The sequence below is a fragment of the Prinia subflava genome, chromosome 1, assembly GCF_021018805.1.
Source record: "Prinia subflava isolate CZ2003 ecotype Zambia chromosome 1, Cam_Psub_1.2, whole genome shotgun sequence".
NCBI classification, from domain to species: Eukaryota; Metazoa; Chordata; class Aves; order Passeriformes; family Cisticolidae; genus Prinia; species Prinia subflava.
In genome coordinates, this window is record NC_086247.1 from 30,929,718 (window position 1) to 31,001,806 (window position 72,089).

The following is a 72,089-nucleotide window of genomic DNA, read 5'->3' on the forward strand; positions in this document are numbered from 1 at the left end:
AATATGCTCATAAAATATTTTTTATCATGGGTATAGATTTTCTATGTGAATTGGAAAGCACAACAAATACTTAAGAGATTGGTGACTTCTTTTAAAATTTAAGATATAGACAAAATGAATGCTTAAGAAAGAAGCTGAGAACCTGTAAGAACTTCAATTAGGAGTCACTGCTTGCTTTTTGGTGACCAAGACAACACAGGAACAGTTCAAGAAACTACAGTGACTGGCATCCTGCACAGCCAGTACAGAACTTTACACAAAACCTAAGTAAAAAGTCATATCCATCTATACACAGTAGTTCTGCTGATTCTGTAGAAGTTCTTTAGTGAAAGGCTGCATAAAACAGAATTTAAGGCAGGGGAAGAAAAGAAAAAGATAAATGTAGTCTCAAAGGAAAAACTAATACATTTCAACCCTTTATGAGAGATCAGTGGTGTTAAATTATTAATATGATGAAAGGTTAAGGAGCATCTGTTTCTGCCTATGGTCTGTGGTCCAATAGACCCTGATTCAATAGTGATCTTTCAGTTTACTTCACTTGTCTCAGACTTGCTTTGTCCACTACAACTACATCATTCACAATAGTCTCCAATGAAAAAATAAAGTAGTTTCTCACAATGCACTTTAGATTAAGGCTCAAGTCTATTTCCACTACAGTGAACAAGTGTTAGATGCACAGTTTCTATTAACAACAGAGAGAAATCTGTGCCTAATTCCCACATGCATCCTTAAGTGCTTGCCTGTTTGCTGTGGTTTTTAAACTCAGCTATTTCTTGAAATAGGTTCACAAAAAAAAAAGAAAGAAACCAAACACAAAAATCCCCTCCTAAATGCTATTTTTTTCCCTATCACGAAGCATAAAAATTATATCAATCAAAATTGCCCAGACTTTATACAAACTGACATTGGTTTTAGGAGTGTTTTCTCCAATTTCATATTTAAAAAATGCAAAAATAAGTATTCTATTGAAGGTAAAATTATTTGCCAATTGTACATTTTTTTCTCACAATTTCCTGAGCGGTATTGAAGTGATAGAATAATTTATGATTGCTGAACTACTTACCACAAGTTTTAAATTAACTGCAGAAGCCACCACTCTCAATGTTCATCTCTTGAAAAATATTCTAGATGGACATGAATTCTGTCATGATAGTTTTGAAAAGTATAAAGTGAAATAGTCAAATACCCTGATCTAGTGAACCTTCCATTAGTTCAACAACCAACCAACCTACACAGAATTTAACAAAATGCTCATGTCCACTTAACAAACCACTTAACACACTGGTCTAGTGTTAAATCGATGGCTATATCACTCCTATCTGAAAGGATGATCTTCAGAAAATCAAGTACTGTCAAAAGAACAGAAACATTTCCTTCTACTTATGTCTTTCCTGTTTTTCTCCTGGACATTCCCATATGCTCAGAGACTCAGGACTTCCCAGCTGCACAAGTTACTGACCACTGTCCTTGCTACTTAGTGGAGGTTGGTAGAGGGATAAGCATTTTTTGGAGGACATCTGAACATGCCTGTGCTGGTGAATTGAACAGTTAGGCCGTGGATGCAAGCAGTGGCAAATGAGTGTCTTTGTTGTTTAACAGTGGGATGCTCCCTGGAATGATTTTATTCTGCATTAAGTAGCTCTCTCATAGGTATTGTTAACCATTTGTGTAGTTGTGATATTACCAATTGTTTCCAACAGGCAGTACTGATAAATCCAACAGGCAGTATTGATAAATCCAACAGGCTTATGGAAGGGAAGAAAGTTCAAATATTTGTGTGCTGACTATGCCATTTTCTATTTTATTGACAAGTGTAGGTGACATTTTCAAAACAAGTGAGCAGCAGAAAATAGTACAGCAGCAAGATCTTAAAAATCATGAGAGCCCCTTGCTTAGACAGAATCATGCTAATAAACATGGTCATATGGGAACCAATAACAGAGCAGTCATATTAAACATAATAAATGCTATAAAAACCAAACCAAATGTCTACCTAATAGTTTCTCTGAAAGGGGAGAATTTCTGTGTGAACATGGGTTTTTCTTGTAATTTTGTTTGAAATAATAAGTCTTACAGTATTTGCACAAGTGTAAGAACCTTCTACAACTACTTTCTTTTCAGCTGCTATCCTCTGCTTTCAACTGCTATGCTTTGTTAAGGGTGGGGTGACTTCTTTCAACAGATATTTTCTAAGCTTGGACTCTCTTTCCTCCACCCTCTTTCACGTCATCTTCTGCTTCCAAGCACTTCTGGGGCTGCATGAACTTGACTTAAGCTGTTTGCCTGTCCTGCTGGTGCCATTTGCCATTTCCTTTTCAAAGGGCTATTGCTATTACAGCTCTATTCTACGCAGGGAGTGTGAAACCTTTGAAACTGATGCAGCTTCATTGCAGAGACTATCAGAAGGAAGTAACATTAAAAGAAAATCACTTCATACCCGTTAAACTGCTATAGGATTTAACAAATTTTAAACAAATGAGAAGTAGATAGATGTTTCTAAATGCTTACTCCTTGGCTGCAGAACCATGTTGATTTCAAAGGCATTTTCTCCCCGCACAGAATAGAGGGGCAGCAAAACCTGTTCTTTGAAGAGAAAATGCCACCATCAGGAAAGGAAGACAGCTCAGGCAGCTCAAAGAGTCCCAAAAGTGTTAGGGAGCCACGGAGGACATCTAAAGGGGAAAGTCCAGGCTGTGAGCAGCCTGAGGAATTAGTTTAAAAGAACCCCTTTTCCCCACAGAAATCCTTCAGATGAAGCGGCAACGGTTGGCTTCTTTCACAGATAACATAGAGGGATCAAGCTCAAACAGTTCTGTAAGTCCTACAAAACAGCAGAGGATAACTAAAAGGTCTAAGTAAAGAGCAGGTCGTACATTAAGGCATTTTCCTCTCCTGGCATGTAAAGTGAAGATGGGGGAGGGAGGGCAGAAAAATTAGTAATAAGTCATGAGTACAACTTGAATTTGAACAACCACATTCTTTCTAAATACATGTAGCTTGTACCTTTAATTAGATAATAATGTTTTTCTTTTGCTATTAAAAAGCTGCTAGCTTTTACTTCAGAGGTGACTACATTTCAGTGGGGGTGAAGGATAAGCTGTTTGTACTTTGTTGTGTAATGCCTCCCAGCAGCATATAAAGAAAATGACTATTGTACATGCTTTGTAGCTTGTAAAATCCTTTGAAATAAAATGTGGACTATAAACATTTTATAAAAAAGATGACTGATGAAGAACTATATATTCTTGAAAAGTATGTGTTTATTGGCAGGTAATTAAAAGGAGTCATCAGATCAGGGAACAGCTTTTATCCCAAGAATTTTATAACCGTATTTAGGTGATTAGTTTGTGAGGTATTTGGACGATTAAAGATTGAGAGGTACTAATGAAAATAAAGTCTTTTACTTGATTTCTGCATTAACAGTATGCAAAAAGTGTATAAGCAAAGATAATAGCAAGGAAGCAGTTTCTTTGTCAATATAATCTTTTTCATCTAAAAAAATACTTAATTGAAGAATGTGTCTCAGCAGAAAAACAAGGGTTATTTAGCTGTAACTAGTCTTTGAAATGTATGTTTAACAACTATATTCACACTGTATGTATAGAGGAGATACTTTGTGGGCAGGTACTTGGTGTTGTGAGGAGGTCTGTTAGAAGGACTTGCATGTACATCCAGCTGCAAAGCTTCTTTATTAAAATAGTGTGAATAAACATATGAGAACGCTTTGATTGTCCTATGTGAAATTTCATAAGCACCTGTTCATAGCTCTAAATAGAGCATCAGCCAATTGTCTTTTGAACACAGGGTCTTACAGTGAAAATCTTTCCTTCTTGTCAGCTGCTAGAAAGGTTTGGAAATTAGAAGGAATAATGGTTTGTGAGTGGAGTTTTAGGCAAACAAGTTAGAAGTAAACCTTTTTGACCCCTAAAGCAGTTGCCTGTTTACTCCTTCCAACTCTACATGACCCCAAGCAATGCTCCTTACAGAACACCATCAGAGGAAAGTCACTGACTGAAGAACCAAGCCTGAGGGACAATCCTCCTTTCCCCATTTGAATAAGCATCCCATTTGTTAGCTCTATACCCCTGGCATTTTAAACTATGAGACTGCAGCAACAGCAAGTATTAACTGAGTTCTATATAACAGCCTGAAAGGCTCAAGCATGAAGATGTTTGTTGGTTAGATCCCTGTTTTCTTACATAAAGTGGCCTCAAATCAAAGCAGTAATTTTTCCAAGGTAACATAATAGAGCTGGCTATTCAATGAGAAGTACTCTAAGTTTAGATCACTAGGCATACACCTAACTTCAGATGCAGGGTGATGAACAATAAATGGCCTCTTTTAATCCATTCATAAAAATGATGCATGCTAAAAATTAAAAATAGAGAAAATGGTTTCATATGTGAGGACACGAGACTGAGCTATTTCAGGGCACATTGGTCTCTGGATTCAAGATAAACTCTGATACTGCTTTAGGTGAATTACATGCTTCCCAAAGTTGGAATGCAAACAGAACCAGCTATATAAACTAAATTCTCCCTTCTATTCTTCTAGCTGCCAATATCACCATTTTAATGAACCTGGATGACAGAGAAATCAATGCATATTTTTTTCAAAAGGCCTGCTTACCAGGTGTTTAGTCCATTTACGATTAAAATTTCTGATGTACATAATGGTCAAAATATTTCATCAACTGCATGAAAGAAAATCAGCAGTGCTTACTCTGAGGAAAAACACCAGATAAATTTAAACAAACCCCACAGAATGATAGTCATACTCATAGAATGACTGAGTTGGAAGAGGTCTTAAAAATCATGTCATTTCAGCCTTCCTGTCATGGGCAGGGACACCTTCCACTAGACCGGGTTTCTCAGTGCTCCATCCACCCTGGCCTTGAACGCCTCCAGGCACGATGCAGCCACAGCTTCTCTGGGCAACCTGTTACAGTGCCTCACCACCTCACAGTAAGAAAGTTCTTCCTAATATTTAATGTAAAGCTGCTCTTTCAGTTTAAAGCCATTAAAGCCCTTGTTCTGTCACTACATGCTTTTGTAAATAGTCTTTCTCCATCTTTCTTGTAGGTTCCCTTCAGATACTGGAAGGTCACCCTGAATCTTCTCTTTTCCAGACTGAATAATCCCAATTTTCTTAGCTTTTTGTCATAGGAGAGCTATGGCTGTAGGAAGTGAAGGAACTTGAAAAAACAATTGATTTTCTCACTTGCTGGAAAATATAATCCATTTGACTGAATCTTTTGTGATGTTAGACTGTCAGAAATTATATGAACCAAATTTGAGATCCCTCTGTCATCCACAGGAAGAAGTGGAAAAAATTGACAGGTGATGTATGTGACCCAAGAAAGTCTAGAAATAGCAATCTATTACTGTGTCTTAGACTGCAAAACTCTCAAGATTTTAACCATAACTCTCATTCGTTCTGGAGACAGGACCTAGAGTTGCCACATGCCTGCTCTCCATTACCTGGATAACTTCAGACCCAGAAGAAACTTAAAACTGGAATTTATCAATTGGTCTGACAAAAAAGGTGGGAAGACACATGTTTCTTTTTAACTTCTGTGGAAAAAATGGCATACTCCCATTCCTTAAATGCATATTTTAAGATGTTTTTTCATGTTTTACTTTCTTAAAATGTCTGAATATATTTGGGCTATGGGCAGGAAAACTGTGGGAAGTTGTTTCAATGAAGTCTGTCAATACACTAACCATGTCCTTGCAATGTGGATGACTTTCCATTCCATCTTACACTTCCATTCAGAATATGTTCATGTTATCTTTTACTTTTGTCTGCGTATGATGATGCCAAGGCAAACGTAAAATGCTGACTCATGAATTTGTGGCTGAGGGAGGGGAATTGTTGTCTGTTCAACGAGATTCAACATCATGTCTCAGAATATTGTTGCATGTGTGTTTTAATAGAATGTTATACTCTGGATCAGGTATTTAACCAGTGGGATTCAGTCAAGGTAAATCATGCTTGATCAAATGCATTGCCTTCTATGATAAAGCAACTACCTGGCTGGAAGAGAGGAGAGCAGTGGATATCATCTGCCTTGACTTCAGCAAGGTTTTCAACATTGTCTCGTACAACATCCTCACAGACCAACTCAGAAAATACAGACTTGAGACAACAGTGAGGGAGGTTGAGACCTGGCTGAACACCAGATCCCAGAGAGTTGTAATCAGTGCCACAGGGTCCAGATAGAGGCCTGTCACAAGTTGTGTCCTCTAAAGTTTAATAATGAGCCCAATATTTTTTAACATATTCATCAGTGACTTGGATGAAAGGGCAGGTGTCCCCTCAGGAGGTTTATTGATGATGCAAAGTTGGGAGCAGTGAGCAATACCCCAGAGAGCAGTGCAGCCCTTCAGAAGAAGAACCTGGACAGGTTGGACAGATGGGCAGAAAAAAACCATCTGAAATTCGTCAAAGGCATGTGCAGGGTCCGGCAGCTGAGGAGGAAAAAGCCCAGGCACGAGTACAATACAGGAGACTGACATGAGGGAAAGAAACTGAGTGGAGCAGGAGCAAGAGTCCTGGTGGACAGGAAGCTGTTCATGAGCCAGCCGCGTGTCCTTGTGGCCAGGAAGGCCAATGATATCCTGGGGTGTATTAGGAAAAGCATTGCCAGGAGATCAAGGGAGATGATTCTGCCCCTCTACTCAGTCCTGGCAAGGTCATATTGTGAGTGCTGTGTCCAGTTCTGGGCTCTAGGAGAGACATGGAGCTTCTTGTGTGAGTCCAGTAGACAGTGACAAAGGTGATTATGATTATTGCATCTATTTACCACTTGTCAAAGTGCTATTCCATGTGGAAGCATGACAATTTGTTCATTAAGAGATACAGAACAGGAAAAATGCTGGTAAGGAATGAAAGGCAATACCACTCTGTGCCTTTTCAATGGACCTTTCATGAAGATCTTTCTCAGTGCTGACGAAAAGGGTGACAATGACCCTGAACCAGAAGGGTTTCTTGATACAGAATGTTTTTCCTTTAATTACTATGAAAAGGAAAGAAAGCTAAAGGAAATTAGTCCACACAGGGCACTGATCATACTTTTGCCTTCTTTTGTTGGTCCAGTGAAAGATTTACATTGATTGCAAAGTTGCGCTTTAATGACTGCAGCACTTCATCACTGAATAGATTTTTTTACCCTCAGATAGAACATTTTCAGTTGTGGATTGGACCTCCTTTAGGAAACTAAAGCACTGAAACCATGATTACCTCTATAACACAACAACAGTGAATAAAATACTAGCATCCATTCTACAGCATCAAATTGGGTTCAGAACACAATTCGTGTATTCTGAAGCATTTTTTCAGCTATTAATACCTCAAAATAATTGCAAAACTCTCAAGATAAATTAGAAGATGAGAAGAATTGGTCAAGTATATCTTGACAAATGAACAAGATATGTGAAATTGGAAAGGATATAATTTCTTTTTGAAGGAATTATTGTGCCTGTAGTTTCTAAGGACTAGCAGAGGGCTTCTTGCGTATTCCTTGCTGTCCGTTTCCATAGCTAGAGCTGTCACAAGTTATGATGGATCTGAGTATCCAGATATAAATTAATATTTCTTTCATGACCTGCAATTTACTCAAACATGCCTGAATGATGATCCAGAGGAAGAGAACTTGGGAAAAAAAACATGGCTGTCAAGGTCTTCTGAAGTTAATGACTATAAGAAAAGGATGATGAGAACTCACAAGCCAGTAGAGCAGGAAGAAAGTCCTGAATGCACATGCTCTAGTCAGCCTATTCTATGAATAAGGCCTGAACAGTCTAATGCCAAAATCTGTTATCTTGGCTGCACCTTCCAAAGATTCAAAGAGGTTATTTCCAAGGAATTTCCAGAAATACCATGGTGTGCAGATAATTAGCATTGTCAGAGAGCTCTCTCTTTCTTAAAGTAGGGATTTACAGAGTTTCCAGGTTGAAAGCTGGAAGCAGGTCCTCTGCTGTGCCTCTCAAAATGCTGTGAGAGACCAAGAGGTCTTGGAATAAAAGGAGTGGAAAGGTATGGAAGTTTACTTTTAGTATTGTATAACACCACTAGTAAACCTTTAAAATGTCACATAAATAGCTCACATGAGTAAATACTGACAACTTTCTTGATTTTTTAATGTAACAGTCAGGAAAGCTAATGAGCATTTATTCCTTTTCATTCAAATGATTGATAACGACAGAGATATAGGTCTGCTTGTAAGCCCAGCCACTTCCACATGACGCACAGAACCTTTGTTTTGCCTTCGTTTTGTTTGCTTGTTTGTTTTGTTTTGATTGTTTTGTTTTGTTTATTTGAATTTTTCACTTTGGAAAAACCACATAAGGCAGAAGAACCCATAGCTTTCTTCCAACCACAGGATGTCAGTCTGCAAGGAAAAAGAAACCAAAACACAAAAATGTGTGAGAAACTATTCACTGGAGAAAAGGCAGAATTTCCCAGAAAACATGTATGAAGGAATTTCATTTGAAAAAATGCCTTATCCAAAGTAAAATGAGCCAGTCAAAAACATATCCTGTACTCTGTAAACTGGAATGCGAACAATTACTCTCAGAAAGACAATTGAAATATGCAGGAAAGACTTTAAAAGAGCTCAAAATGCTGCTCATAGAATTAGGTCTGAAAAAGGCTGTTGAGGCAAAGTTACCCTCAGGCAATCAGCCCCAACCTGACATAGAGACAGGCAAATTAGTTGCACAAGTACTGTTAACTGAGCTCATTCTGCAGCAGAGACAGATGTATTCCAAGATGGAAAAACACAAGTTGGAAACAGCATAGCAGAGGAAGGACACAGATTGGGTGGCAGGGAGAGCTGCTGATGGTGCTCAGAAAGCTTCAGCAGAAAAGTCTTGGGACAGTTTGTAAAGGTGGCGCAGCCACAGGCAGACAAAAGTCTGAGACTGTGCACAAACAAGGCTAGAGCTCAAGTCTTTTATTTCTCAATCCCCTCTCCATGGAGACCCGTCTCAGTAAAACATGTCTGTGCTGTGAAGAAGAAGGCTCTTATAGCAACAAATTTGGGTTAATATGCCAGATTGTGACAGAGTGCATATGGTCATGTACACGAGCTACTAAAGGGGTGAGTAGGTTATAAAGCTTTTGTGTAAAGCCTGAGGTGAAATTTTTCTTCTTTAGCTTTCATGTTGAGTATCAGGTTTGCAAACTATATTTTGAAAGCCTTTGCATTATTTCCTATGCCAATACTTTTCTAGGGAAAAATTAAGTTGGCGTTCCTGATATAATAGAAAAAATTGAAAAGAGGAAAATATTTTAATAATTTTATTTTTGAAAACAAAAGTCTTTAATTCTTTGATTTAATCCTTACAATTGCCACACAAATAAGGATGAGGAGAACAAAGTAAAAGTACGAAGATGCATTGCAAACAATAAGGTAATACACAGTACAACTCTTTTGAAACAAGAAAAAGGAAAGCACTTAACATTTATGTTAAAAAATATGCTTCAAAAATATGTTTGCGGCTTTTACTTTGCATCTCATGCTATAAAATAGACCTATCTGTAATTAGCTTGCATTTTTGTGAGGGTATATTTTAGCATGCAAAAATAATTTTCAAATAAAACCACTGTCTGAAGTGACATACTGTAAAATTCTCCTTAAACTTTCTTAACTTTTGGACTCTGCATACGTGTGGTTTGTCAGCTCCTTTATGTATGGCTAGGGGGCTTTCAGTGCTATGAACATACAGTAAGTTCTTGCATTTTACTGCATTTAATGTAGTACAGCTCTTGTACCAAAGCTATTAAGCCTCTTGATCTTACAATCTCCTGCTGCTGCAACAACTTAGCAGTACGTTTCAATACTAAGGAGGCATATCACTCATCTCCTTCGGGGTCTCTAGAACTCCTGCTACAGTGATGAGTAGAGAGATTTAATGCTGTCATAAGTATCCAGTATGGACAAATGCCACCATTTAATTAGCTGTGCAGTCCAGAATGTACTGCAGTCAAATATCTAGGTTTTTAAGGGTTCTATGTTACCTTTGCGGCTTCATAGAAACCCTCTCAATACAAAATGAGATAGTAAAATAGTAATATGGCACCTATGTCAGGTGCCATATTACTATTTGTCTTCTTGTGTAACTGGTAATATATTTTCACATAAAGTTCAGTTTAAGAGATTTGTTTTGATCCATTTTGTTTTCTCTGATGTTATTTGCACATATCTATTTGGAACACTGCCATTGTTCCAAACTTACCTTGTAGATATATCATAACTAACAAAAGTCAGAGTCCACTTACAGGCTCATGTACTTTCTTGTATGGTTTCTTCATGGTTGATATATGCTCCCAGACAATTCATGCTGCTGAGAAACACTAAAAGAGGAAAATATTCCTTGGAGCATTTAGATATTCAATCTGTAGCATGCCTGAGTGAGATTCACTGGACCACCTACAGCTAACCTATAGATGTGCACAGCTCATTTAGCTGGCTTACTTATGTAACTTCTAGAGAGGACATACACTTCTGCATTGTGATTGCCCAAATCATTCCCTAAAAGTCCATTTTCTTCTCCATTGGTGACACAGGGAGGCTGGGGAGATTAGCTCAGATGCAGACACTGAAGCCCTGGCTGTCTACAGTCACGATGTTCCAGCAGCTACAGAGATGACTCCAGCCCGCATGAGGTACAACCACACTATGAAAAGGCAAGGACAATCTGAGGCTGGGCTGTCCCATACCACATCAGCCCTTGCTATTTGAGATGTCAGGCTGAGGAAAGGAGCCCCAAGGTCTCTTGTAGCTAACGACACCCAGTGTTTGCAAGCCAAACGCACTACTGCTGGGCAGGAGGAGAGTATGCATCATTTAGGCTGATTGCCAGATAACCAACCTGTGCATGCTAGATCCAGCAAAAAGAGTAAAATAGTTTTAAAAAACCCTCTGAATTTTGCTTCAATATTTTCCTCAACCCCCTGCTGAGGACTCATGTAAGAAAAGACCAGATATGAGATGGGTTTGGACATGAAGCACCAGGGGAAAAAAGTCAAACTATACTATTCAAAGATACAGCAAAATACTATCAATTGAGATTGGGTATTTGAAAACAATAAGCGGTAGATTCTCCCTCACTTTTAACCCTCTGTTCACCCAAAATCATGATCTGTTATATGTAGAGGGAGACAATCATATTTAGTGCTGCTTAGGAAACGTTTTTGTATAAGAATATATTCACAGGCTATGCAATGCTCTAAGTGTAATAGTGTCCTCTAATGAGTATAATGTCAGGTATTCTTATGCATATCTCTTTCTAGTGAGTATCCAGCATGGATAAAAACTTTTTATGTTACAATACAGATCTTGGAGATTCTCCAATTAAATGACAGAGTAGTTAGGGTTTGGAACAAAAGTCTCGCTGTACCCTTCCTACTGAGGTTTTGCGAATTCCATATGGTCACATTATGCATAACTGTGCAGTGGCAGGAAGTGGAACAGTTCACCACCAAGTCCTTTGCAGGCACAGAATGGTTCCTTTCTTGAAGCAATTAATGTAATTTTCCCTGCTAAGGAGAGCATAATCCATAGTAAAATGTGGAATACCAGTTTTATGATATTATTAATTCATTTAATTTTGCCTTAATTGGAATTTTTCAGTACACAGAAGGAAGTCATCCACCAGCCATCTGTTCTTATATATAGCAGTCATTGCTAAATTATCCTGTATTTAACTTCCATTAATAAGGTTAACATGGGAGCTTTAGCATAACACCATTGCTTCTCTCTGTACTATGTCCAGTTAAGAATGTAGTTCATTTCTACCCAAGATGACTTCATAGGCAGAATCAATTTCTCTTAAAGGGTAAAAACCTGACACTTTTCCTTACTAAAACTTTTTCTCAGTGCTTAGTTAGAATACCTTGGCAAAGAAGCAAAAACTCTGATAGTTGACAATTTGGAGAGCACATTAACTAACAAGTTTATAAAGCTGACATTCTATATCAGTCAATTTTGAATACTGTTAATCTCTACTTTTATACCCCTAGGGTATTTTGACAATTAATGAATATATGAGTAAGTTTCTCACATGGACTACAGAGGTTTTAAACTATTGTGGTATCATAAAATCACAACCAGAGCTTGGGACCTGGTAAAGGAGAATTTTTCCTGTCATAGGTTTTTTGCAGAGGAACTCCTATCAACTTGAAGGAACAAATATTTCCCAGAGTCTCAACATTGTCTTGAAGAAATCTAGAGTAAATAATTCTTCTGAAGTAGCAAACTAAATTATTGTTCACAGAAAATCCCCAACAATAACAATCAAACTCCCTCCACCCAAAAAAACCTACAATCCCCTAAAAAAACACATAGCCCTGCCCCCCAAACTCCAAAACTTAAACTCATACATTTGCTGTGGTGCAGGAAGCTGCTAAAATTACACAATGGCTCAACTTCACACATGACCCTGCACTCAGATTGGAAACTGAAATAAATGAGAGGTGGCTGAAGTCTACCTGAACTCTTCCATTACAGAGAGTTGAAAAGTATGGCATGTCCTAAGTTACATTTGCTGTATCTATAAAATGCATTTCTAGCTTTGTAGCTACCTTAGTTATAAAAGTTGTTTCCAGGATGGATGAATGACACGTGTTAGGGAACGAGTTTCTTCATAATGAAACTGATGAGATGTCTAGGACATTGAAAGTTACCCTACAGCTTGACTGAGGAGAGCTAACTTTAGCCTCTTTAAGTTCTTCTTGGAAGAATCTCATGAAAAGGAAACATGTAAGGAAGAGGGGTCCAAGAAAGCCAGTCAATATTGAAGGATCACTTCCTCCAAGGTCAAGACCAATGCATCCTGATGAGCAAGAAATCAGGCAAAAAGGGGAGGAGACCCATATGAATGAATAAAGAAATCCTGTTATTACTCAAACATAGCCAGGAAATACAGAAAAGATGGCAGCAGGGCCAGGCCACCTGAAAAGAATATAGAGAGGTTTTAAGAGTAAGTAAAAATGAGACAAGGAATGCCAAAACGCATCAGGAATTAGATTTGGCCAAGTACGACAGGTACAAAATGACAGATTTGTTCAAACACAACAATAACAAAAGGAACAACTAAGGATAGTGCGAGCCTGTTACTAAATGGAGGGGGGCCCTGGTAGCAGGACACAGAGAAGGCAGTTACTGAACACCTTTGCACTGGGCTTCACTGACAAGACCAGCCCTCAGGGATCTCTGTTCTAAGAGAGTAGGACAAATGAATCTCAGAAGGAACAGACTCCTTTGGTCAAAAAGCTTTGAGCGAGAGAGCACCTGGTCAAACTTGACATTCACAAGTCTATGGGCCAAGGGGTTACATCCTCTAGTGCTGAGCAAACAGGTGAACACCGAAGCAAGGCTTCTCACCTTTATCTTTAAAAGGTTGCAGTAATCAAGGGAAGTGTCAAAGAACTGTAAAAGCAAATGTCACCCAAGTCTTAAAAAAGGGCAAGAAGGATGACCTAGGGTAGTACCGGACAGTCAGTCTCACCTGTGTCCCTGGAAAGGTGGTGGTGTGTCTGATTCTGAGGGCATCGCTATCCACATGACAAGAAAGTAGTGTTGTCATCAACTCATCAAGAGTAGTCATCAAGGATTCAGTCAAGGTAAATCATGCTTGATCAAATGCATTGCCTTCTGTGATAAACCAACTACCTGGCTGGAAGAGGGGAGAGCAGTGGATATCATCTGCCTTGACTTCAGCAAGGTTTTCAACATTGTCTCGTACAACATCCTCACAGACCAACTCAGAAAATGCAGACTTGAGTCAACAGTGAGGGAGGTTGAGACCTGGCTTAACACCAGATCCTAGAGGGCTCTAATCAGTGCCACAGGGTCCAAAAAGTGGCCTGTCACAAGTTGTATCCTCCAAAGTTTAATAATGGCCCAATATTTTTTAACATATTCATCAGTGACTTGGATAAAAGGGCAGATGTCTCCTCAGGAGGTTCATTGTTGACAGAAAGCTGGGACCAGGGGTAATACCCCAGAGAGCAGTTCAGCACTTCAGAAGGACCTGGATGGTTGGACAGATGGGCAGAAAAAAACATTCTGAAATTCATCAAAGGCATGTGCAGGGTCCGGCAGCTGAGGAGGAAAAGCCCAGGCACGAGTACAATACAGGAGACTGACATGAGGGAAAGAAACTGAGTGGAGCAGGAGCAAGAGTCCTGGTGGACAGGAAGCTGTTCATGAGCCAGCCGCGTGTCCTTGTGGCCAGGAAGGCCAATGATATCCTGGGGTGTATTAGGAAAAGCATTGCCAGGAGATCAAAGGAGATGATTCTGCCCCTCTACTCAGTCCTGGCAAGGTCATATTGTGAGTGCTGTGTCCAGTTCTGGGCTCTAGGAGAGACATGGAGCTTCTTGTGTGAGTCCAGTAGACAGTGATAAAGGTGATTAAAGAACTGGAGCATGTCTCTTAGTGAGGACAGGCTGAGGGAGCTGGTTCTGTTCAGCCTGGAGAAGAGATGACTGAGAGGGAACCTCCTCAATATCTGTGAATATCTGAAAGGAGGGTGTCAAGAGGCTGGAGCCAGGCTCTCCTCATGGTGCCAAGCCATAGCACAAGAGGCAATAGGCAGAAAGTGATGTCCAGGAAGTTGCACCTGAATATGAGGAAGAGTTTTTTTACTGTGCAGATAAGCAAGCACTGGAACAGGTTGCCCAGAGAAATTATGGAGTCTCCCACACTGAAGATATTCAAGAACCATCTGGACACAATCCTGTGCAATGTGCCCTACGATGACCCTGCTTGAGCAGGGACCAGATAGCTCACTGTGGTTCTTTCCAACCTTACCCATTCTTTGATTTTGTGATCATGATTTATCCAGATTATTGGTTAAGCCCTCAAAGCTTCTTACATCTTGAGACATTGTAGGATTTTGATTACCCTTTTTTTCTTTAAAATATCATGAAACAATCGATGCAGAATGTTGTCTCTTAAGATGAACAGAGATGTGCATCCAAATGCTTTTTCAGCATGGTTTTATAGAAAGCACAGCCAAAGAAACAGCAGAAAAATTTGGAGATTGTAAGTAAAATGTTAGTTACTGTAGCTTTATGATAATTGCATCTGTTCACCTCTTATCAAAGTGCTATTCCATGTGGAAGCATGACAATTTGTTCATTAAAGATATAGAGCAAGAAAAGTGCTTGAGGAGTCTCAAGATCCATCTGGACTCAATCCTTGGACAGACATGCTTGAGCACGGAGGTTGTACCAGATGACCCACATGGTCCCTTCCAACCTGAGCCATTCAGAGATTCTGTGATTTTGTGATTTTTTGATTTTGTTATTTTGTGATTTGTTTACATAGTTACAGTATCAAATTATTTTTTTCAAATGTTTCAGAAGATATGCCAGTCTGCAAACAGAAGCGTTCAAGTGAGGAAGGATTTGGCATGTCTTAACTGACAACTTGAATTTGGCCTGAGCTTATTTGGGTGGGGAAGAGGTGAGATAGAGGTCTCAAAGAAACACATGTTGTTTCTATTGCTATAATATACCCTAAATTTCCTTCTACTCTAAATTTTATTGGCATTGAAGCCAAACCACTCTACATGAAAAAGTCATTAAAAAAAATCAAACCCTTCTGATTTCATTTCCAATTTAAAAAGCTTTTAAACTACAAAATTGTTCCTCAGAACCTCCATTATTGCTAAGACAGTTTCATTAAATAAATATGTATCACTGTAAGAAATAAATGAGAAGCAATAACTGCCTTGAAAGGCTAGATTCAGTGTAGACCAAAACACACATTATAGGTGTTCTGGGTCTTCTATTTTTACTTGCAACCAAAAAAAAATTCACTAAATAATATGAACATGTACATCAAAGGGATCTTTCAGGAAATAAATAACTAAAGAAATAGATAAATAGAAGGGGTAGAAGGGGAATGTTCCCTCGGCCCCAAAACACACCACCATCCCCAACAATAAACAGACAAAAAATCCCTCAACAAACAAAACAAAACACAAAACCACCCAAACCAGAAAAAATACCAGTCTTCTCATAGCAAATTTGCTTGTAATAAGAGTTGGCTTGTTCAAGTATCCTTATAAGAGGGGCTGGTAGAAGTGGGGCTTAAGTATCGTATTTATTAACTCCTTTTCAATTTCAATGTCATGTTTGTTCAGGTTACTTAGCTGAAGATACTGCTCTGTTACTATCATCTCTGCAAAGTCAATCCAACAGATTAAATTAAACCTTCTTTCTTTCTGCCTCACACATCATAAAACAACAACAAGAAAAAACTATTTCAGAAGGTACATGCTGTTTCTGCTATCAGCTGGTAGTGATGGATGAAACAGAAAGAATGGAGTTTGATTTAATCAGATAGCTTAACCTTGCAGGGAGAAGAAAGTCACCTATATAAAGTATTCCTGTGTATATTTTATTTTCAGACATATGTGTCCATGCATAAATATATATTCTAGACATACAAGTCTATCATGTCTCACTTTTTATATTGCAGTGAATGAATATAGAGAAAAGGTAAGGTTTACTGTATTTCATGCATAAGCCTATCAATGTTTTATTCAGATGACATTTTGTTAATCTTATATTACATAAAGTAACTTCTCTGCCCAAAGAAATCTGCAGAGAAAAATCTGGTCAACACATTATAGACGGGGAGGGAGAGGGAGAGCTAAACATTCTGCTTTTCAAACAAGGCACAGGTCACAATCATTTAACAAAAGGGATTTTTCATCTCTTCACTATATTTTCTGTAACCCTTTAGTAAGATAATGGTTTCATTTTAACAAGACTTTTCACAATTCCCCCTTCACTGTCTCATTCCATTAAATATGATGGACCATATCCTGCAAAAATACACATAGAAAAATTAATCTTATAATTAGGTATTAAAATCAAACACATACAGAATTATTTTTAGTAATGAATTCTCAGTCAAACACTATCAAAGCAACCACAGTGTTTGTTGTCTATTTTTCTTTTGTGAAAAGTTGCTTGACTGTCTGCCTCAACAGAAATATTGTGTAGAGCTAAGCCCTGAGATTCACAGAAAAAATGCATACTGTGTGCTTCCTTCATTTGTTTGAAAATGGAAAGGGGATTGCATCATGAGCAGGCTGTTTCAATTATATTTTGATATTTTTGCCATTTGAAAGATAGCATGTTACAAATCATGTCAGAATATTTTTCCTACTGGACTTTTATATCTATCCAACAGTCAAAATATTATTTGTGAAGCATGAACATTTTAATAACTATTCTTCTGGTTTTGTGAGCTAGTTGACACTGTATAACAGCAGAAAAATGAAACCATGTTGAAGATTTATCAGAACAAAACACTGGAAATGATGAATCACAAGTAATGAAGCAGCAGTTAAAGAAGAAAAAATGTGTAGGTTTTTGCTTGATTGAAGGAATGCTAATACATATTGGTATGTAAGTTGTGATACCCTGATACAGATGTACAGATACAACAATATTGTATAATTGAAATAATGTGGCAGGGAACAATCCCTAGAAACAAAATTTGAAGACCTCATTATCTGTGTGGTGTTAACCAGATCAACACAGGCACAGAGTGAGTGCCTGAGGACACAGCAATGTCAGTTTAGGAATAAGAATGGCACACTGGGTCTGGATACTGCAATACATGGCTTGGAAGTGTGGCTATTGGAAAAAAGGAGGAGAAGGCAGCACATAATTTACTGAGAAAGTTCAGGATTTGGTGGGAATTCATAAAATGGCAGTTGCAGTTGCTATAAGCTGATTGCCTAACTCTAAAGCACTGTGCAGCAATGAAATGGGCAGGTTTCTGCTCCCCTGCTACCAAATATCCTTTGAAATTGAAGATTGGGGTCAGAGCTGCAGAGGACAGACTAGAGGCATAAGTGGCTAACCCTGGGTAGGAGAATTTATTAGGGTCAGATATCCAGAGGGAATTAAATCCATCCATCCTCTTATGCACTCAGAAGAGAAATAGTCTGACTCTCCACCATTTTATATAATATTTACCATGTGCTTAGAAGGTGTGAAAGATCTAAGGGGAAAGAACTTCATTTATTTGCATTTTAAACCCACTTTTATGTGGTGTAGCAAATGTTACTATCTTCTCAGCACAAACACATACTCTGAACCAAAAATTTATGAGAATGTCCTAATGGCTTCTATGTCCATCTTCTTTTTTGAGACCTAATTTTGAACTGGACATACAGGAAATGGGACTAACAGCTTAAAACAGAAAACAAAATACACAAAGAGGATGGTAATTAGTCTCATTTCTGACATATAGGACCGCAAAAAAAGATCAGAGAACAGATGGAACACCTCTCCTATGAAGAAAACCTGAGACTTTTGGGACTATTCAGCCTAGGGATTAGTTTGGGGAGACAACATTGTGGCACTTCAGTGCTCAAAGGGGGTTTATAAGAAAGAGGAGGACACAGCTTTTGGCAGGGCCTGTTGCAATTGGACAAGGGGTAGTGTTTTAAAATAAAAAAGAGTAGGTTTAGACTAGATCTAAGGTGTAAGAATTTTATAATGAGTGTGGTGGAACACTGGAACAGGTTGTCCAGAGAGGTGGTGCATGCTCCCTCCATGAAATTCTTCAAGGTCAGGTTAGACAGGGGTCTGAGCAACTTGATATAATTGAAAACATTCTAGTTGAAATGCATTGCAGGGACATTGTACTAGATGACTTTTAAACTTCACTTCAAGCCCAAACCATTCAATGATTCTATGATACTATGAAATATGGAGACTCCATCTACTGTACATTTCCTTTCCAATAATACACTTTCTATCACCCGAACCTCGTCCTTAGGACTACTGCATGTGCCAAGTGCATTATGGTCTATTTGTTAGTGTCAGGGACATTTTTTTCATCTTCTAAATAGTATTGGTATACCTTTCCCCAAATAGAAAAGTTTTGTAACTTCTCTTCCATACTAAAGCAAAGACAAATACAATTTAGAAGGATGGCTGAAGTGAACCCAGCAAAGCAATGTAGCTTCAAGAGACGCAAGAGTTCAGAAGTGGTTTGTATCTGCTGAATCCAAAACTTCGTTGTTGGTTGCGGGTAGTAACTGAAACAATCAACTGAATGAAATTATAAGGGTAGTTTCCCCCCAAAAATTGAAATTCACGAGAATATTGTGATGTGACAACTTACATCAAACTCTGATTACTAGGGGAGAGATTTAGAAGGGGAAAAGTATTATGTTAATTAAAAGTCATGAAAAATGTTCTGAATTCAAATTGTTTACCTGTAACTGAAAACCGTGTCCCTCATCTTTCTTGTGAGACACGAATCATATAGACACCATATGCTCCAATACAATGTAGGCAAGACAAAACTAACCCGAGGTCCAAGCACAGTTTTTTCCCTATGTTTTGGTTTGAAAGACAGGTGTCTGCTAAGGAAGGTAGGAGCCTCCCTTGGAATAGAAAATATAAGCCCCTTCCCTCTGAATTATAATTTTAAAACTAAGGGGCTGTCAGGCAAAAGATATGAGAATAGGAATAACAGTTCTTTACCAGTATGTGTAACAAGGCAAACAAACAAACAGTAAGAACTCTGACATTAACAACAAACAGAACCACAAACCCAGTGACCTCTTCTGGGCCACAGGCACTCTGCTGTAGGGTGCAGTCCCGCTCACGTCCGGCAGGGGCGCTGCTGGCTCCCGGCGGGCAGGGCGGGCGCAGTGATTCCCCCGCGGCTGCAGGGGGCGCTGTTGTGAGAGATCAGGGAGCCCGCGGCAATGGCAGCTCGGCTGAGATGGGAAGGGATGGGGGAGAGGCCCTGCTTTACAAACCCTGGGGCAGTCTGGTCTTGGTGCCCCTGCAGGACTCTGACGAGAATCAAGCTGGAATGGCAGGGATGAGCCAAAAATCCTGGGCTGGTGGATGAGATGTACCAGAAGCTCCATGGTGGTAGCTGGATCTGTGGCAGGGGGTGTGAGGCTATGGTGTAGAAAAGGCACAGAGCAGCGCTGAAGAAGTGGCACGGGTGGGACAGTGGCAGCCCGACTCCCAGCAGGGCAGGGAGAGGCGGGCTCAGGATCCCGGGCACCCAAGCAGATGGTGATAAGTCCCTCTTGTAGTGAGGTAGATGTTAATAAAGTCCCAATCTAGTGACTGCTCTACTGAGCAGAGGCTCACCCCCACAGCAGAGGAAGCAATTCCAGGCTGGGTTATAGTGGTGGCAGTGAATTCATTTCCCCAAGCAGCAGCTCCGACCATCCTCCTCCAAAGCTGAGAACAAGAGAGCTAGCAACTGCCCCAGTGCCCATACTTTACCTGCACAATTCTTGCAGCATCTCTGTCCTTCCCAGAGAAAACTCCCAAAAAGAGAAGTGTGAGGAGAGCCAGATGCCTTCCTCTCCTGAGCTTGGCTACTTCTTTTGTTTTTCTTAAGTACCCATAAGTACCCAGTAGTTGGTGTTTCCTAGCAACTTATGGGAAAAGATTCTATAGGTAAAAAAGGAACAAAAGGCAAAAAAACCCAACCCCCAACACCCTATTAGGGAAACAGATCATATAATGACCCAGGTTGGGAAAGACCTTTAAGGTCATGGAGTCCAACCACTGGCCTAATGCCACAAGTCCAATATGAAGCCAAGTCCCTAAGTGCCACATCTACATGTCTTGTAAATACTCGCATGGATGGTGACTCAACCACTTTCTCTGGCTCCTGTTCCAATGTTTGACAACCTTTTTCTGTGAAGAATTTTTTTCCTAATATCCCTTCTAAAGCTCCACTGTTACAGCTTGAGGCCAATTCTTCTATTGTTTGTTACTTAGGAGAAGAGATTGATGCCCACATTTCTGTGCTCTCCTTTCAGGCAGTTGTAGAGAGTGAGAAGGTCCCTTTGAGTCTCTTCTTCTTCAGGCAAAACACCCCCAACTCCCTCAGCTGTTCTTCATGAGATTTGTGCTCCAGATCCTTCACCATCGTCGTTGTCCTTCTCTGGACAAGCTCCAGCACCTCAATGTCTTTGTTGTCATGAAGGGCCCAAAACTGGATAGAGGATTTGAGGTGCAGCCTCACCAGTGTTGAGTACAGAGGGAGGATCACTTCCCTACTCCTGCTGGCCATGCTATTTCTGATACAGTATCATATAATTTAAACAAATTCATATCCCAGGATGAGATGGCACAAAAGCTTAAAAAGACTCAAGACAGTTTGATTTTTGACTCAATAATTTAACCTGTAATTTTCCATGAAAATCCCCAAATATAAAGTTGTAACAGCATATTATTATTATTTCATGTGAACACATATTTTTTGTAGCTGCATAAGTGGGCTAGGTTTAAAGGATTATTTTGTTTTAAAGGACATTATGTTTATACTGTAAGACTGTAGTACTCACAAACTTCATTATGCTAATCAATGCTTAATCGCAGTCTAATATCCATTGTGCCATATACTGTGGTATATGAAAGTTATTTTATTGCCAGGAACAAGGCACAAAGTAACACTACTGCTGTGAGGTGAAAAAACATTTCCTATTATTCCACTGGAAATGATAGAATGACTAAGCAACACATTTTTCAAAGTGACTCTTGGATTAATATTTATGGGTTTCACATGTCTGACTGTAAAATATGCCTGGGAAAATATCAGAAAAGTAGCAAATTTTGATAGGAGAGAGGTTGCAGGTTCTGAAAAACTTGTGGAAGAAGTTGTCATGATTTCTACTGGTCAGATGAGAGAAGCTTTTCTGCATCAAAACTATAAATCTGTGTTCTGATTCTCTGTTGACTTCAGTATATGCAAAACACTTTTTTGGATGAATATGTGTATCCATTTAAATGTTACATGCTTCCAGTTGATTCTGTCTTACAAATTTAGTTTATTAGTGTGTTTGCTTGGCCTTACTAATGCCTACATAAGCCAGATGAAACTGGACCTTCAGTGTGCTATACACTATTCAAATTTATACTAGAGACAACCCAGCCCTACCTTCCCATTGATAGTCTGAATACACCCAAGAGATATGAGGTAAGAAAGAATCTCAGGGGCATAAGGAAGAAGTAAGCTGTTCCAAGTCCCTTTAGAAAGATAGTGATACATGCAAAGAAGTTGGCTTTATATGTCCCCAGTACAGGAGTCTGGTCCCTTAAATATTTGGCTTTTCATTTCACAGAATCATAAAATTATTACGGTTGGAAAAAGCTTTAAAGATCATCAAATCTAACAATCAACCTAGCACCACCACCCTGTTCACCATTAAGCAATGCCCTCAAGTACCACATCCACACATTTTTTAACACTTTCAATGTTTCATTTCTTTTTCTAGACAGCTTATTTAAGGAAAGGTTATTAAAAAGAGACTGTTTTACCTTCCGATACATTAAGAGATGAAAGAATCAAAGTATAGAAAGCCACATTAGAATATAAGAGATCTGCAAGCAAAACACTGAAAAGTCATGATATGGCATGGTAATTTGTCTGATAATTTCATTCTTATGTAAACACATGCTGGTTTTACCTTCACTGTTGAAAGAAAAGAATATTCAACACTACTTTTTATGTCAATTGTGATTCCTGTACTTCTTGCTGGCCAAGCCCTGCAATGAAAAAAAAAATTAGTATCTTTCTAAGATTTTCATTTGATGCTCCGTTAGATTTTAGCTTGTTTCATAAAGCTTTACATGCTACCTATTAAGAAAACCTGTTTAACCAAGGAGGATTATGATGCCCCAATTTACTAATCAGTAACTTAAATGGAGAAATCCTTCTGTCTTTCAATAAGTAATTCACAAAGTCACTGGCAAAGAAAGGGATAAAAGCCAGATGTCTATGAAAGTCGTATTTACCTTTCAGCTGATCCTACAACTATTCACTGCACACTATATACCTGTTTCAGTACAAGAAGCAGTGGATGTCATTCTGTTTCACAAGACATCATTCAGACATCACAAAGTGTAATGCACAACACTTTATATCCTGGAAATTCACTGTGCAGCTTAGACAAAGATACCAAGTGTGTTCAGTGAATGAGGCAGTGATCCCACAAAAATAATACATAGTTGCTGCCCAATTAAGAATGCTACTGCAATGCACTTACCACAGGTGACTGTATAAAATAACTGAAATAACTTCAGTTTTGATATTTTCTGGCTTTTTTGATGATTCATTTGAGTTATGTCTAAATATTACAATGAAGCAATATGTTAGACATCCCTGAGCAGGTAAGTTTACAATTACTTGGAGCAGTATAACCTCTGAAGCATAACACTGCACCTGGGCAATTAGCTCAGGCGTAACTTCAGTCTGAAGCAGCTTTATTGCTTCCAGTTCCAGAGTTAGCTCATTTAGTGCCTGTTTAGGAATTGCTCTGACAGGTACATGCTTATATTTTGTTTTCTGTGGAAGGGAGGAAAGAAGAAAATACTCCTTTGTGCCAAGCCTGATGTAGGTAGCTAGGCACTCTCACCTCCTTCTACAAACTTTGTAGGGAATCAGGACATCCCCAAAGCCCTGTCTCCTCAGAACTTCATATTCTACCATTTCCTGTTAAAGCTAAAATTCCACTGAACCTTCCTGTATGTGCATATGCACATCTAGCAGAATCCTGAAACACCATGGATTCAATGGAAATTTCCCGTCAGTTTATACATGCTGTCAGAGCCAGCTATAATAAAGAAACCACAAGTTACTTGCTTTAATCTTCAACAGAACACCAGGGTTTTGGCAGGAGACACTTTCATCAGAAAGTTTATAACTAACAGTTGAGGATGTTTTCCGCTAACAGTTATATGTCAAAGGTAAATACAGCTTAATTACAGCTTGTGTGTTTATTCTTTAATAATAAATTTGATTTCACTAAACGTATTTAGTAATCAGGGAAAAATATATTCCCCCAATTTTCACCATCAACTTACAATTAATTCAGTTAGCTCTCAGCCTTTTTCCATGGAAAATATTTTCCCAAGCTACTCACATCCATAACTTACTTTTTCAGAATAAAACACTGGAGTAAGCAGCTGACACATACTTATTAAGTAATATACCTTAAAAGATTTTGCAAGGATAGGTTATCTTTTCAAGTACCAGAGCTCTAACTTCCTCAGCATTTTTCATGCTGCTCTCCATCTTTGATTTCTACTGCTTCTTCTGCTACAAAACTTTTCTAGCTTCACAACATTTAATTCTATATAAAAAGAATTTGCACCAAAGGTGGGAAAAGAAAATAACTTCCAACATTCATATAAAAACCTTGAAGCTCATATTGGAGGTTCCTTCCTGACTATTTACTTTCTTCCTTATGTTTCCAAAAGAAATGTGTTGCACCAGTGCACTGGTAGAATGACAAAAACAATGCTACATTCTGTGCTTCTCAATTATCCTTTTGTCCTTTTATAAAGAAAAAGCCACAGAAAAATGACCCATACAAAAACAAAGGAAACTTTCAATCAGCAAAATAATTTGCCAAAGACAACAGTGTAGTCAGATCAGTTACAGCTTTTCAGAGAACCGAAGATTTCAGTAATGTTATTTAAGTTTTAACATTAATGAAAAAGCTTAATTCAACTTTTTGTATTGGGTGGACCAAGTGAGCTATTTTAACAGATCTGAGTCATCAGCTTTGTGCCTTGAGCCTGCTCTCTCAATCAAAATGTATATTTTCCTAGGACTTTTAAATTATAATAACTTGCATCAGTTTTATATAAGAAGGGTCAATCTAGCTCGTTGAAGTCCCTGATATCACAAACAGATATGACTTTTTATCCCATTAATCTACTGGTATTTACATGCTTCAGAATCTGTGAATATTAGAAATCATCTAACTTGTACCAGACCATTCTTGTTCAGGGCCAGTGAACAATGTTGACACCAGTTATAACAGCTCCTCTGTCAGCCTGGTGTTTTAAACTTTTCATGTTTTTATGTCATGGTATCCTACAGTCAGCCTTCATTCTTCTAGGCTAAAAAATATCCAAGCTCTTTCAGCACCTCCTCTTTTCCTTCCCCTGACCATCCTAGTAGTCTTCCTCTGTACCTGATCCACTCAGAATTCTTTCCTGAACAGAAATTCATCCTCAGCAATTAGTTTTATGGATCTTATATGGTTTAAATCCCTGTTGTTGTATGTAAACTCTTGGGGTTTTGTTTGGTTGGTTGGTTTTTTATTAAGAGATTACTTTCTCTGATTTGTTATTAATTCCTTTGATGATACACCTGCAATTCTAGTTGCTGCCTTTTCCACTGATTTCATGGCTTCCTAAATTTACATCTTTTCTTGACAAATGCAGTGTAAGACTCACACCTGCCTTGGAAAGTAGTTCCGACCCAGGCGGTACAAAGACAGAAGCTGAGGAGAGGAAAATACATATCACTGCAAGGTGATATTTAAGGGAAGTGAAAGCTGCAGGATAAGCTAGCCATTGAACAATATATGCATTTTTTTAAAAACTCTAAAATAGTAAAAATGCTGTTTATGTCCTGGTTACAGGTTTCTGCAATCTTTTCTCCAGAGCATGGGTACAACACCTGAAGGAACAGTAGCAGGTAGTTTCTGAGAGGTGGACCAGGCACAGAGACTTGGAAACAGGCTGAAAAAAAAACCAAGCAGGAGGTAGATACTTCAGTGTAGCAAAGATACTCTCTTATGTTTGTTTTATAGGTTTAGGCATCTAACCTTTTTCAGCTGGATCACAGCTGGCCTCTCTAAAACAACTTTAAATCAATGTATCAGTTAACAGGTTCAATGTCTTAGAGGGGTAGAAGTGCCTGAAGGTTTGGAAGGCAAGATCCACACAGCAATCCTAAAGCAGTGCAATCAAAATTCTTGCAGCACCATACACTCTCGCTGACACACCTTTCCCCCAATAACCTCTGCCTTCAAAACATTTATCCTTACATTGTCAAAGTCCAGCAAAGCATATTAGCCTCTCAGTAGACTTCCATTAAAATATTGCATGCCTCTTTGAAAACCTAAATGGTGGAGTTTTAATGTCAATAACCAATTTTTATTTCTATTAAGATGTAATTGCACTAGTCTCCGGAACACAGCTGTACTATTTCCCACATTTTCATTAATTACTTATTATAAATTTACAATTTTTGTTGTCACATTGTATGAAATATGTTCTGTAAAACCCTGCTGCTTTTAAATCAAGCTTGTGTCAATTTGTACTGTCAAATGCTTGAGTCTCAAAATGAATATATGCTTTATTTGTAGGAAGGATCAATACTTTTTTAACTTGCAGATCTTGAGAATCACACTTTTTGCACAGTTAGTATTTTGTTTATTTTTATGGAGTTATTGCCTTTTGTTCCTAAAATAGGATCTGCCCAAAACAAGGGAAAAAAAGAAAGAATTCTATCTGTTATTTTTATTTAATAAAAATTTAAAGCTAAAAGCTGCTTAGCCACAAGGGAAGCAATGCAGACCAGTGATAAAGCCAGTAGTCTCTATTTTTAAAGCGGTCTTTTTTTTTTTTTCTGTAATGCTGATGGCCAAACTCAAGCTTTAAGTAACACTTCCCCTGGTGACCAGGCTGCTTTCGACTTTTCTATTTTATTAAAAGAGCTAAATTGAGGGTATTCCATGAGACTAATTTGGAGTTCAGCTGTTGTTGTTTTTAAATAAAAAATGAAAGTCAGAACCAGTCTAGTCATCAGGGAAAGAGCACATGAAGTAAAGTTGGGAATAACCCATACCATGCTGGGACTACAGAGTGTCTGTATAATGTTTGTGATGTGGGAAGTGTTTGATTATTGAAACCTGTCAGAAAGTGAGAATATGCATGACAGTAAATACTGGCTTTTATCTCTTTGCTTATTTAATTGTTATTGCAAAACACTTATTTTAAAAAGTCATTAACAGTACAGTCTTAAAGTGCTGCTGAGATATGTTTGTTATCATCTGATTTGCCTTCTTCCTCTTCTTTGAAATACTGTAAAATATATTGTCATCTCAGCAATTTGGAACTAGGCATAAAAAAACATGAAAAACCATGTTCTCAAAGCTTCATAGTCACTTAGATAATTCTGTATAAGAACTATTAGTTTAGGAGATAAAACAAAGTTGTAAGTAACAGTTTTTTCATCATCCTATAATTTCAAAATAGCTCCTTAAAAACAACAGGCGTTGCAATGGTTTTAGGCTTTGGCTCACACATTGGTTCTGAGCCAGAGAATACAGAAATGAATTTCAACCTCACCAAGGATGTGTTGGAAGTAACTGTGCAGAGCAGTTCTACAGATCCCACTGAAGTTCAGGAAAAACCAAATTTAAGAAGTAAGCAATAACAATGATTTCTTTTACTTTCAATCATTTACCTATACCATCTGCTTACCTTGCTTGAAACATCTGTCATCAAATGTACAGTGAAGCCAGTGAAAATTTTGGTATAAACAATTTTTCCTAATAGATGCATTTTCTCCATATAACAATTCATTGGTATCTAAAACAGCATGCTAAGAACAAGCTGCAAGCACATTCTGCTAGACACAGGGGTGACATGAGTTAATTTCATTGCTGTCAGGAGATATCTTGATGGGTATATATTGTGCGTTATCATGAGTTACCACAGCTGCAAGGGATTATGTCTTCTACTAATAATGGCATAATAGAATACCATAACTTGTCACAAGGTTTCAAGTCAGCTATGAAATTAACCTATTTCATCACTGAAAAAAAAGTCTCTACTGATTTTCCTTCCCCTTTTTTTAATGGGACTTTGGTTCTCTTGTATATAGGAAAGTTTCAAGGAACTGTCGAATGGCTTCATTTATTGAATAAACCTTGCATGTAGTTTCTAAAATTCACTCATCATATTCTGTGTACATAGATAATGTGAACCACAGCACAATTTTATGGAAAATGAACAATTAATATCTTAAACCAATGGCAATTAAAGAAGTAAAATCTACCCTCTGGCCTATGTCACATTCCCCACATGGCAAAATGTAATGTCAGTGTTTCCTGCAGTATCCTTTGGAGGCCATCAAATTTCACAACAGTTGAATGTTGTGAATGACTTTATTAAAAATTTCTAAAAGCAATACGCCAGACCTTAATTTATAATTCTTAATTTCCTTTTAGCAACAAAATTAACAAGATAAAAAATACATCAACAAAGTAGCTCATTATTAGGGAACAAGATGGTTTTCACTCCTGGGTGAATTTTTTACCCATTTAGAGAACCTAATCAGCTCAACAAATAACCAGAGGTGTGCTACAGTACACAGTAGGGACGCTCTAGAACATACTTGAGGGAGGAAGAGAGCACAACTACTTCCTCCAGTGGCAATAAGCCATTAGGCTGTGTCATCCCAGCTTTTTTTATCAGTGGCTGTTTAAAACAGAAGTGATTTTTGAAGTCGGATGGGTCCGAATTGCTACAGACCACCAGGTGAGAAACTGAAAGAGCTCTGTACGTAGCCACAGCTAAGAGGTGCAACACTGAAATTCCAGCACTAAAGAGGCACACCAGGTATTACCACAGTGAACTTTCCCACTCAGAATGACATTTGAAAACCACTTAAGAATAAAGGCTGCTGGCCATTTAAAAGTACCCGGACATTTAAACATTTGGTCTTGCTGTAAAAAGCAAGTTTAAAAAATTGACATTAACAGAGAAATAGCTTATTCATGTCCTCCTAAGGTTTTTCAAGTAATTTGGCAGCAACAGCTCTGTTTTATCTGATTTGAACTATAGTTCCACTTTCGCCATAGCCATGACTGTATAGTTCAGATCAGATCCAGAAGCAGTGTTTACAACACATTGCTGAATCGCTCTAACAATGCAGCATGCATATCAAATAGAAGAAAAAAGAGTATCTTGCATAAGACCGCATCGAGGCAAAAGAGTAATCAGCAGCTACTACCCTCTGGTTGTTTCCTGAGGGAAAAGAATAGTTCACTCAAGTGCCTCTCAATAATTCTTGCCAGGGTTTCCAGCGAGGTCAACAAAGCTTCATGGTCAATGGCTAGTGAGAGTGAAAGGATTAGCAAAAGCATTTAATATTTGTCCACTGATGACAGCAGATCACTGAGCAATAAGATTTCCTTTCTTACTCTCAGGGTCATGTAGATGAGCTGTTCCTGCTGAAGCTGCAGGAATTAAACTTATAAAATATGCTTTGCAAAATTTAGGGGAGAAGTTAGATTTGATTTTAATTGTTTAGCAAACCCCAAGAGCTATAGTTCATAAATTAAAAGGTTTTGTGAGCACAAACATTAATTGAGTTATATGTGCTTTCTGAAATGTACTGTCAGTTGGTTCTTGAAAAGATTAATGTTCTTGTGATTTCTTTGTATGCATGTCTGAATTCTCTGCTTGTCCCTGTGGGTTCTGTTTAGTGGCATTTAGGTCCTCTGATGGAACAGATGACTTTTTGCAGCTGACAGTGTTGTAACAGGGATCAGAAAAAACTTATTGCTCTGACCCCCCAGTCTGAAAGAGGAACTAAAAATGCAGATATGAGTAGAAACTGCTATTTAGTGTTTTAATTCTGTTGATAAAAATAAGCTTATTTTCTCTGATGAGAGAGGTCTGAGCTTTGCCAGAATCCTCCTAAAGCCTGATGAAGGCATAGATTTCCCCAAAGATTTTTGTTTTCTTTCTTTGTTTAGCAGAGAGAATAATATTTCTGGGGAGGGAGACAGGCCAGAGGTAGGGAAATGTTTCTTATGGTGGTGGTGGTGCTGAATACACGTGATCTTTGTTTTCCCATCTTCCTATTTACAACCCTATTTACAACTTTGTTCCAAAGTCATCACAGGAAGTCTCATCCACTCCTTCCCTTTGGTAGTGAAAGGAATTTCTACCTTAGCACTGTTCTTTCCTCTGCCTCCTCACAGGCAGTCTCACACACACAGCTTTTCATATTTTCATAATGTTTCTATATTAACAATCTGGGAATTATAAATGCTTTATAGGTTTCTCTGGCCAGGTCTGTGGAGGGAGCATCAACAGTAACTTTGTTTAGAAAACTCTCAGGAGACAGGTGAAACGCTGCTCTTTTTAAGACTTGAGGGGAGTCTGAGCTATCATGAAAAGTTTCTTGGGTTTTTTTAGAAAAATAGAAAGTGTCTCTTCACTTAAACATTGTCCGTGTCTTTTATTCTTCCTGTTCAAAAGCTGCCCACAGAGAATTAGTTTAAAAAAGGCAATTAAAAATTATGGTTTAAATTTTTAATTAATACGCATTAAAATTCTTTGTGTTTGCTTAAAGGCTGCAAGTTGTACTACTATATCTATTGTTTTGTTGTTTGACTTTTTTAAAATGAGAATTTAGCAATAAACTTTTTGTCTCCATTGTATCAGTGGGGGATATAATTAAGAGTGGAATTCAACATTGCAAGGACTTCTTATGGGTAACTTAATTGAATTGAACATATTCATCAGGGTCCCAAAAGAGAAGGACTTCAGCTAGGTCAGTAAAAAAATTTGGGTGGAGAATTGTGGTCTGCAGGGCCTTCAAGGGCTCCTCTGTAGGGCTGTGTTGGAAGCAGAAATTCCCTGGGCTCTGCCTTCTGTATTCAAACGGCAAGATAACCTTCTTCCTTAAATACATAAATTACAACAAGAGGGAGTGAGATCCATCTCAGATAATCCTAGGAGAAGAGAAGAAATGGGGCCTCCTGTGAGAAGCTAGAAGACTAATTGTGCAGTAAGAAGGCTAAAGCTGCCTAATAGCAAAATTTAATAGAAAAAGTACAAAGGCTTCTTTTACCCATCAATATGTGTTTAATCATAAAACAAAATATACAGGCAGGTTGGCTGCCAGTAAGGAGCATTATCTAGAAATATAGGTCATGTGTATCCACATTTCTACTCAATGGACTTATACCATGTACAGAAGGCCCTTAGATTCATGCTGCTTGCCAAGTCTTTGAGCAGCTTACTTTCAGCAGAAACCAATCAATTTTATGAAAGCAAAATGCAAGTCATCCCAAATGACAAGAGGCCTAATGGCAGACCATTGCCCTTTTCACTGGTAATGACAATATTCCCCAAATATTAGAGTTAAATTGAAATACACACATGTCCAAATATGTAATTTCTCAGCGTTTATATGGTTAATACCTCTGGTTAACTACATAGGTCTGAGTCAGTAACTGAGACCACACCCCTGCACAGCATTTTAAAAGACAGATTTTAATTATTAATGCAGGGTAGATATAATTTATTGTTACCATTGGTACTCTTAGAAGCCATTTCATTAAATTTCAGGTATCAACAACAAAATGAGTAACGACCTAATTAAATATAGTAAAACACAAACTCTCAGTTGGTCTAAGTCTTGTATGGCATACTAGGCTAAACAACAGAGCAAGCAAAGGAGTCCCTGAACACAATGATAAGTTTGTAAGGACCTGTCAACTCAAAACCATCAGGAAACTCAATATTGTTTTATAAAATGGATTAAGAAAACCATATAATAATTTCCTTTCTCCCCTAAGGTTTAATATATTTTAATTGATGTAATTCTGCATGCGAATGTCCAAAAAGGACTTGAATATAGTTGCACTGTTTTGTTTAAAAGATGTACCTTTAGTTGAATTTAGATTGAATTACATGAATTACCTTATTCTTTCTCCCTATAAGAAGCTTTAAATAAGCAATGCCTTAAAACTGCATTTTGAGAAGGATAGGAAGCAGCTTTGGGCAGTTCCCTTCCTCTTCTCTTCTTTGTAACTTACACTGATGGGTGGTTTGAGTACTTTCCTCCCTTTCCCATGCTAGGACCATTGCAGAGGGGTATCAAAGCTTTGCTCAAGCACAAGCAGAATCACCTGATTTCTCCTCGGGGTGTTAGATGAAGCCCATTGAAGAAGCCTGTTGCGTTTTTTTTTTTTCCTGTTGTGCTATACCTGAAGTATTTCAAAATTTTTAAGAGATGAGGTAAAGTTTGAGCCTGTTCTTCTGTTTGAATTACTTTTCCTCTTTCCAAGATTCAGCTTGTGCTGAAGTAATAAGAATGTACCCTTTTCCCTCATCCATTTGTGAAACAAAACACAAAACAATACTATTATCTAGATCACCATATGTGTATTTCACACATTTGTTCACCTCAGACAAAGTGCCTGAGAAAACAAAATAAAAGAGCAATCTGCTTTCATATTCAGAAGCAACAGTGATATTGCAAGATGACAGGAGGGATTTTTTGTATACTATGTGAAAAGGGATAAAATTTGCAAGTTAAAAACCAAAAACCTGATAACTTTCAGGTTTTTCTCAGACACTATAATGTGATTGACATTCAAAGCAATGCATTCTCATTGATCCCCTGCCTGGTGGGGAAAGGCAGGTATACACATTTCTGGTCAGACGCTTGCTAATTTTGTAGATTAATCTCCATTTTTTAATTTTTTTTTTTTTTTTTTTTAATTTACAGGAGTTTATTTTTTTCAGCAGCATGCTATTCTGAGAAACTGTGATTCTGGATCAACCATTGCAACCTGAATGCATTTACAGTGAAAGCTGTGTGAGAATTCTCCCTGGGCTTCTGGGAATGCCAGATTGATTTGTGTTACTAGTGTTTAGTAGAGCAGTAGGTTACTACAAAAAGTGATTTTGAGATACGATCTTGAGTTGAAATCCATAGCTGTAGGGAGTGATACTTTGAACTAGATATTTTTCCTGCATTTTGGGACCCTTAGATTGCCATCAATAGGCAAAAAGCACATAGTCCTAAAGTAATCCTAAGATATTTACACTAAGTAGATGTGGAAACTCAGTGCATGCAAGATATTAAATTAAATGTTAGAGCATTTTAATTTTTTTAGATATTATTTACTGAAACCTGGGGTAGGAGAATGCAGTGAACTGAAAATACCAAGCAAGGGACAAAAATCCATTTGACAAATCAGGTCACTAAGGAAGTCTCTGAGGCTTTAGCTGTTGAAAAGACTTAATTTTTTAAGACAAGCTTTTTTTCCATCATGCTGCAACATAACCTTTTCTTTCTTTTTCCTCTGTCCCACTCAAGCTGCTATACTTTAGGATCAGTTCACTCTGTTGAAAACCCATTGTAAAAATGTCAGGGTTCATATAGCTCATTGCTATAGATGACCTTGTAGTACTCTTTGCTCTTACATCACTTCTTTTAATTTCACCTTCCATTAATCATCCCTATTTCTCTCTTGTTACAATGCATCTATTATACTGTTGTTGGATTTTTTTTTCTTTCCTCTGAAGATTCCTGGTCTGCTGCTTTTCTTGGTCTTTCTAATATTTTCCTTTTCTTTTTCCTTGTTTTGTTCTTATAACATTTATTCTTTTTAATCTCAGACACAATTATGTTTTCTTATTGACAATGCGTTACATTGTCTTATAGACAACGCCTTCAACAATGCCTGATTAAAATTTGTGCAAAACTTATTTATGTTCAATCTACAACACAGAGTAGTTCTTGGCAGTGTTATTGCTATATAAATTGTACTTCATCATGCTTTATTTTCATGTAAATTCCCCAGTGAAAAGCAGAATCCCTTGTCATACTCGCCACACTGCCCACTGAGCCTATTTCTAAGCCATTTTTATTTTTCCCATCCTATTACATGTACATTCTCAAAGTCAATTTGTATTCTTGAGGAAATTCTTTTGGACCTTTCTTTTCTAGTTAACCTAAAACACCCTTCCAAATCATATTCTTTTAAACATCTTTCTTCTTTGTGTTATTCTTTCACTGACGTAAGTTTTTACTAGGTATTTAAAAATTTATATCTACAATTTTGTTACACTTTAAAGCTGTATTTTTTTCTTTCTCCAACTCTAACTATCCCTTCTATCCTTAAATGCCATAGTCTGACATTTTCCTTGCCTTTTTAGTAGTTATTGTATCTTTGCTTTTAGCTAAACACAGTTTAATTTTTGCTTAGAACTCTCTGGTAAAAGTTCACTGTGTTTGTTCTCAAAATCTGAAATAAAATGATACATTTTTTATTAATTTCCTAAGTATGTAATTAATACTTCTGCATAATTAAATTGAGTTCACAGATATCTACCAGTGGACAAATACCAATCAAAAATAAAAGGAAGGAGTAAAAAATATAAAATTATACATTTCTTTTTAAATTGTTTCAATTCAGAGACTACCTTGATTCACATCCTATTGTTAGAAAAGATTTTCATCAACTCCAAATTTACCTCAGTATCAGGGCACAAAATCAGAAGAATCTGTAAGTGAAATTGGAAATGTGTGCTGCCATTCCATTGTATAGTAATCTTTAATTCAGATGATTTTGGTTTTATACTTATGATTTTCATTCCCCTTGAGCAACATATAACTATTTTCCCCTGCTAACCTCCTAAATACCAGTGTAAAAGTTTGATCATAGTGACATAATAACTCAGTGTACTATGTAATTTATTTTCCAATCTGAAATTGAGAAATCCTTTTTAATGTTGATACTCTGACCTATAAATCTATCACCTAGAAAGTACCTTGCAAACATTTTCTTCCTTCATATAGTCATTCTTTTTGAATCAATTTGAATCTTTTGTTTAGTGAATAATAAATTAAACTTTTCTGATTACAGAAAAGATTGCAGCACACATCTAATATGATGCTTAACCCAAGTGTGTTTTCTTTCCTTTTTGCAACTGTTAATTATCCTTGCCCTGTTGCAAGTCTAGTTACTCCCTGGTCTGCCTACACAATTCAATTAATATCACCTTATATGAAAACACAAGCAGTTTCACTCTACCTTATGTTTGATGTTTTTCCTTCTTTTTATGTTCCTGCGGCATAACAGCCATAATTAATGATCACTTCTTCAGTGCCACATTTCCTGGAGATTTTAAAGTGCTTACTTTCTCAGCACCCTCCGTTAAGAAGCTTTTATGTGGTTCAAATTCCATTGCTAACTGTCATGCTATTTCTAACCTTCTATTTCTTAGTAAAGTTCTTGAAAAGATGTTCTGTTCTTAACTTCCTAAACACCTTGTTAATAATAATCTCATTGATTGTTTCCAAGTAGGGTAGATTTTCATCTCCAGCATAGAACGAAACTCTACTATTCCACTTTCAAGAGTTGAAGATCTCTTGAAATCTTACCTAGTGATCATAGTTCTTTTCCCTCCTCATTATTTTAGATGCCAGTATGGCATTTGGCAATAAGAACTTAAAAATTTATTGCAGTATTACAGATCATGAGATATTTCCAGTTCTTGACAACCATTTTGATGGTAGTACTTTTTTCCTCTAGTTGTTATTTGTCCCTTTTTTTTGTTGTTGTCATTTTATTTTATTCCCTTTTGTAACATATTTCATCTGTTAACTATTTTTTTTCCCTTCATTTTCAACAGTCCTGCAATTACTGGAATAATATTATAAAGGCAATAACATCACACTTTGACATTTGAATTTTTAATTAAATTACTGATCAACTCTTAACTGCAGTGTTTTTATCAAGTGCTACTTAGAGATGCAAAAGAAGTTCAGCCATTGATCTCAGAACTTAATTTTGTATAAGTTACTTTCATTTTCATACACTTCAGGAACAGCTTGTGTTCCTCAAAGAAAATTCTGCAAATTAACATACTGTACTTGCATGTCAGCTCACTTGCACAGCTAATTAAATATTTCTCATGTGCATTACAGATGATGACTACTTCAGTTTATGTTTCAGAGATGTTTTCCAACATTCTGTGATTTATTTATGGGTATATCTATGGCACTAATCATTGGAGTATTTGAGCACATAGAAATGATTAAAGATACATCAAAATTACTTCTGGAAGGTACCACTTTTCCTTCTCTGCTTTGAAGCTGTTTCTTTACCATAATCTTCTGGAGAATGATTCCTCCTGTGTTCAGTGTCATTACTGTATACCTATTGGGGAATGCCAGTTAATATAGATATGCCTTGTAGCGAGCTTGAAAGTCATGTGAAAGAGGCTCCACTTGTTTGGGATCAGCTTTGTAGGAATTTGTTTCTTATTATTGGCCTGTCACTGAGAATGCCCTCCTTTCCATTGTCACAAGATGAAAACCAGGGATCTATCAGCCAAGTATCCCAAATGAGTGCAACAATCACACGGGAAATTGTGAAAGACAGTGCTTGAGATAAGTGGGCTTCAGCCTTTCATATGTTTGATGAGGGAAGGGAAGGGGGAGGAAGAAGCAGGACAAGGTTTTCAAGATACATAATTTTAGTATGAAGAACTCTCTAGTTTCTCTTTATCCTCACTCACATAGACTTCGGTTCCACTTTGAGGCAAAATTATTCTCTATTAATATTTAAAGAATCAAGATTTGGCCACAGTACTTAGGTAAAAGCAAAACCCATTTAAGGAAATTATAGAAAATGTTAAAAATTAATTCCTCAAATAGGTCTTACAATGATAATTGTCTAATTCTGAGCACATTGTCTTGAGGGAAAACAGAAGTAAAACTGAAGCATTTTTCCCCTCAATTTAAATTGTAAATTAAAAAAAAACACATTAGTGTATTTATATCTATTTTAAAGTTCTCATATTTATGTTCCCCTTCTCAAAAACCCTACACTAAAATTCTATATCAGTTATGGTCCCTCTGGAGTTTCCATTTTCCAAAAGGAAAAAATAATTTTTTTTAATCAGGAGTTGAATTTTGCTTGTATACTGTGTTGCAACTTATTTGCAGAAAAGAGAAAAAAACTCAACCTGATAAAGTTCAAATTTGGTTGTGTGTAAATTTATTTTGACTTATAAGACTACAGATTTTATACATGGGCTGCAAAAGGTGTGCAGGTATATCCATGACTATATTTGAGAGTCTGTAGGACCACAGAATCTCTTCAAAATTTTCAGGATCCTATTTCAGCATGGCAGACAAGCAGTAACAAGAAAAAGAAGTGGTAAAATTAGGCAGATATTGCAGGTAGATTTGCAGCAGTATTTCCTCCGACCATTTTCCCATGCCACACCTCACTGGACATAGACGCAAGATTCCGTACTTTTAATGAACAGTTAATATGCTAATGTGGCAACAGATGAGCAGACCTTTTCAAGAGGCACTTACTGTAGAGACCTCAAAAACTAAGGTAAATTTTAGTGACAAACCATACGTAAAATCATTTTCAGTCATTCAAATGGCCATGAGGCATTAAAATTTAGAGGACCTCTAGGCAAAAGGCAAAACAACATGAACTGTTGTGAAGTTTAACTTTGAAAAGATAAGCCAAATACAGATTTTATTCAAACATATAAAATTGGAATCCCTTGGAGTGGATTGTTCTGTTTCATTTTGAAAAGGGCAAACCCATCCTGCTTTGAGATTTTGGTCTTTGTTTGGCTTTTTTTTTTTTTTTTTTCCCTCTCTATAAGCTTTAACAACATGAATAGGAAGTTATTTATACTTCTTGTTCACAAGTATGCCAAAATGAAATAGCACTCTTTCTCTACTTCTGCTTCAAGAACCATACCGCTATTATCATTAATATAATAAAAACTGCACGTAAGAATGCATAGCAAAACAGTTTACTTCTTGCAGCTCTACATATTAGACAAAAATAAGTCACAGATTCACTGCAGTAAAAATGTGTTGAAAAGAATGTAGTATATCACTTTCAAGTTTGCATTATACATAAAAAGTATGACAGAATCAAATAGTGTTAGAATAATGAGCCTATAATCTGAGCTAAAGGGAATACCTGAATGCCTGGAATTTTGTTTGGTGGAAAAACCAAAACCTGTTTCCTGATGATTGTTCGGTGCTACAAGGGCCTTAGGAGATTGATTCTTCATTAATTAGTAAAAATTTGTGGGGCCAAATGCCGTTTTGCACGGGTGGGAATGGGGAGAAGGGAGATGAGGTGACAGCCAGTTCAGACTGGGGTGGCTTCGGTGCTCAGGCAGCAGAACAACAGGAGCCTTTGCACAGCCAGCCTGTCCTGTCCAGAAGTTTTAGCAGAACTCTAGTAGCCAAAGAAAGATCTTTCTGGGATCTAGTATTTCAGGGGCAAGTGTTAACCTGGACATGGTGAGTACAACTTAAGGGAAGGAGACAAGAACAATGGCATGAAGTAGCAAATAGAAATGATTACACTCTATCCAGTACTTGGGGGAAAATCAAGAAGCCAAGAATCCTGAAGTATAGAGAGTTTTGTATTATACTAAACACAGTAGGATATATGTCCTCATGGCATGAGTGAGAGTAAAATTTTACAGGAAAAAAAGGAGTGCAACATAGCTTGTCTAAAAATTTGAGAATTCTGTAAAATATTTGGACTGAGGGCAAGAGGCATTTTTGTTTGCACTGGAATACTGGTGTGCTAAGACTTGGAGGATTTATGCATTTTTTTAATAACATAGGAAGTAGAAGAACATATGGTGGCTCACTCAGGGTAAATTCAGAAAGAATCAAATCAAACCCAAGGGAGTAAAATTTCTTTTTAAAATACAGGCACAGACATACACAAACACAGACATGCACATAGCATTGCCTAGAAGAAAGACCTCACTAATATTTTACAATATTTTTTTGGCACTAAACTGGTTAGGGCTGATACATATATTTTAAAATTTATTGTGGTGTAAGTATACAAAATATAGAGATTTCTGCTAAACAGTCACACCAAGAAAGTGCTAGATACCAAATATTATCTGTATGAGCACCCTTTGTTAGAAAAATATGAGGCTTTTGTATTGCATTTGCTATAGCAGATGCTACCTGCACTTCGGTATGCTCAATTATCTGGTCCTAACAGCAGCATACTTTATTTTAATATCAACCTTTTACTACAGTCAGCAAATATTGTGTATTTTGTTTAAATTGACATGTCATATGTTATTATAAAATATGAAAAAGAATGATTGGGTTTTTTAGAGTTAGGCAGAATCATTTTACTGTGGTTTGGCTCAAATGAATAGCATATTTTCTTCTAGACAAGCCTCAAAAAAAAACCCTATGAGAAAATAGAGCAACCAATAAAACAAACATTAAAATGTGAAATACGAACTAATGATTAATTGTTTACATTTTTATTAAATTACTTACAGATCTGACTGCATCTTAACCTCCTCTTGGACTGGAAAATATAAATAATCTCTTTATGAGATGGTTGATAACTGAGATAATACAGGTATCAGTTTTCATGCATATATACAAATTGCCTTTGCAATCCTTATACCGCTTTATGTGTCCTAGCGAAAACTGGTTGTCAAGATTTGTGTTTAAAACAATAGCAACCAAAAAAAAAAAAAAAAAAAAAAAAAAAAAAAAAAAAGTAACATTCTTTAGGGGGCCTCAGGCCTCATGGACTGTGTTTTTTTGTACAATTATCTTAATGCTGAACTCAAGAATAAATGAGAGTCAGTCATCACAATCTCCTTATGAAATGAAGACAGCGAGATTAAAGTTGAAAAAAATCTACTGTACTATTGAGTGTAGTTACTGATTGTTCCCTGGAATCAACAATCAAAACCCAGTATAAAAACAGGCAGAGATTTTAAGACAAGCATAACCTCCAGTTGTCTGAATGTTGTCCTAAAACTTCATTCCATTATCTGCTTTTGTTTAAACACTGGGCAAATGTAGACATCGGTTGTGAAAATAGTAGCTGGAGAAATATTACTGAATTATTAATTGATGTGACATTTACTCGAGGTTATTATCAAGAAAGCTCTTTCTTGGTGACTTGTTTCACACTGGCAAAGCTGTATATATTTGTTATCACTAGAAGATGATTTGAAATTTTTTTACTTCCAACATTTATGTGCTGGAAAGATTGGTAGCTCACAATATCTTCCTGAAGATGAGACATCCTACATGATCCAGTTACTTGCTCTTCTAGATATTTTAAAAAGCAGAGAGAGTAAAAAGTGCTGCGACAGGCAGCAGGCACAAGGACACTATGGTGGTCGTTATGGAAAACACAAATCCATGATTTCTATGTGAGATAATATCCTCAAAGGACTGGGAAGTAGTAAGCAAAAAATTCAGAAGCCCTAAAAATAAGAAAAAAAAAAAAAATCATTGTCTTTGAAAAAAAAAAAAAAGGAAAGAGAAGGAAAAGGAAAACAGTTTTTGAACAGGAAGTTGACAAAAAAAGCTAAATAGATAGCCTTTCATGTATGCTTTCTTTTCTTGTTTGCGTACTGTTTCTCCAAATTTTCAGCTATAATTGTTTACTAGTTTTGAGCAGTGGACCAGCATGGTATATACTCTGATACTCAACCATCCAAATTTCTGTATTCACTAACATGTTAATAGGATATCCTTCCAGATTGGACTGATCATTCAGATACAAGTGATATTTTTCTAGAGACAGACACATATTTTCCATCAGTATACATTTAATTTTATTTCTGTAATAAAATTGATCATGTCCTCAAAAACACCTTAGGCTTGTAGAGCTTGTCTCTTAATCATGACTTTAATTCTAATAGATCTCCTTTATCCCATAAGAATTCATTGTTGATAGGGATTTTGTTTGTAAAGAACTTCAGATAAGTGTGTATTGAAAGATGTTCCCATACAGAGTGTTCTGTTTAGGAAGCATTTTCATTTTAAGGATTATCACACCACTGGGAATTCTGAGCTTTGTACACTTATAATCAAATCAACTTTGCTTCCTCTGAAAGTTTTCATCTCTCAGAAATATCCCTTTTGAGATTCGTATTAGTGATTTTATCCACAGAGATTTTTTTACAGTTAAATTAAATCTTCATGAAAGTGTTTTTTCCTCACTGGAGAGAAGAACTTGAAGGAACAGAAGACCTAATGCTTTTATATGTCCATTTCTGCCTATTTGAGTAGAAAGTGCATGAAAACTGTTTGATTTCTCTACAAGCTTTCCATACAAGTAAAGTGTTGTATTCTGGAAATAGTTAGGAAGCATATTGCCTTATTTTCATTTACTACTTCCAGTCTAGTCTGTTTACTGCCACTGGTGGCCTGGAATTTCAGTCCAGGTCTCAGTTAGTGAAAGTATTGCTTGCAAGAATATCTGAAGTCACAACTTAACTTAGGGGATTTTTCCAATAAAAAACACCACTCAAATCTTGTCCCATCCCTCCCCAAGTACAGATATTTGTAAAAACACCTATTTCAAATACACATGTAGTTTATGTTATTTTTATACTGTAGTATTTAAAAGATAACTCTGCCATTAATTCTTGCATGCTACCTGAGAAATAATGTAGTCTGGTGAGGATATCAATCAGGAAGGGAGGAAGGGAGGAAGGGAGGAAGGGAGGAAGGGAGGAAGGGAGGAAGGGAGGAAGGGAGGAAGGGAGGAAGGGAGGAAGGGAGGAAGGGAGGAAGGGAGGAAGGAAGGAAGGAAGGAAGGAAGGAAGGAAGGAAGGAAGGAAGGAAGGAAGGAAGGAAGGAAGGAAGGAAGGAAGGAAGGAAGGAAGGAAGGAAGGAAGGAAGGAAGGAAGGAAGGAAGGAAGGAAGGAAGGAAGGAAGGAAGGAAGGAAGGAAGGAAGGAAGGAAGGAAGGAAGGAAGGAAGGAAGGAAGATACAAGTCCTATACATCCTTTAGTAGTTGGAAGACCACAATGCTAACATCAACATTGTAAAAACTTTATTTATCCACCAAACTGGAGTACAGTCTTTAGGCAAGAAGTTGTCATTTTAAAACAGTTTAAATTCTTACATTACATGACTCAAAATGTTAAGTATTTTGTTATCAAAAATGTTTCATTAAGTCAGAATAAAACCATTGCTACTGGTTTGAAGTGAAATCAGACTTTCTCCTACATTTGACACCATCATGAGTCTCATTGCATTATTTAAGTCGCTAATTGTGTTCATGCACATCAAGCTGCATTGTAATTAATTTCAGATAAGAATCACAAACTGTGATTTAACTAGTCCTTTATAATTCAAGTTGCTGTTCATTCAACTAATTTTTTGCGAAGTATTTTTCTTTTCTACACACTCTTACCACTCCATAATATCAACAAATATTACATTGTCTTTCTCAAAATCCAGTTTTTCCTCAAGTATAAAATTAGCTACATTGCTCTTTAATTTCCCAGTACCAAAGAGTGCTGAGAACCTTCACTTGCTGTGAGATGTAGAAGGAACAGAGAACACTCAGTCTGTTGGAAAAATGAACCCTCTTAATGTATATGAACTTATATTAGACATGAATTTTTCTTCTTGATGTTATTTCCTCAGGTTCTGAACATTGATATCATTTCATTGCACACCTTAATGAGAATAACGAGCACTGGAAAAACTTGCACTGTTCACTTCTCTAATTGAAATTTTGTTAAATTCTCCAGAAATGGCTTCTGTAGATGAAATCCTGCTTAGACTTCTCCTGCAGTGCTGATTAGTTTGACTAGTTTGTTGCAGTAGAGCTACTCTGACTTTCAAAGTCTTCCCACAGAGAATTGACAAGACCCTACCATGACTCTCTTCTCAGGTATCTCACATGGAACTGAGAACCAGAACAAGATCAAACACTATTAAAATATTATGATCAGTTTTTACTTTGCTTACCACATCCCAGTCTGATTTACTGTATAATACAGATTGTCTGTCCAAATAAAATCCAACAAACCCAGAGTCTGTTTAATATCTCTTTTCACCCTTACCATTGGCTTCCCACCTGACATAAGCCCAATCCAACACTAAATATAAAATTATTGATGATATAATGGCCTTCTCTATGGTGTTCCTCTCCACAAAACTAAAATGCTGTATGCATGGGGTCTTATCTTCCCAGCACATAGGAAATATACTGCTATCCTCATTTTTTAACATCAAATGCATAAAGGAGTATCAAAATACACCACTAAATTCGGGTGCTGTATCTGACAGGTTGAGTTTTCAGCCATAATAGCATTTGTCCAAAATACCATGTTCTCACAACACAATTCCTCCTAAAATTACTTGCAGCTAAAAGCTCTCTTAGTTCTGAAGACAGGAGCAAAAGTTTCTCAGATTGGATAAACTCAATTGACAGCCAGCTGTAAAAGGTTTTGCTTTAAGGAAGTACTGAGAAAAACTTAATTATTTTGTAGTGAGTGAATCAAATACTACAGAGAGGCCTTAACATTGAGACCACTTTTTCTTTTCCTAGATTCTCAATTTTTGTTCTTATTTCTTTCAGTGAAGAAGGCAGATTTTTGCCTCTCTACAGGGCAAGATCCATTTGTATGTTTTTTTACACAGTTGTATAATGAGGTTGTTTGGCTCTGTCTGTTGTCAAGATCTGCCTGGAATGAAAATCAAAACAATAGTAAAAACAGAAGCTCTCCATTTCTAACTGATAACCTATTTCAACATGATACTTCTGTGATATTGGAACACTTGATTTATAGTACCCTTATGAATATTTAATTTTCCCAAAACATGAGGGGGAAAATAACATTTCTCCTTTACAGGTGTTATCAGCCTCAACATAAAGAAAAAGAAATTGTTAGATAATTAGAATGATGAGTAACTGGGTTTCTATTGATGAAAGAAACTCTGTTCTAGAATCATTAAGAAAGCTTTAGACTCTAAAAATTAACAAATGAGACCATAGCAGTGGTTCTCTACCAGTCATATGAAGTTCAACACAGGAAAGTGCTGAATTCTCCACCTGAGACTGGGCAACCCTGGATGTACAGACAGACTGGGGAATGAGAGGCTGCAAAGAAGTACCACAGAAAGGCACCTGATGGTCCTGGTCAGCAGAAAGTTGAATCTGAGTCAGCAGAGCCCTGGCAGCCAGGAGGGCAAATTCTGTCCTGGGGGGCATCAAGTCCATATGAGGGCTAGGAAGATGGTGAAGGGCCTTGAGGGGAAGCCATGTGTGAAGGGGCTGAGGTCTCTTCTCTTGGTCTGTGCAGCCTGGAGAAGACTGAGGGGAGACCTCACTGCAGCCTAAAACTCCCTCATGAGAGGAAGAGAAGGAGCAGGCACTGATCTCTTCTCTGTGGTGACCAGTGACAGGACCTGAGGGAATGGCCTGAGGCTGTGTCAGGGGAGGTTTAGGTCAGATATCAGAAAAAGATTCATCACCCAGAGGGTGGTTGGACACTGGAATAGGCTCCCCAAGGAAGTGGTCACAGCCCCAAGCCTGGCAGAGTTCAAATGTTTGGACAATGCTCTTGGGCACACTTGGGTGTTACTCTTGGGGATGGTGCTGTGCAGGGCCAGGAGTAGGATTTGATGACTCTTGTTGGTCCCTTCCAACTCAGGATATTCTGTAATTCTGTGATTCCATAAAACACAAAGAAAGAGCAGCAGGAAAAAGAAACCTTTATATAAAGAAAAAAGTTGCATGCATGCATAAAAATTATATCCTGACCTTTTCAGTGATCAGTTTATGTCCAGAAGCATAAGAGCTGATAAAACTTATTTTTGCAATATAACTAGAGATGTTGTTATTGGACATAAATTAATCTGCCCTTTTGAAAAATTCAGCTATAATGTCTATATTCTATACTGTATAAGCTTTCTAAGTTTTAAAAAAGCAAAATGGCATACAACTGATGAGCTATGCAGTCATATTTTTCTTAATGTTGTATTCCCAACATGACTTATTTATCATTGCTTTACTACTGTATAGAATAACAGGGCATAATGCTTGCTAAAGTGTAAGTACTTACATATATTCATTTATGCAGGACTTGCTTCTCCAATAAGTATATTACTAGTACTGTATTAATTCCAATGTGCTGCTAAAATTATATCATGATAGTAATTTGGAAATTTCAAATAGCACTCATAATGTTTCAAAGATATTTTCAATGCTACTTGTCATTCATTTAAGCCTAGTAATAATGGGTTGGGAAGTATCATCTGACAGTAAAAATCTTCATGAAAGTGAAATTATGAATATAATGTCTTAAGCCTTGGTACTTAAACACACATTTCAAGTTAAATTTTGTGCATGACTAGTAGGAGTTCCTTTCAGATTTTATTTTATACACTTCAAGAAACCTCTGGTCACTGTTCTGCTGCTCAGGTGTATCATGTCCTTTTTCTTCAGCCAATTATGCAGAAAATGACAATTCTGGGGATGCTTGTCTAAATTTGGAGTTGAATACCCAACTTAGCAACCTAAGCTTCAAGATAATAGTATCAGAGAATTTTTTAAGATGGTCAGGGACATCTGGAGAACATCCAGTTTAGAGAAGATGTCAGAATGTCTTCTCTAAGCCCTTGATCCAGTACGTTGTCTTTGTAAGGCTGAACCAAACCAGTCCTCTCAGCCTGTTCAGCTGCTGACTGCTTTGCTAGGCCACCCCTGTGCTCAGGCCAGCTTGTGAATGCATTTATTTTACTCATAATTCTGGATTTTATTTTAGTTCATATGTATCCAAATTCTCTGTTGGTCACTTTTTTTACCTGTATTTTCAATAACATAGATGGCAACAGACAAAGCAACTGCATTAGAGTTACTTTGGACAAAGGAGGCAGTAGATCCTTGCGGGGAAAATACACCCAATAGTCTGAAACTCGTTCCAACATGCAATTTTGTCTTGCTCCCTAAAAACAAAGTATTGCATATCCACATAGAGAATATGTCCAGTTGCAGCAAAGACACAAGCAAACTGAGCAATAGACAGGAAAAAAAATAAAGGAAGTGGCAGGTTTGGTTCAAGTCCTTCATAAAATGCTGCAGGCACATCTTTTACATCTTTCAGGCCAAAATCCCTACAATCCAGAGAACTGTATGCCTCTTATTAAGCAACATAAGCATTATAAGCTTGAAAGCATAGACTATTCATTTATTGTACAATATTCATACTCAAAGAAGCAGTAAATTAACTTTTGCCTGGAAAGAGGAAGGGAGGTGCAATGCAAAGCTCTTACACAGAGCTCCATCAATGACAAATGCAAGGATCATATTCTGTGTTTTGGTGCATTTTTGTGCTGGTATATAATAAACATCTTCTTGTTCCCTCATCAACATTAGACCACCTTAATTTAAGGACTGAATAGATACTGTAATCAAAAGCAGATGTTTTGTGATTAATACAAAAGAAAACAAAAGAGAATTAATTTGTGATGTGAGCCTATATTAACTTTCCAGGTAAACTATTTTAAATAATATGGTTTGTAAGTCGATACAGCTAGATAGGGATAAATCTACAGAAGTTCTTTCTTTTAGACCATTTTTGAGCACTTTTGGCCGTGAGATTCAAATGGTCTGTGTGAACAGCCAGCAGCACAAAAGTAAACCAAAATCCTTCTACTTCACCCACTACTGGGGCCAAAAGTTATATTTCTTATATGTAAATTCTATGGAAGTTCTATGCACATGAGTAATATGCCTTATTCCTAGCCAGCTCCTTTAATTCTGGAATTAATATCAAGGCAGTTTGTAACATGGCAATGGATGGAGTCACTGAATGAGGGTGAATTCCTCTTTCTGACTCAGTATTTCTTCTCAGGAATCAGGATTTTTTTTTCAATAAAACTATACATGGTTTCTAGATCACCTACTGACTGAAGACAGGGGTTTGTCATAAAGGCAGCAATGACAGGCACTAGTGCTACCTGAACCCGTTGAATTGAGGGTGAGGGGCATCTGCATTAACTGAATCTATGGCAAAATGAGAGACGAAAATTTCATTTTTGATTAGGAATACAATCTGAAATTCTTTGTTATACAGCATAAGGTCTTGCAGTGGGAAGTAATTTCATCATGTTTTTGTATTTTGTGTTAGTTTCATCTGCATCCAATTGTTTACACAGAAGAGTCCTAAGTGATGCTTAACACAGACCTTAGAGAGTTGATGGTAAAGCCAGATTTTGATGTTCCTTAACTGCTTTACAGACCATTTTTCAAATCTGGCTTCAGAGGTGCTTATGTAACTATATACAAGGACCAATAACGTCAGCATGCCATAAGAGCAAGTCACCATGGTTTGATTTCAAATACTGCTGTGCATTTAATAGCTTCCTGCATACTTTAGGTTTTTGTCCTAAGAATGATTGCATTTTGGAGCACAAATAAGCAGATTATTATTGATAGTTCATGTACATGTTCATATTGCTTGGGACTTTAAAGTAAAATTTTTCTTTCCTCTGAAAAGCATACCACAATATCTAAAAAACACACCCAGAAAATGTGGTTTATAGGCGGTCCCAATCTGTGATGTTAAGATCATCATTTTTCCTTCGCTGCTTCCCTGACACTTTCATGTCAGCCTGTATTCTCACAACAATAGGATTTTTGATTAGGGATTTCTAAACTGGATGTAGAAAAAAATCTGGGTTCCAAAATGATGCTGGATCGTTGTTTTTATTTATTATAAATCAATCTTTAATAGTAATTCTTATGAGGTGTTATAGAGGACAAATAAGATGAAAAAATTATGTGCAACGTGAAAGCATAAATATTTCTCCAGATTTTTTTTAAAGAATAGTAATAAACAAGGTTACTAGTAGGAAACTCTACTATAAAGTGTAAAGCATTTATAAAAATTTTTATTTTTTGCTTTACTTCATAATCCCAGGTAGTTTTAATTGGTGACCTTAGCTATGATAAACACAAATTTCAGTCTTTTATTAAAGTTTCTCTTGCATTTGCTTTTACATATTGAAAAATAATCAACAGAAATTACAGTCCTCTGGCACAAAGTGGATGGTGGACAAAATCTGTTACATGTATTAAAAAACCAACCAAAGGTCTATATGAAACATTTTTAAAGTTAAGCTCCAAAGGGAACAATAAGGCTAACTATTCCCCACGTTTCAATTTCACTATATTAGTGCCAAGTATCCTAGGAGGATTCAAAGGCATCAGCTTCTTTTGCATTTTCAATTGTTATCCATAAACACACAAAAAGGGGGTTATACTTGATTTCATCTAGAGTGGATATAGATTAAAAAAATATGAAAACCTTTAGTTCTCTCTTCTATGTTAACTTAAAAATGTCTTCTATATTCTTCTATATTCCAGTTCTAGGCGATTTTACCTTCTCTTAACCATGCAAAAGCTATAGTGTTTCAAAGCTGCAGATTAGTGATGGTGGCAGCTTATTCCTTTTGGTTATCTACAGCACCATCTTAGTGTCTTGAGGCATAAAAGAATATTATCTGTGTGACAGTTATGGCTAGAGCCATCTATACTGTTCATGCTATCAGCTCTCAAAGAGCTCAGAATAGAAATCATTCAGTTTAAGACATCTTCTGTAGTTTCATTAAAAGCTAAAAATCATGAGGTACCACAAGTTATGACTAAGGTTATATGAAAATTTCAGTAAATCTACGGTGTGGAAAAGTATATATGCGGTTGGGGTGGTTAGCACAGAATTGCTAATCTTTTGTAAAGGCAGTTGACCATAAGCAAGACAACCTATAAATCTGCTTTCCTTCTTTACTTAATTTTCATCACAAATAATGTGCCACTCTGATTGCATGAAATCATCAGGAGTGTCTTCAATTACTGTGTGCAGCCTCTGATCAAAATGACTTCCTCTATTCTCAATCTGGGGGATGATGGGGAGGAAAACGGGAGGAGGGGGGTGAGAAATGTACAGCTAGTTATGTATTACAAATGTCAGGTTACTGTGAAAGTGTATATATTCATATTTAATAATTTCTAAGCTGGAGTTGTGATTGCAATAATGGCTCATTCATATCTGCATTTCATTTAAATGCACTGTTTTGACTCACCGAACATTTGTCATAGATATTATAGCTAAACTTTTTCACATGACCACTGAGGTAATGACAGCATTACATTACCAGAAAACTGCATGACTTGCTGATACTTCCATTTTCCTCAGCAGCCTATGAAATAATCAAAATGTGTGCATGAAATGGCGGCCTGTTCTGAATTTATTTTAATACAGATAGGCTTATACAGAGAAATGAAGAAGAGTGTAGGACCTCAGACACAAGAGACAATGACTATGCACAAAGCTGAATTTTACTAGCAGGAAAGATGGATATATGGGTATTAGACTTTTCATAGCTATAGGAAGGATAATCTTTCAATCAGATTAATGAGAAAATATATTGCATGGGCCCTACAGCACTTTTTTGCTTTCCAGGCTAATACGTGATTTAAATCCCAAAAGTACATTTTCAGCATTACAATATCCTTTGATAATAATGTCGCTTGCACAAAGACAGATAAAAATAAAACAGTCCCCCTTGATTTCCCATTTTAGATTTGAAGTATATTTTCTGTTCTTTGCCTGCAATGAAGTGAATTCTATTGAGAAGAGTCACATTTAATAAGACAAAGGGAATTTTCTAATTATGCTACCTGTCAAGATTTGAATCTATGGGATTGCAACTGCAATTGAAGAAACAGAGGAAGCAATTGCATATAGTCCAGTTTACTTTGGTGTATGATTACTATTTGCACTTAGATATTGCTAAATGTAAATCAAGCACACACACAGAAGCATGCTTTGAAGTAAACACCAAAAGGCGAGTCTCAAAATGGATTTTATAGTCCTTATTTCAATTTTCAGTATGCAATTTCCCAAGCTTTTCTAATTTATCTATAGAAAAATAGTGGAAACCTGTGAAAATGAAACACTTTTAAATAACTCTGAGTCACACAAATATACCGTGGTCCAAATGGTAAATATAATTAAAGCATGAATTACTAATGGCAAGAATGTATACATATAATTATGCTAGGTTAAGCATTTATGCATCTTTCTGGAGGAAAGCAAGTAATGCAGTGGTGAAGAAAAACAAAACCCAATTAAAACGAATGCAATATGAAAAATAATCTTTCCATACATTTTCTTGTAATTTTTACATAGTTCATATAAGAAACATGCAAACATTAAAGTAAATCTTGCTGTTATAAATGGAAGCCTGAAAGTTATCATACGCTGTCCTTTCAGGGTCTCTGGGGAACTGTTCAATGTGCCCCATCAGACATTACTCTTATTTGCAGCTATGCAGTCTTGGAAACACTAGGGCACATTAGACAAGGAAAATAAATATTGCATTCTTGATGGGTTTTTTCATATTACAAGTTTACACAAATCTGTGATACACAATCAATTGTTATAAACTTTTAATAAAGATAATAAATTAGTTATTTTAATGGCTACACCTATTTTTCTTTTATTTTTGTTAAAGAAATGTCTCGTAGAATAATGCAGATTATGATCATGGGCAAAAAAGTTGGCATAATTGGTAAGCCTGTTTGAGGATTTTTTAATTGCTTGTGGATGTGTTTATAGATATATGTGTGTGTGTGCATACACATATATACATATGTAAATATTCATATGGACACAAACACATATACGTATAAATATATATGCACACACACACATAAAATCTCCTATAGCAAAATGTGCTTTATTTGGTTCTGAAACACAATTGGATCTTATTTTAACTCAACTGGTTTTATGCAGGATGCAAACTGACTTTTTGACTATTTGGTTTACATCTCTATTTAGCTGCTTCTATGGTATTTATTTGGAGAGGGGAGAAAGATGGCCACATCACTTTTTTCCATAAAAACATTTAAGCTCTGTAGATGTTTTTTAATAACTCCCAAGTGGTGTCTTTTTGAGCACTACTATCAAATATCTTATTACTAAGCTGCAGCTTTAAACATTTACAGTAGGAAGACTACTAAAAATTCATAAATGATTTCAGCATTCTGGTCTGGCTCAGGTTTCTGAATACATAAATATGCATCATACTCAGTTCCAGACCAAATATTTGGTGTCATCACCCACCCATATGACAAGAGCAAAGCACAGAATTCGTAGGGCTGCAATCTCCTTTCACATCCATACCATAGGAGCTCCAAATTTTTGAATTATAGATGTTTTAGACAGGCTGCTGATCCGCCAAAGACTCTTCCACCCTACAAATGGTGTTAGCATTTCCACATGTCTTCTACATTTGTAATTGGTTATTCAAACAAGAGATACTGGGACCAAAGGTAGATTAATTCAGGTAAGTGCCTTTTGTGGGCCAAATTTTTCAAAAGCAGGCATGTTAAATTGCAGCAGAAAAAATGTGCTGACCCTGTGATCCTGATATAGGGTAGATCTTTTCCAGCTTCACATTGTCCTTTCAAAGGAGCACAGAAGGTTCATGTACTGAGCTCCTTGCCCTCTGTCACTTCTGAAGCCTCCTCTCCTTCATGCAGAGATCAGAGAGATTTTTGTACCTTGCTGTATGAAAACACCCATGAAGTGACCTTAAAAGGAAACATTGAGAGCAGGGTTGAAGAGGCTTAGAGCTTCACAAAAGTATGAGAGAAGGAGAAGATGCTTTTTAATGTGCTTCCCCAACACTAGTTGTTCATGGAAGAGGGTCTTTTTTGTCTTTTTTTTTTTTCCCCAACTATCACTTGATTGCTGTGGCTGATATATCTATGTATTTCCATTCAGTGGACAGGAAAACCATTCAGTTTCTTTAGTATTTATGAGCTGGCCTCTCAAGAGGACTGGTGGGAGGTACTCCTATCGTCTGCAACACCACAAAAAAAGTAGAATGAAGTAACTCATTCAGTTAACTGCTGCTTTTTCCATGAGAATACCTTTGGGATTCTATAAAAACTCTGTAAATTTGGGCATAGTCAAGATTAGGCCCATGATTATCAGTGTCTGTACTTCTGCAGATACAAAGCACTTCCTCAATGCAGTTAAAATTCCTTAGCCCTTCTCTTTAATTACATGTGGAGATATGTGTTTCATACAGTGTTTGCCTCAAATTCACAATTTTTCTGGGAAATATCACCCAGTACCTTGCAGAGGAACATCTTCAAAAGCAGCCATGAAGATGTCACAACTTACAGAAACGTGAGGACAGCTGATGGCTATAACCAATATTTTATTTCTTAAATGTGCTGATTGCATGACAGTGTAATTCCAAGTATACAGTTTGCATATATTAAAAAAATTGTACAGCCTTCTAGGAATTAATAGGATTAAAGGCACTATAAAATGCAAAATTTTATTTAAAGGTATGAAAAAAAGTTGAGGACAGAAACACTGAAGCAGGTCCTGTAGTTATTTCTAGCTAAGCAAAAGGAAAGGGCATTGAGCAGCTCCCTTTCAGGTCTTGTGTCCTGAATGTATTCAGGATTAATTCTCTACTTCAAAAGAGGTGGTACTGTTTGCACAGCAATGCATTTCCTTCCTGCTCTCAGTCTATCTGCTATTATAGTGGTGGGACTCTGTACAGATGGCTTGATGTCCCTCTCCACAGTCAGTGCAAAAGAGTCATCAGAATAAACATAGCAACCTTTCCTCAGATCATCAGCTGCCTCAGCCTTGTAGTTGCAGAGAGATTTTCAGTCTCCCTTCTTCAACTGCACATGCAAAAATGAATGCTGTTTCCTACTCCTGAAAATAAACAATAGCACAAAAGTTTGGAGCGATCCTTTCTACCATGGCTCCAGAGATGCAAGGAGTTGAAGTTTGTCATCTTTGAGTTAGCTGTTGAGTTTGTTGTTTGAACCTCCCAGCTGGCTTTACTCCTCCTTTACTGCTGCACCATGAAACTTGCCCAGGCTGAAGATTTCAGTGTCCACCTCTGATCCTAGTAGGAAAAAAACACTTTGTGCACTATAGTCCTGATCTCTCAAGCTTCCTTAGTCTCATGAAGGAAGTGGAACTATCCTCAGAAGTAACTACCCAGAGCTGCAGGTGTCTGTTCGGGGAAGGAAAGCCCAGGAATACACCAGTGTGGTTTTGATTCAGACACAAAGAAGCAACCAAAGCTTTCAGTGGTGGAAGAATGACTACACTAGTCTCTCACTAACTTGTATTTCATATTTCTTAAAGAGGCATTAAAGTTTAGAGATTCTGGTTAACGTGAGTTGAAATCTTAAAATAAAATTTAGTTTTTCTTCCTTTTATTCTCTTTTGTCATTTTCTGGCTTGCAGCTTATCTTTAATTTGAGGGTGGCTTTTTTTTTTTTTTTTTTTTTTTGGGGGGGGGGATGTGTGTGTGTGTTTTGTTGGGTTTTTTTGTGGTTTTTTTTGGGGGGGAGGTTTGGTTTGGTTTTGGGTTTTGTTGTTGTTGTTGTTGTTTGATTTTTGTTGGTTTTGTTGTTTTTGTTTTTGTTTTTTGTTTGTTGGTTTTGGGTTTTTGGGGGGGGTTGTGGTTTTGTTTGTTTGTTTGTTTTGTTTTGGTTTTGGTTTTGGTTTTGGTTTTGGTTTTGGTTTTGGTTTTGGTTTTGGTTTTGGTTTTGGTTTTGGTTTTGGTTTTGGTTTTGGTTTTGGTTTTGGTTTTGGTTTTGGTTTTGGTTTTGTTTTCTTCCTTCAGCAAATGTATCTTCATTATGCCTTTAAAAACAGAAATACTGGGCTCCAATTTTTTTTTGAAATTTAAGTGTAACATCAGATTTCCTGTGAAACAAAACATTCAGAAATGTAAAATGAAAGTATTATAAACTATAACAAAGGGATAGAGAAATCAGGATTTTCAATTCAGTGCAAAGAGGAGACAAGGTATTCTCCATCTGGATCCTCCTGTAGTACTTTAAGAGGCTGTGTATCAAGAAAAAGTATTACATGAAACCTTTTTAGGTTCCAATGTCCAGGATATTTTCCCTAGGTAATGGAATTGAAATATGCTTTTAGTGTTGGCATAGTTTGCAAATTACTTTGTGGGAGAGGCACAAAAGGAAGAAAAAGACTAATTTTCATCTCCAACTTGTTGACTCTGTTTATTATTCTTCAGGACTGCAGAGCATGCCTGTCTAAATGATGTTTGAAAGGCGGCCCTCACCAGAGCAGGAACATACTTTTAAGCTTGTCCTCATGAAAGTTCTTTTCCTTAGTCCCAAACATCACCTAGGACAAGTTCTCTACAGTAAAGAAAGATGTTCAAAACTGCCATACATGACAGCTACTCAAATCACCTAAGAAGTGACCCGGGCTTAATTTTAGTGTAAGGTCTCAATGCTAATTCCAATTATTGTGTTTTACATGACAAATGCAATATTTAACTATTTTGCTGATGAGGGCACTTTTGGAAACCTAAAGACATTTACATATTTGGGCTTTGATTAAGTAAATTTTCTACTTTGTATGGTGCTTTGTTTCATATTTGTGATCAAAACAACCTGGATACCATAGGAATGTCTCAGTTATTGCTGGACAGTGTACAATGTCCAGGCCTTTTCTGCTTCTCAGTAAGTAGCTGGGAGTGCACAAGGAGTTATGAGGAGACACAGCTGGGATAGCTGATCCCAGCTGACCAAAGAGGCATTCCATACTAAACAGCTTCATACTCAGCAATAAAAGCTGTAGGGAGGAATGGGTGAGAATTTGGAGTGATGGCATTTGTCTAACCATTACATGTGATGGCTGAAAATCTGGGAAGTTGTGAATTAATTTTTTATTTTGCTTTGCCTACATGTGCAGCTTTTGCTTTATCTATTAAACTCCAGTGGTTTGGGTTTTATTTCTCTTTTGCCCTTCTGTTTCTGTTCCCCATCCCACTGGAGGGCAGTGAGAGAGTGGCTGGGGGAGCCTGAACCACTCACCAGAGTGAAACCTCACCACAACACTGCCAGTCAGGTCCTGTACTCTGGCAACAGTGTCTGCCAGGCTCCTTGCTCCAATGGAAGATACTGTGACACGATTCCATGGCAACTGACAGGTGAGTTAGTTACTCTGTATGAGAACACTTCTGGAGCCAGCTTACTGAATTTCTGTGGAGAACATATTAGAAGGTAAGGATGTGCAGCTCTTCCCAAGGAACACAAAACATTACAAGAAAAAATTTAGCAAAATAAGGTCCTGATGCACCCTCCCAAGGCCATAAGTACATTCATACAAACCAAAATACACAATCCAGCTTCTCAAGCACATTTAATTTTCATGAGTAAAGTAATTTCTCTGTAGACAGAAATTTTCAAAGGTGAAATCTCAAACTTCCAGAAGGATGCAAGCTGTAGTTCAGGCATATACTAACATTTTTTGCCAATAGTGATTTAGAAGCAGCATGTGGCTACTTCTAATTGAGGACCAAATATTTTTCAAAAGCATTCATAAAAAATGAATGGTTGATATATCTGAAGCAGCAGACTACCTCCTGCTCTCTTCCCTCCTACCCCGTACCCCATATTATGCTCGCACTTCATAAAACAGCAACGTAACAAGTCCTTTTTGACAACGAAACTGGTTTTGTGAAGAAACACATTCATTTGCAATCATAATGAACTGAAAATGCTGATTCCACAAATACAGGAAGTGCTGTGTATCCCTCCCAAGAATTTAAAATAGTAAGAAATGACCCTTACTATGGCAACAACTAATTGGTTTATTGCCCTGATGGGCTAGTGACAAGAGAAGCAGTTGGTAGCAGTGCCTTCATCTCAGGGTATTCTAAGAAATAACTAATTTAAACCTTCTCAAGCACAGACATAACGTGCTCCACATGGGAGCATATCTCCAGAGGGTTCATTAAGTTACTGGCAGTCTAGGTTTTGGAAGCAACAACCAAACACTACATCTCTGTTCTAGTCTTTGCTGATTGCCTGAAGACCTATAGGCTCAATGAATTGGGGTGGGGAGGTGGAAAGAATTGCAAACTGTTCCTGAATAAAAACAAATAAAGAAAGTACAAAACCATATTCAGCAGAGCTTTTCTGTTTAAATGCGGTAGCTGAGAAAATATGTTTCCTGTAATAATTTTAGAACAGTTCCATATTAAGTTTCAGAAAAATGTTGCTTTTCTACAGAGAAATAAATAATCAGTTATTCAGAAGTAAGTGAAGTCAGCATAGTTATATTATATCAGGAAATAATAGGGGCTTTGCAAACTTTTTCATACTACTTTAAATCTCTGAGTTCTGTGTAGTGAAAAAATTCCTTTTGATCCTTGGGTCTTTCTTAAACAGAGAGGAGAGTAAGTAACCAACTTTCCTTTTACTGGGAAGAGGTACATATCTGCTGGGCTTTGTGACTATCCTGTCCATCGGGCCTGCAAAGGAAGTGCAGGAGATATCTATGCTGTGTTTTGATTCCATATTGGGAATGCTGACTTGTTTCACATGATTTCATTTCTCCCTGGTATAGCTTTGTGATTTTTCGGCTCAAACTAACTCCCTCAAAAAGCAAATCTTAGCCAGATTTGCAATTTTGGGTCTTTTAAAATAAAAGCTCCAAGGTATTTGCAGCTTTTAGGCGGTTTCCACCCAAACCCATAAATTAGATGTTATATTCAATCCAGAGTCATGAATCTGTGGTTTGCAGTGACACTTGAAACCAGGAAAATGTATCTGTTTCTGGGCTTTTAAGTTTTGTACAGCTCTCTATAATACCGTTGACAGCTATTTAGGTATCACTGGATTTAAATGTTTGCTTTAGAAAATCACATTGGGAGAATTTTGGTTGGTAAATGAAAGCTAGTTTAGAGCTCTGTCCTATTTTGCTGAAGTTCAAAAGGGGAAGGATAAATTGTTCTAGTTTTAAGCCATTTCAACAGCTAATGGAACAGTACAAATGGAAAAGGCCCGTGTTGTTGGAGCAGAAGGGTCTGAGTTACATTCCCAGTACAGCCTGTGTGCAGATTACATGACAGCTGTGGCATCTGCATTTACACAGTCACAAATCATTTATGAGACTGACAGTTGTGCCACAGTTTGTGGTTTTCTCTGCCACCAATTGAACTAAAATATCTCAAAGGGAAAGGTTAATGCACTATACTACTGTGCTTGGCATCCATTTGAATATTGAAAAGTCTCTTCTATACTAATGCATAAAAATCAGCCAAACCAAAGTACAGTAAAGAGCAGAAAACTGTTCTTGAGGTTGAATCCTGTAAAAGTGCTGGTCTGTATTTCTTGCTATTTATCTATACTGTCTAGGAAAGAGGGGGAAAATGATGCCTTCTAAGCATGTATTTCCCTATTTTACTGCAAATGAAGAAGAAAGAGGTCCTGAAGGTTAGACATAGCTACCCTCTATTCCCATCCAGCTGGCCAAAACATCCCATACTTATAATGTTTAGTGGATGCAACGAGTGTGCAGAGAATGCTGGATCTTTGAAACTCTTTGGGAAAGGAGGTGACTCCCCATCCCAGGAGCAGTCAATTGCCTTCAGTGACACGGGGAGAGAGTGTTGCTCTGGAGAGGCACTATGTCAGTAATGATTTTTTTTTCACCTCTCTCTTCTTCCTCTTATGTTCCTACTTCCCTAGAAAGTAGGAGGTTTTTTCCTAGTGGCGTTGCTTGTGTTATGTTGGTATTTTCACCAAGGTCAGGAAAAGTAACACTGAGAGATCCAATTGAATGATGAAGTGGCAGTGGCTTCAAGCAACTTACTGAGGCCTTTGTTTCATTGGGAGATTTCCTTTTGTGCCTCAAGAGGTACAATGGCATCACTCTACAGGGATTTCCAAGAAGAAAACTTTGTGAGTCATTTTAAGCATTGAGTGATGGATATAGATCTATTTTTAAAAGACAATTTAATTTTATCGCTTCTACATCTGTGTTCAATTCAAATTATGCCTTTTGCTGTGGACAGTGGACATGCCTAACCATGTCTTTTTTTTTTCATATTACAAGGTATTTAGACACTGATGACATGGTATTGGTAACTATTTTAAAAATACTTGTTACTTGAGTATGTAACTTAGGTTTTCAAAAGCATTCAAATCACTTCCAGAGTTAATGGGACTTAGGCTTATAGAGTGTTGCAAAGATTTTGAAAAAGCCATCCTATAATTCTAAGAATATGTTTAATACTTCAAATTGAAATTTTTTTTTCTCTATTTAACCCCTATGAAAATTCTTTACCAACATTCCCTTCTGACCACCTTCTCAGCTGAACAGATTGATAAGTTTTCACTTAATTCCATGGGACCCTACTGATCAAGATTCTGATTCAGGGATGTTCCTCTGCCTAAACCCAAATTCTGAGTAGATGGTCTTAGAGAATTTTTGTCCCTTTTTTCTTCTAACAAAGTCAGATACCTCCCCTTCCCTTCTATCCTGGACACATTCTTAATTCCTTAGAAACATGTTTCTTAAATTAGATATAAACAAAATATTGTTCATTCATATGTAATGTAAATGCATAAACTTTAAGAAAATGCTTTCTATGATAATTGATTTAGCAAAAAATGTTGTTTTTCTTATGCAACTATTCTAATGTAACTAAATGAATTAACAAGCTATGAGGAGAATATGCATTAAAATATTTACTGTCTAAAATTACCTAATTCTTTCTGACTTAACAATGCAATCTATTATTAAAACTACGTTTGATGTGCTTTCTTATTCCACTTCTATTATTTTGAATGTTTTAATGATTGTTTTACAAAGAATGAAAAAAACCTCAATGAGGAAAATGAAATTAGTTTGATTCCTAAATGAATTAAAAGCAAAAAAATTTATAGACTTTTCACCTAATGTATTATGCATGAACTATCTTTTTGAACATTTCAAGAGTTAGAGGATGGTAGAGAACCAGAAATGTTAAGAAGGACTTTTAACAAAGTTTACGTTTGAAGTTCAAGAAGAGAGATCAGACATGAAACTCAAGACTGTGATTTTTTAAAATTTATTTTCTTCTACAATTTGAGATGTTAGTATTAGTACATCAGAATATGAAGATAACCTTTTGGACAGACAGGAAAGAGCTAGGATTTCCAAACAAAATATATTAAGTTTTCCATTCTTCATCACAACATGTTATCTAATCCTCATAATAAGACTCTAAGGGCAAACTGTTAAGAACATATCCTTCACATTTCCTCAGATAACCAGGTGAGTACTGTTTTTTCCTTTGTTTGTATTTGAGAAGTGACGTTCAAACAGTGACTTTCCAGCTTCCAGCATCTCAGGTGAATGTCACAGTCCTTGTGTTTGACTGCATTTGCCCTGAGTATTTCTTTTGGGAGTGTTCCATTCTTCACAAACATTCATTACAGTGGGATTCAAAGTTGGAATTCCTAAGTGATAATGACATACAATCACCTTAATCCTTTGGTTGTGGAGTTCATAATTCATTTTCTGGCACAATGCCTGCTTTGGCAAATGGAACATTTTCTCATAAAGGAATATATAAGAACTGAGGATATAAAGGGGCTGTACAGCTGCTCAGGTTCAAGTCACTGGATCCAACAAAAAAATGGATTGAAATCAACTTTTCTATGCTCCTGATGAACAACATATTATTGGCTAAATTGGGATATACATTCTGTCTCTTATGTATCGATCAAAACCAAACATTATACATAGCAAAATCTTTCCAGATACTAGTTAATCAGAGCAGGCACCAAAAATGAGGGGAAACAAAGCAATTCTTGAAGAGCGGGAGCACTGCTTTCCTATCTCAGGTTGGCTGGCCCTTGGGAGTTGTGCTGCCAAGAAGCAGGAGGAGGAGGAGGCTGCTTTGTAAAGGGCCGTGAGCCAGGGTCCATGGGTGGTGGTCAGGCTGAGCCGTCAGTGCCACACTGACGGGGTGCCAGCCTGTTGTGCCCAGTGAGATGTATATGGCAGGATCAGTGACAGGGTCCAGGGTCAGCCTCACTAGACAAGTCCCCACTAATAGGCCTAGTCCAGAGGCAAGGCAGAATATCAGGTCAGTGGGTCAGGGTTAGGATCAGAAAATTAAAAACACAGGCTTCAGCAAGGATCCAGGGCAAGCACCTCAGGTGAAGGAAGGAGGGAGACCCCAACAAGTCTCTTCCTTCTGCAGCTCCGACCAGGGTCCCACCACCGTGCTGTATCAGAGATGACCACAGAAAAGGCAGCCAAAGCCCTTGGGGAAGGTGAAGGAGTGGCAGGGCCTGTGGGTGCACTCTGGGCTGACAGGTAGCTGGCTTTCTGTGGGTAGCAGAAATGCGAGCACTGCAAGCATGTGCATGCCACCAGAATAGTGAATCAATGTGGAGTGAGGCTGGTTCTGATGGGACTTCAGTGAGATACTGGCGTTGGCCCAAATACATTAATGTATAGATCTTTTGCCTTAGTAAATTGAGATCTCTATTTCAAAAATATTTTAAGCTGTCATATAGATGAACAACATTTTACAATAGCTGTTTCAATGCCCAGAGATAGATTTTCAAAGCACTAGCACTTTCTTCCACAAAGTAATCATTTGTGTTTATGGATTATAATACCTAATGATAGATGTTCTTTTGATAACTATTAAGCAGCACTGAAAACTAATTTCATCTCTGATCATTCACATAGTTACCCTGACTTATTCCATTTGCATTTCCAAGGTACAGACATTTGTTTATTGACTCCTAATTTGTGTAAAAGGGTGAAATAGTGATCCTAGGGGTGTCACTGGCAAAACTCCCATTTGCAGCAATGATTTCAAGATGTGGTCTCCTGGGATTTTCATATTCTTCAAGGGTTTGTAGATACAAAAAAGGGTCAAAACCAACCAACCAAACAACTAAACAAACAAATAAACAAACCACACCACAAAAAATGCCCCCCAATAAACAAAGCTGCAGCTGACCAACCAACCAGTCTACTGAACAAAAAAAAAAAAAACCCAACCAAACTTACTGCAATTGAAAATTGCCATTGTGAAATATTTGTGAGTGAAAATATTTTGACCTGATGGATTTTTTCGTGAATTAAGGCTAGTAAAGGAAGAGTACGATAGACTCCAAGTTAGTCAACAGAAGGAAAAAAAGATACTTTCAGAGAGCAATTCTGATTATGTTCTGGAGGGGCAACCTTTCCCAATGAATTATTTTAGGACAGCAGGACAACTTGACTGTTTAGGTAGGTGTCCTGGTGAGCTTACTAAAAATATCAAATGAAAATAAATCTCTTGTGAAGTATCCAAAATATTCAACTGTGTTGACTCTTTTGCATTCAATCTTACCTTCTCATCTTCAGCAATTTTTAAGTGCCTTCCTGTATGTGAAAATTAACATATTTCCATTTTATAGTAGAAGGAAGAACCCCCTGAAATACAAAGCATAAAATATTCTTCTTTTTAGGAGGAATTGAGAGAAATTTGGCTACAAGTAAGATGTAAAAGTTAAAGAGAGCTAAAGAAGTCCCCACAATGTGATCTTTTTGTTAATGAAGATTGCAGTAAACTTTATACTGCCTTTTTCAATAAAAAATGGGCATTGGTTACAGCAGTGACTGAAGTGTGTTATATGGGGTACCGTTGAGATACACTGCACTTTCATAATGGAACAGCAGCCACGATGCATAAATAATAGGAGTTTTTACACTTTTTATATTTTTTGGAGAAAAAGGGTTTCAAGACAGCTATTTCTCCATTTCTCTCTGCTCATTTAATGGAACACGTGTTTCAAAACACTGTCTTTCTCTTTCTTCATTTTAAAGAGAATGAAACTATCGTGGACCAGAAAGAAATAGAAAAAAAAATGTTTGTACATTTTCAATAAAAGCTTGATGCCAGTTTCTGAAACATTACTATTGTCTTCAGCATTATGCTAGCCCTGTAATTACAGAAATGCAACAGAAGGGAGGTCGTGCATGAAAAATTACAATTGTGAACATGGGATCCATCCTGCCATGGAGAAAAAAATAGACACTTCCTTGTATTTGCATTCAATTTCTATGTGCATCCACAGTTTCCTCACATCCCCTACAAATCCATCTGTGCAGTTATTCCTTTTCTTTAGGCACAGAATATAATAACACCATGGGAAAATAATAAAAAAATAATGCACGCTTCACCATTCTTGCTGAGTGATTATGTGATTTTAGATCAAAGTCGAGAGAAAAGCCAGGTAACAGCTAAGCTCAAAAATTAAATAATGAAGAGAATTGTGCATTAAATGGTCAATTTGAAATATTCCATATCTTAGCATAATTAAAGTTTTACATATAATAATAGAACCAAAATCCTTCAGAACTCCTTTTTGCTCCTAGTGAAAAAAAGATGGATTAGGAAAAAAATTAAGATAGAACTGGCCATCTTGTCTTTAAAACAACAACAAAAAAGCCTTTCACTCATTTATGAAGCACTTCAAAACAGGAATAAATGAAAATGAATTAAAATGTATATATCATCTGCTGTTCTTTCCATCATGAGAAAATTTTCAGGTAGCCAACTGTTTTGAAATAAATTTCCCTGCAGTTGCTATAGTGATGATAATAAAGTTCCTGCCTCAATTTACGTGATAGAGGTTCCTAGCAGAACACTTGAAAAGGTAAGCTAATCATAATGAAGACACTGTTAGTTCTCATGCTCAGAGCAGCCTCCTTGAATTTAGTTCAAAATTACGGGACTCCTCCGTTGTTGTCAATTTTGTTATATGTACATTATCATAATCTTTCTCAAAGTGGCAGTAACAAATTATGCAGCAGAGACAGTACTACTCTTTTTCTAGGTTAAGTCAGTGGACAAAGAATATGCAGGTCTGCTACAATAAGCAATGACTGAATCAAAGATATTTCTCTATTAGCTGTTTTTTCCCATTACAAATCTTTGTTTTTTCTAACCATGTAATGACAGTGTATTTTTTTCTTCTATGGTACATATTGTTCAAGTCTCGTTTTATCTCAGTGTTGATGCAAACTAAATAGCTTTAAAGCAGTTACCTGTCAAAATGGATGAGTCTTCAAAGCAATGTCAAGGATAAAACATTATTGCTCAGATGTATGTTCTACTGCAATAATTTTGTAAAATAACATAATTTACTTTAAAACATTTGTGAAGCTAAAATAGCTCCCATAATAGCTGGTTTAGAAGTAAAATATGCAAAATAGCTGACAAAAAATACAATGTCATTAAATATTATTTAGATAAATAAGATAAAACAGAAATATTAAATCTGCCAAAAACTAGGACTAATCATCATGAAAACAATGTTTTAGAGAGGCGCTTCTAAAAATACCACTATTTGCAACTGTGATGTAACTATATATACAAGACTGTTTCTGTGTGAGAATCTGTACATGTTTTGATGTCTGTGTGTCACTGTCATTAAAGGTGTATGAGCTTCCCTCCTTCTGCTACTTCATTGCTTGCATACGTATCATGCCCACCAATAAGGAAAATATTTTATTTCTTCAAAAAAGAAGGCATTTGGGATAAAAAAAAAAGGCTGAACTCAAATTAAAAGCCAATAAGACCTCAAGCTGCATGTACAAAGGCACAAATGCTATGATGAGGATATGTCATGTAATAAGAGACCTCAAATAAATTAATGAAAGAGCCTGCCAAAGTTAATGGCCGTGATGTCAGTAAGCTTTTAATTAATAACTTTCATTATTTTTAAAGTCCTTTACAGCTGGACTCCTAAGGAGTCAGAGCTCCAACAACCAAAGAGCAAAGCCAGTTATGATGATTTTTTTTTCTATGGACTAAAATCCCTATCCTATCTAGAGCCACATTCTCAATAACAGCATATGTTCTTTGGTCAAACGTGTGAAGCCTTAATCTGACCAGTGACATTCAGGTCAGGAGTACACATATGGTATGCCATACTGACTCAATTAACCATCCATCAATTTAATTGCATAATATATCAGAAGATGTATTCCACTACTACTTACAGTTAGATGCCAGGGTGGAAATAAATAAGACAAAGCAACAATTTTCTGTTGTTTGTTTACCTTAACAGGAATGCTAAGTAGAAACAATAATATATTTTATAAGGCAATTTTGTTCTTGGAAAAAAGTAATTTTTGACAGCTAAACTGATCAGAGGCTGCTAGTTTTAGAAACGATACTTCTTGTAATAAGCAAGCGTAGGTGGAAAGCACACGTTACAAGAAAATTATAGCGCTTCCACTGATTCTAATCACATTAATGTGGGGATAAGGGAAAAAGAAGGTATATTATTTAAACATTATGTAAATTATGAAGAGAGTTAACATATTGCAAACTTATAAGTAGTGACATAGTTGAGTTGATTTATGCAATCACTCCAGACATCAAATCCTTCTGGAATAATACACATGACAAAAAATGACAACATGGTGACAAGATTTAAAAAAAAAAAAAAAAAAAAAAAAAGAAAAAAAGAAAAAAAGAAAAGATAAAGAGGGGGAAGAAGGAAAAGAAAGAAGAAGAAAATCAAGCCTATATTTTAAATATTCTAGGGGAAAATCTTGAAATAATAGAAGTCAAACAGAATATCTTTGGAATTCACTGAAGGACATAGCTCTGGTTACTAACAGTGTTACCTAACATGATGTCTTCAGAATTTGTATTGCTTTTAGTGTGTTTATTTCAGAACCAGACCTTAAAAATTCCAAAACGCGTATAATATTTAGAATTTGATAAGCAGAAGCTATTTTTTTTTCCAGCTTGGTCTCCACACCTGCTTTGTAACTATGGTAAACACTGATTCTCATTTGCCAAGTCTGTGCATGTCACAGCTAGTGTAAGGACCAGTTGTCAGTCACAGGCCATAATACCTGTTTGAGCTTCTTTCTTATCCACAAATCACGGCCATACTGATGAAATCCCTTCTTTTCTGTCTCTGGGGTTAGAAAACATTCTAGTGTGCTGTGTCTTTACAGACCAGGTGTTGCCTAGAACTGGATCTTGCTTTCCCATTATTTCCTCCTATGGAAGAATGCCCAGTTTGGAGTATTTTGCTTTTTATTCACCCAGAATATTTAGAGAGCTTGTCATAGTCACTTCTTTTTATAACAACACAGAAATACAGTGCATTTAGACTCTCCCAAAGTCTAGAATAATGTGATATTGTCACACTTAAAAATTCAGTAGCAGTAATATTAAAACATTTTTAATATAACACTTTGCAAAGAGACAAGGAAAAGCACTTCTAAAACTTGTATTTATTTTGTTTTTAGCAAGAAGATAGTTTTCCAACATAGTGTTTTTAGAGTCATAACAAGCATAGGGAAAACAACATAGCTCTTGTAGAATGGAAAAAAAAATCAGTGTAAACACAAGCTACCACTTTTTATTAGGCATCTCAGATAATTAGTTCCTTGGTTTTATGTTCATTTTTATGTGATTTGCATAATTTTTTATTGTTATTCTCCATAACAAGCTCTGTGAATTTTCCTTCTTTTCCCCCAGTTTCTTGAAATTCTGGAAATCTTTCATTGATTCTGTTTTTAACCTCTCTAAGGAGTGAAACTGATTGAAAAGTTTCTTTTAAGGATCTGGCCTGTGAGTTGGGTCTTAGAGAGCAAAATGATAATTACTGCCTATGAGAATCCAAGCAGTGATGCACTCATTAAAAATAAATGTTAATATTTTCATACCTGGACAAAAATGGATATTTTCATCAATCACTGGACATACCTGCACATGGTAAGTGTGTCTAGGTCACACAGATGTCTCCATCCCTTATATATGACATATATCTCTGCTCCTTGTTGCTTTTCTCACCTACCCAGGCCATTTCAGAGGTCTCCTTTCTCTGGTCTCATGTCTTGGTCAGGAAAGTCTAGGATCCATCTGTCCTGGGCCACAGAGACAGAGAGATGCTGCCAGAGAGTAGTGCAGAACACTGTGGCTGAGGGTTTCCCACAAAGGGAAGACCCACTAAAAGTCACAGCCCTCGACCACAGCCAGAAAGCAAAAGTCCATCCCCATTTCATGAGTCACACGTTTACCCCTCAAGGTCATACATACTGCAGAAAGCTGACAATTGGGTATCACGCATGCATGTATCTGAAAACAAGCAGTTAACCTGAAATGAAAAAATACCTGGCCTTTTGCTTATGGATTTGGGGAAGTATTCTCCTTTGAAGACACTGGCAGTCTGCATTGCAGGCACAGCAGTCAGGGATGAAGGTTTGTTCCTGAAAAAGCAATACATGCTTAATCAAGGAATAGCAAAACCTAGCTGGATACTGAAGGTGCTAGCTCACATCTGTCAGTAAATTGGAAAGGAAACTACTCCAGGCATTTCTGTTTCCTTTTTCTGAGGATAGAGTCTTCATTGTGGCCCATTTTAGCTCTTGCTAGACTCTGCAATCTAGACTTAAATGGAATAGAAATCAGCCTGGGCTTGAATTTAGTTGGTGACTCCAGTAGTTTAGATGTTACAGGGTATCTGTGACTCGGGGACAACTTTCAGGGGAGGCTGAAGTAGCAGCTGACAAGGGGACTATTTTATCAAACCTACTCAGAGAAATTAATAGCACAGCTTTAAATCACAGGCCTGTAACAACCAAATTAATATTTTTATCCAAGACTATCTAGCAAATTCAGATGCTATAGTATTTCTTCATTAAACAGCCATTTAATGAAGCAAACATACTTATTAAAAACCACAAATTATTCATGGTCAGCTCAGAATCAGAAAAAGAATATCCTTTTCTCAAGACTTACTGTAGCAAAATATTCCCTTTCTTTTATTACTACTCTGATTTTAATACAGCTCATGGATTTAATTATCCAGTTCAGGATATATTTGTAAAGTTATAAAAAAATTGAAAGTACTATAAAATTAATAGTTATTATAACTAATCCATAATTAATACAGTAGCTGATAGTTTTTACATGTCCCAGAATAGCAGTTTAGAGAATATAGATTCTGAAATCTCGTTAGAGATTGAGCCAATTTTCTGACAAAGCCACCAGCCTGCCAATTCTTTCTCCATGGAACACGTACCACTGGCATGGTCATGGTGCAATCTTAAAATCACAGCGTCAGTCAGCCCGTGAATTCAGTCATCCTTTTGCCTCAAAATCATAGTGTCACCTAATCTGGTGACAAGGTCCTCCATTACAGTTTCCAGGGCCTGATGCAGCACAGAAAACCCAAATTAAATGCCTTCCATATCACACTGCTGTGTAGCAATCTCCATTTTAAACCACGTGTTAAGGAAGCCCAGACTTTGTGCTGGTATTAGATGCTGTCATAGCATAAGATGATGTGACAGGAGCATATATTGATTAATAATTTGCTGCTCTCCTTTTAAAATGTGTATGCTGACTAAAATGAGCAAAAGAAGGGATTGTACACATAAACAAAACATGTTCTGGGTCACGAGATACTCTTGAGAACCAAAGACAGTATTTTAAGGTTTTGTCTGTGGAAAAAAAAATAAATCTGGTGCAAGGACAAGAAAAGGCTATATACTAGGGAAACACATTAATTGGGATATAAATTAGAATTACTACATCTAACAGGGCAAACTGCTCCTCAGTAAAAGGAGATGTGTAATCTGGTTTATAATGAGGCACTCATCAAAATGGACCCAACAAACACAGGCAAACAAACAATCTTCAGCTAGACCTATAAGATCACTCTCTAAATAACTCATCCACACACAAGGCAGCTCATGTGGGGGTTTTTTGTAGCATTTTAGCTTGGCTTGGCTCTGGATTTCTTATTTTAAACAAAAGACTGATGCATTACAAACAGGCAAGAGTCTGGATAAATGAGATCTGATGTTTATTCATGACAATTTCAAAAATGTTCAGATAGTAAACAAAACTTAATTACTTTAGAAAGACATAAAATCTGCTGATATAGGATATAATGCTAAATAATAATCACCAGAAAGCCATCTCATTACTATTGGTTTTGTGTTTGATATGGGTTTGGCCCAAGGCAAAGCCCAGGGCTTTATTTATTTAAAAGGGTACGAAAACAAGACAATATGCATGTTTCATATTAAATATTGTGATGGCAATACACTATGTGAAATGCAATGAGAAAGTAACATTGTGAAGCACTGAGGAGAATTTAAAAATTTATATATTGTTGTACTTTTTCTCAGACATAAGCAGACTTTCTGAGGGATTATGGGAATACTAATAGCCACTATGGAGTGGTAATTTATTATAATCTTGCAGCAAGAAAGAGCACAGCTACATGTGTACATACACACACCCTCCACATATATAGCCACGTCTGATTTTCCTATTAAGTTATCTGGGTTTTTTTTTAATTGCAAACTCTGATGAGTTTAAGTCAACATATTTCCTTACTGCTCCTTCTGCTTGTCAGCTGTAGCTGGATTGATAAAATGCAAATGAACAAATCATTAACGAGTGCTGGTTATGAATCTCTCAGGCAGTTCAGGACCCTATCAAATCCTGCACCTATTACTTTGTGTGATTGATGTACTATTGTAAGTGATTGTTCCTGATCTTATTAAATCTTATTGATTTTTTCCCAGTTTCTATTTTATGCAGGACCAGGCTTGGACTATTATGAATGTTGCTGAACACTGTTAATCAAGCTTACACAGCTATTTTGATGGCAAACAATTAGAACTCTGAAGCAATACCTTGCAATTAGCTTCAGGGATATGGACCTCAGCACCGTAATAATGAAAGAGACCTTCTCCTTCAAGCAAGGTAATGAGATTTACAATTATGACCCCAAATAACCTCTGAGAAATAACCAATCTGCAAACATAGATGTGTTTATCAATAATTTGTGGCCTTTTTATGAAAATGTATTTTAATTTTTTTCATATGTGAAGCATTTTTTCTACTGAAGCACAGTGTATAAAGACTTATAAAATGACAAAAATATAAACTGAAAGTCTGTATATATAATTTGAATTCACTGGAGGGTTCTACAGAATGATATGCATCAATAATGTTCAAATGTTGTGAGGAAAATAACAGTGAAAACTTGTGAGGAAATACTGACATTATGCAAGAACTTGGGTGGTTATAATAACTTCAAAATGCTTATTTACCTGTTAGTCAACATATATAAACATACATATATATAAATACATAAATTCAGGTACATTATATATGCAGTAGGTCAGTAGACACAGACATCCATAAACATACATCTTTATAAACCCACCGTATGTATTTTTTGAGTGACACAGGCAATAAAAATAACCCAAACTTGCTCCTTTAGAAACTAAAGCATTTAACATGGTTTTGGGAGTTGTAATAGTCTATTGAACACCACAGGTCAATTTTTTGTTACATTTAAAGCCATTAAATGTAAAATTAATACATAGATAAAATAGAATGAAAAAAATTGCCTTGGAAGTGAAATAGTATATTTCCAAAGTTTCTAACCTACAGGATTTATATTTTACATTTGCAGCCGAAGCACATTTTTTGCTGATTATTTAGTAATGGTATAAACTCTTTCTATCCCACTTCACTTGAAGATTAGATCACCTACATTTTCTAGTTAGCATGTTTCCTAATTTCTCCAGCATCTTTTTTTCTAGCAAGATGTTATCCAACATTTGTAAAATATATTTACATATAAAAATGGAATGCCTTGAAAATTAGGAAAATTTTACAATATTCCTTCCTTTGTTTCTATGAATTTATTGCCTTGAAAGCAAGACATTTATCCTTTGGTTTAACTGATGAGATGAAGAAGTATACCAGGCCCAAATGCAAGAAAGAACAATTTTCAAATACAAAACATTTGCCATTCTTACTCTTCCTTGACAATAATTACTTGCAAATGTCTCTGCTGTATGTGGCATTTTTATCAGGATGAAAGTAGGGTGCTAAGCATAATCTCTAATTTTGCTGTGCTCCCTTTCATTGCTCATCTTATCCAAATTTGGAAAGCCCTCTCAGAGCCCATTTCTGAAACGGCCTCTGAAACAGTATGGGTTCTACAAGCAGAGACTAAAATTGTGTCTGGCTGGAGATCTGTAGCTGAAAAGGTGATGGTAATGATGATAATTTTTTTTATTCAATATGTTAATCCAGATTCTGGGTAGTATTGTGAGTGAAGAAGGGGAGGGAAAAAACCCCCAGAATTTCTTGGAACTGTCATTTAAAAATATGTCTACTTCAATGTAATGTCAAATTAGGAACAGAGTTATATTTTTAAACACAAGATTAACAAGATGAACTCTTCTTAACACATGGAATGCATATAAGAAGTTCATGCAGAGAGGCAAAATTGGGATGTATCTATGGATGTATGCAATATGCCATATGCTCACATGTTTAGAAAGTGGGAGGAAATCTCTGTGCATTCCCAAAGCAGTGTTGAAAGGGTTAAATGGAAGAGCTTAGCAAATATGATAAGATTTTTAAAGGGTTCATAAGTTAATTCACCATGTGAATTTTTCCTGATTCTCTTTACTTTGAGCACAACCAATAAATGTGAGTTATTTTAGTGCCAATTTCAATTTTTGTCAAATAAATATACATTTATTGCTAGATGTAACTGTTAATGAAATGTACATAATATGTAAAATCTATAAAAATGTTGTAGTTATACATTACTTTCTGACTATTGTACAACATTTGTAAACAAAGTATAGTATATCAACTTTCTCATGACAATAAGCAGATTTGTCATCTTGGGGACAGCTAAATGAATTATTTAATCAATAAAAGACTACATCTCTGGTGAAAAGACAAGCTCAGACAAATTAAAAAGTGAATCAGATAAAGTATGTCACAAGCAAGATACGCAGATAGTGTAACATACCTTTAATATTAAGCAGAATAACTTAAAAAAAAACAAAACAAAACAAAACAAATCCAACCAACCAAGCAGCTGACTAAAAACCCCCAAAGAAACCATCACAAATCCCTCCCAGAACTTAAAACCCCCCTCACCAAAACATAAAGCCACAGTTGGTTGCAGGAGAAATGGGGAGGAGGGGTGGAAGATGTGGGTTCCTGTTTTGCAGTAAAACAAGAAGATAACTTCTAAAAATCAAACTGTTAAAGAAAAGAAGTGGAAAGATACTTCATGAATTCATAAATGCAATAGTTTCAGAACAGTTTTGTACAAAACAGGTGGCGGTAAGACACCAGAGTTCAGAGTGTTTCTAGGGTTGGGCATTTTTAAGGGTAGCACTTGTATTGAATCTAGGTACACATAGCAAACATCCAGACTACACTACCAAAGACAGTTCTTGCAGGTTTGCAAGTTATACCACAGGCAAACCCACCTCTTGAATGTCTCCAGGCTGTTCTTAGATTACATCATATTCCTGTATATTACACAAGCCACTTACCCTACTGTGGATAGCATCCCCATGAGCTCCCAAACTGGGTCAGACCCTGTCCTGCTTCTGATCTTCATGGAAACCTACCAAAAATTAAAAAAAAAAAAAAAAAAAAAAAAAAAAAAAAAAAAAAAAAAAAAAAAAAAAAGTATGGCAATATGGCAATGACACAGTGACAATTTGCCTGGTAATTTGGTAATTTTCACATTGTGTAAAAAAAGAAATTGGTACATTTGCTCTTCCAAATCTTCTAGAATTATGGGCAATGAGCGATTTTTTCCTTCCCCAAAATTTTAAACAAGACTTTAAGAACTTTAGAAATTCATACAAATCCTTGCAGCTTCCCATATCTGAAGCCATTTCACAAGCTGCATTTTTATTATTTCTAAGGAAGAGTCTGACAGTTGTAAAATTGCATAAACAGAGCCAAGCTGTCTGTTTTATAACTGAATGTCATAGAGAATAGTCAGAGCAGCTGTAAATTGTATATGTGCAATTTTAAAATATTTCCAGCTTTTATTTTCTCCAATGAATATGCATCTTATAACAAAGGATGCAGCTCCTACAGTTTACTGTTTTCCTTTATGTTTCTCTTTCTACTGTTCTCAGATCTTTTGAATAGTTGAAATCCTTTTTAAGCAGGGAAGAAATTCTCAATTCTCTCTCTCTTACTCCACTTCTTTATACAGTTTGCATAAATCTCACAGAAATAAGTCTAGAATAATATACATGCTTAGTGATATGAACACTTAGCATAGCTATAAAGACTAAGTGTTATTTTGATATGCAGGATTAAGTTTGAAACATATAAGCTGTATAAAACATTGAAGGAAATAAGAATTTTGTGGTGGAGGACACAAATAGACAGAGATTTGCTTCTGTCCTGTATATGCCTATGTATTAATATAGGGTAATTATAGCTATAAGCCTCTGAATGCTAGTGGTAGTGATGTGTCTCATTGCTGCCATTGGATTCATGACAGCAAATTCCAATTCATCAAAGCAAACGCCTCTGCATTGCACATCAAGCATGATAAGTCTCTAATAACAGTGTATCATTATACAAGTTATATGTATTAAAGACATAGGCATCAAACTGCAATACCACACTTTAAAAGTTGTGTTCATTTGAGAATTCAGTGTTTCTAAAGAAATTTTTTTGTCTTCTTGGACTTCTGTACATTTGTTCTTTTATTCTTTTGTAATCCTTTTAGGATATTCATGTCATTCAGGTATTTATTTGTGTGGTGCAGTTACCACTTACACAAATACTGATCTCACATCTGATGTAATTCCCCCACCATGACACTTATTCATATAACTTATGTCAAAACTGCCTGCACTCACCTCTTAAGCCCTTCTGAAATGAAGTCCATAGTTGGGGCAACTGTAATGAAAAGAAGTGACTTGAAATAAAATCATCCATCCAT